The 72,089-nt window shown below is 37.6% G+C and overlaps 1 long non-coding RNA gene and 1 pseudogene across 1 annotated transcript; both read right to left on the minus strand.

Moving 5' to 3' along the window:
• Window positions 1-7,945: 7,945 nt before the first annotated feature.
• LOC134484364 (uncharacterized) lies at window positions 7,946-45,240 on the minus strand. Its single transcript, XR_015647306.1, has 3 exons — window positions 45,046-45,240; window positions 10,478-10,535; window positions 7,946-8,032 (listed from the first exon to the last, which is right to left on the minus strand). It is a non-coding gene; the product is annotated as an uncharacterized LOC134484364 (long non-coding RNA).
• On the minus strand, window positions 58,464-58,586 carry Olr1827-ps (olfactory receptor pseudogene 1827; annotated as a pseudogene).

A 72,089-nucleotide genomic window follows, 5' to 3' on the forward strand; every position in this document is an offset into this window, starting at 1 on the left:
TGAAGTTTGCATTCCCACCAGAAGAATATCAATGTTCCCCTCTCCCCATAACACAGCAAACATAAGTTGACTCATGTGTTATAAAACTAAAATTTCTGAAAGGGAGTAAAAAAATCTCAGAATAATTTTGATTTGCATTTCTGTATTGTATAAGGATGATAAATATTTCACTTTCGATTCTTAGTCACTTGAGTTTCTTCACTTTTGAATATTTTGCTTAGACATGTAGCCAAATTTAATTATGTTTTCTTGATATATAGTGTTTTAGTTTTTTCTATTATTATTATTTATAGAAGCCTGCTTTTGAACATGTACATGGAAATAATGCTTACTATTTTTCAAAATAGCCACTTTAAACTTATTAAGATCAAATTACATAATGCACATATTCAACTCACAGAATTGGCAGATCTGTTTTAACCAAGCGAAATCATAAGGTCGCTTCATGAAGTATCCCTATATAATAAAATATTTTCTATGTACATAACATTGAGGAATAGAGTTCATATATTTTATTCTTTGAGAATTTCCGCCAATGAATTTTGATGATAATCTTTCCATTTATTTTACCCACTCACTCTATTTCTTTGAATCCTAAATTTGTATATCTTCTACATTAAAGTACTGATTAATAACTCTATTATAAACCCTTACAAATAATTTTTCAACCCTCCAACTGAAGATACTTACTGTCCATAGTATGTCAGTTATGTACAGCAGTTTTTAGGCCTTTTCACTGCATTCTTGACTGTTGACTGGCTTGAAGCTTTGCAGGAAACCACAGCTGCTATGTGACATGAGGGCAGCACCTCTTGTATCAAGAAGACGCTTTATGTCTGATCCCATCCACAATTTTGGGGACCTATAGTCTCTTTGCATCTTGTTTCAGGATGGCTTTTTAGCCTTGGGGAAGGGGTATAGCATGTATATCCAACCCATCATGGCTGAAATCAATAAAATGTAGACAAATGTAGACAATATAATGAATGAAAGGAAGGGGTCACTCTTGGAAAGTATTAACAGGATCGTCATAACCTCTGGCCATGTTAGGTAATGAAAGGTTTGAATTAATAAAATGAAAGAGAAAATCGGAAACATGGAGAAAACACAGATTATTTATATTTACAGTCCAAAATCTAGAATTTTTTTAAAGCATTCGGATTTACTGTGGGGAGCGGGTATAGCGGCAATCTCAAAATGGAGCCCGGGACTGCTGCCGCGTCTCATTAATAGAACCTGAAATTAAGCCATTCCCCATCGTGAGAGCTGCGCAGGCACACCATGACGATATATCAGGCCATGTGACGTGGACCTAGGAATGGAGGTCACGCAGACTGGACGGTTGAAGTGGTTGAGGGAGGATATAAGGGAGTGGGCTCGGGGGCTGGATGGAGGCATTGTTCCTGCTTGCAGACAAAAGGGTTCCTGAAAAAACTGCTTTGAGAAGAATGTGTGGTGTCTCTCCTTTCCTGCTGGTCGGGATTGGAAGTGACAGTAAATACTAGATGTATTTATATACCAATATTAAATCAGCTCATTTTGCATAATTTAAAAAGCTCTATACTAAACAATTACAAAGAATCAGGTTTTTAATTTCTCCCACCTGAAATATCATAGGACCACATGTATTCAGTTGAAAAGAAATGAATATACATTTAAATAGCATTTAAAGTGTCTAAGACTATTCAATAAAGTAGACAAAAGGATTGAATACATTAAAATTGTATTTTGAATCTATTATTATCTAACAATGACAGACAAAATAAGGAGAGAGAATGAGACATGGGGACAATGAGGCAAAAGTGAAGGTAATGAGAGAGGGAGAAAGAGTTACAAACGACTGACACAAAGAGAGGAAGAGAGAGAATTACACACTTATTTACACATATACACACATATTCTCAATAAAATACTTGTGAACAGATTCAAGTCAACATTAAAAATAATCTTCTACCAGATAAGCTTTCTTCAAATCCCAACATAAAAGTTTGATTCGTCCTGGGGAAGCTGTAGATATGGAGGATATAGTTCAACATAATAAAGGCAAGGTACAAGAAGCCCAGCACAAGCATCGTGCTAAAGAGAGAAAAATTCAAAGCAGTTCCACTACAAGCAGGAAGAAGACAAGAATATACACTGGTTTCACAACTATGTATTACAGTATGTGTAATTTTAGCTAGAGCAATATGACAACCGAAGAAGATCCAGGGAATACAAATGAAAAATGAAGAAATGAAAATGTTCTCATTTGCAGATGTCATGATACCATTTTAAAAACTCTAAAAATGTGTCAGTCTCTTAAGACTGAAAAATACGGTCATAAAAGCAGAATATCATACGAACACACAACATTCCTTAGCCTCCTTTATGCCAATCCAAACCATACTGTGAGGAAATATGGGTGAAATTCCCCTCACAATACTCTGAAAATATAAAACAAAATATTGTGGATGAAAGTATTTAAAATGCAAAGACCACTATGAATTAGCTAGACGTGATCCTGAATAGAGACAATTTTTCTTTAAAAGATTAAGTTTCTTAAAGCTGAAAATGCATTCATGAAATAGTAGAATTCAAAGTGAACACTCAAAACACGTTATCTTTTTGTTTTCCAATTTCAAACTATGGGCGAGTCATCAGGGAAATATTCCACTTATACACTCTTAAAATATATATCAAATACCATGAATTCGCATTGTTAGAAAGAACACTCTGAGTTAGAAGACATATGAAGTAACCATGATACATCCAGATTATACATAAGAACGTTCTAGCTGATGTTCTGAAGGACCTTAAAGCCTTGAATGAACCAAATCTTTTATAGTTTTAAGGATAACTAGATAGTATAATAATGTCAATTTTTGATTCATTAATAAAGTTAATGCAATAAATATTGATTAGAATATTTTACTACAACAAATCACCCACTTTTATGAAAATCAAAAATTTGACTATACTATTTCTATGGGACATAAGATAACTTAAAATGACAAAGTGCTAACATGTTTAGGGAGATAATTTTAAAGAGAAAAAATGTGGGAGGAAAAATATGAGATTAAAAGTAAGTTACATACACAGTGTGATTTTGTTGGCAGAGTGAATATGTCAAAAGTTTGGAGTGACTTGGATTTATTTATTAATTTAAAAGGGTAGGTTACATGCCAGCAGGAGGATGGACTATCGGATCAGATCTCAAGAAAATGCCAAATGTTCCAGTTAGTACGACTATGTTATAGTAAACATAAAAATGCCAGTGTGGGAAATTGAAGGTTTAATTCACCTCACAAGTTCCAGTTCATAATCAATGGAATCCAAGAAAAGAACACAAGGCAGCAGCATGAAAATAAAGAGGAACTCTGCTTACTAATCTGCTCAGCTACCTTTTCTCTGTAACCTCCTCAGCTTACTAGTGCTGTTACCATCCACAGTGGGCTAAGTCACCTTACATAAACTAACCATCAAGAAAATGCAAAATACTGATGCCCGCAAGCCATTCTTATGGAGTCAGTTGCTCAATAATGCATCATTTAGACAGTCACAATAAGCAATCACAGCAAGCCATAAAAGCAAAATAGAAAACTTAGCCAATGAAAGATAAGAGTACCCCTTCATGAATGGAATTTGAGGTCAAAAGTGAAGTTCTATGTGAGGAAGAACTTAGAAGGAATTATGCCAGAAATCACACTTTATTTAAAATAAAAAGTGAAAAAAAGACAAAGCCACAATTAAAATATTGTTATGTTTGACACTTTGAAACCTCTTCTGGATTGCAGGGTAGAGTCAGGACTTGGTTTTTGGCTGGCAGCACAATTGATAGTCCAGTATTTTGGTGGAGGATTTTCCATCAGAAGCCTTAGCTTTACCACAGAGGCTAGATCCAAGTTAAAAATCATAGTCAGTCAACAGTTTGCCAGATCTTGTGCTCCAAAGAAAGGAGCAGTTCATTTAGTGATGATTTGGTGATGACTCTAATTCATTTCAGAGTCATAGATATTGCCGGCATATAGAAAACCACAAGACCCATTGTCAAACACCAATATTCTCTGCATTGCCCACAGTCACCATAGTAATATCAGTGTTGAGCTCTACAGTATGATTTTTTTTTCTCTTTCCTGTTGTTGCAGCTTATAAACCTTGTTTCTTTGACCCACAGAGAAGTTTCAAATAAAATAATGACAAACTTTTGCATTGAAAGCTATTGGTGACTTGTAGTTGTAGTTAAAAATGAGGACCTCAAGCAATCTTCACTCGGTCCTCTTCTTTTAGGATTGGGTTGATTAGCTATTTCTTTTGCTTTTGGTTTCATTTTGGTGATTTTTTGTTTTATTTTGTTTTCTTTTTCTTTTTGTTCTTTTCTACATGCAGAGATCAAGAGTGGTTAGAAGAATTTCAAGTACAAATTCAGATGGCTGGAAAGAGACCAGTCTTTCTAACAGGTCCACATTGTTTGCTGTACTAGGGATTTTTCTCTTGCCTTTAATGTTGCCCATTTCCACTTTTTGGATCCTTTTATCCTGGCATAATTAATACTACATGTATATTATAATTATTTAAATTTCAACTCTGAATCAAAGTGCTCTATCTCCCTCCCAAAACCAGAGACATGGATTGAGTCTTGTTTGCTATCATTTTGATTCTTAGATCGGGAATCATCCTGCGAACACTGAAGGTCCTGTTCCCAAATTGATTCTGTATAGTTCAATAAAGATGCTCTTGGCCAATCAGTTGTGTGGATTTCTACCAACAGGCTAGTATACACAAGGGTGGAGAAAGGATTTAGGGTGGAGCAAGAGTTACCAGTCATGTGAGATCTAGTATGGAGTGGCCATTGGTGTAGCAGGCAGGATGTTAGAAACACAGTAAGATGAGTGCATATTTGGGGTGCTGAGCTATGACTAATATCAATTGACAAATTGAGTTAGGGCAGATTTAGAGGTGTTGAGAAGGGGGTAAAAAGTACAGCTTGCTATTTGGTAGAGGCTTAAAAATACCTGACAATAGAGCTAAAGCACATCAAAAGTTCCTAAGCATATGTGGCTTTCAAGTGCATTGTAAGGGAACTTGAACAGCTCTGGTAGCTTGGAATTCCTGGAGCTTAAAGTGAGGCAGTAGGAACAACCTTCTGCAGAGTATTATGAGAGCAATCCATGACCATAAGGAGCATGTGCAAAGTCATCTTGACCATGAGAGTTAGACTGTCCCACATGTATCTTTTGATTATAACCATTTCTTCTTTGTGATCTTTTAGTGTTCCATTTGCTTAAAACTATTACTGAAAAGGGTAAAATGATTCTAAAGGCTACTCTTCATTGTCAACTATTCATTGGAGATTAATTAAACCCCAACGATAGAGGGAATATGTGAAGAATTTCTGCATAACATAAGGTCAATGTCAAATGAACTTCTTATATGTATCTTTGTGGTAGGATGTTTCAACTTTAACCTAGATCTTTATCAAGAAATATTCTTTCTATTATTTTTTCAGGCATCTGCAGATACATCCTTTTGAGGAATGAATTCTTCTTACTGGAGACTATAGAGGGGACCTGCATTTCAGTGATAATTAAACGTCACTTCAAGACATCAAAGCAAAATATCAAAGTGAGAATGGAATAAATTTATTAAGACAGTGTTTTGCAAACAACTTCTTTCACAAACATCTTTGGCAGGAGAATTCTGAAATTTTGCATTTCCTATTTGACTTTGCTGGTACTCTGACAGAATCAACTCTCAATTGTTTGGGACTTTACGGGGAATTAAACACTACAAACAGAGATGAATGCATCATATGCTCTGCCGTCTGTGTTAATATGGCTTCAGTGAAGAACAACTATGCTACAGCTATTCTTCTGTTTTTTCAAATATTATCCTCATACAAAGTGTGGAATCTAAGGGTTGCTGGATGGATAGGTCGAGAACACTGGCTGAGAGCTACAAATGCAGAAGTGGGATGGTACATGCTTGGGGCGTAAAAAGCCTGTGTGTAGATCATAAACAACTTCAAAATATTCATTGCTTTAATAATTACTTGGAAGTGGACTTCTGTAAAATGACTTCAGCAGACCAGCATGGTAGAGAAACAGTAACTGATTCCCTGGAGATTTAAATGCACTGGATTGTGAAACATGGACTTAGAGGTAGAGACAAGTCAGTGAATAAGACTGGATTATCAAACCTCTGTTGTCTCTTAAGTTTCCCTGCCCCACGGTTTGAGGCCTACAGCAACAGATTTTTTGGAATGAGGAACAGAATGAAAGCCAATTTGTTGAAAATCCCAGTCATAAGAAAATACTGACATCATCTGTGACAAACATAAAGTCTCAGCATGGCTTCAGCATGTCTGAATGTCTGCTGTCAGCATGGGCTTTTACTGCCATCCCTTTAATAAATGCAGAGCTCCAATCTGCTTCAGCCACATCATCATCTCTTCATTCTGTTGCAGGTAGATTAGATCACTGTGTCTGCCTATGCAGTCTTTCTCTACATATAAGGACCCAAGGAACAATTCTCACTCCAGGGAGCTGTTGAAAGTAATCTTGAATTGCATTGGTGTTGTTAGTAGATGTAATGTCTTCAAATCCCAGAAGACCATGTTTGCAAAGGAGTTGATTGAGGAAGTCTTGGGTATTTCAGTATTAGGGGCAGGTTGGATCGATGAACAGGACCGCCTTCCCAGACTAGATCTTGCAGTTCACATACACGTGAGCCATGCTGACAGGGTGCAGCTTCCAAGAAAAGAATGTTCAGTTGAAGATATTGGTCTGTTTGAGAATGGCAATGTATTTTCCAATGTATTCTAAACCATGCATTCTATTTGAATCCCCGTAGAAAACATGGAAGAAAGAAGCCTTTACTTTTTCATTTTTGCACTCACAGTGATACCAAATCCTCATAGACATTAGAACCTGCATACTGAATATTTATCCATATGTCAATGACCAGATAAGACATCTTGCCTTTTGGACTAATAAACTAATGGATTCTAGGACTTTAAAAATAGTCAGTCATTGTTAAATTATGTGTTCCATAGTCTGTGATCATTGTGACTAGTCCAATTTCTCTGTACAGAGAGATTCATCCTTTACTGTCTGTTGGGGAACACCAACTACTACACCAGATATCTAGAGAAGACCTTTTATGGCATTTTGTCTCTAGTAAGAGTTTCAGGTCAGTTACAAATTTCCAATGGCCACATTACCTTAGTCGGATTTTCATATGATGCTTTGATACAGTCCTTCTTTTTTTCTATAGTTCTTGGCAACATAATTAAAATAGCAATTCTAACCTATTAAAGAAATGCACAGTAATCAATTTGCATGAATGCAGCAGAGAGGATTATAGGATAAACAAGAATTGGAAAGCAAGATATCCTTCCTTCCTAGGACCAAGACCAGGAAATCTTAACTACATAAAAATCTGAGACAAGTTGTCTGAAGTTTGTTCTTTTCTTCAATCATGGGGATCCTAGTGAAGGAGCTCAAGTCTGAAGAGTTGGCAAAAATTACCCTCATTGCTGATCCAGGTCAACTGCTGAATACCTCATTCATGGACCTGAAGAAACTCTGTATCCATCCTTCTATAATGTGTATATATCAATGTATCATTCATAGAATGGACACTTTACTGTTGGTTTGAAAGCAACAATTTGTCCCTGGAGAGACACAGATTTCTTCTTTCGCACATTATTTGACAGGCTGATGGTGGGTCTCATAAGTTCATTCCGGGATTTGCTTTACAATAATCATTCAGTTATCTGGAAGAAACACTTTTTAATGTAGTGAGATCTACTAGAACAATATCAACCATCATCTTCCATTCCCAGTTTAATGCTGAATCATTCTCCACTAATTGTCTGTGGTCTCTGATGACAGCAGCATCTCCACAGACTAGTCTGAATATTGCTCTTAGCACTGCATTTAGGATACATCAATGTGATTTACTTACCACTTTCATTCCCAGGAGAGTTTTTCAATTCATTTCATCTGCTGCGTCTAATCTACATTGTCAGCCAGGATGAGTTTTGAGAGTTTTTCTAAAAAAATAAAGAAAAAATGGAAGAAATGAAAGAAAGGAATCCGGCAAGTATATCTCACCAATTGACTCAGAAATCTAAAGTGTTAGTCAGTGGAAATACTAGTGGAAAGTCTGAGATCATGAAGTCTCAACTAGAAGCACTTCTCTCTCCAAGATATTAGTGTAAGAGAGAAACTGCACTATTGGTATCCAAAGCATGGAGAAGTTTACTCTGAGCAGAGGACACAATACTTGCCTTTTATTTCTTACTTAGGGCCTTTTTATAATTGACAAAAAGAATAAATGCAATGAGCTCTCAGTAAAACATCTGTTACCTTCAAAATTCTTGGCATTTGGAATAAAGAAATGAATGATATAAAAACTCTGACTTCCAGGAGCCATAAGAACTGCGAAGTCCAGATGTTTCTGAGAGGCTCGCAGCTCTAGATTCCCATATGCAGAAGGCTCAGAACAAGTCTATCTCTTCAGTGATCCAACTCAACTCCTACAAGGACTCACTGAGCTTTCCGAAGTACCATGTATTTCATCCTTTTTTTATAACAAGACAGAAGACCACCTTCCTTCTTCCCATCTCTGATCTCATCATCCTCTTCCTTCTCACTCCACAATGACTGTTTACTCTCGATTAGAGTTAAATTAGTAAACACTAGAGATACTGAAGGGATATCTGAAGGGAGTTGCAGTCACGACAACACTTGTGACATCACAGAAGAAGCTAGTCCTCTCCAGGTTTCAATAGATGTTTCAGGGAGGGCCTACTGTTTATGTCATTGTGATGTGCCATGGCTTACCTGTTAAACATCTTTCCTTACATTGACCAGATTCAAGGGTGCCCATTCCACGTATGTCTCATGTGACACAGTAGAAACCTTTATGTACTCCATCTCTCTAAAGCTAGAGACTTCTCCTTGCTTTATTAGCAGTTACAAACTTGGGATGGAGAAAGGTAGTCAGTGGCTTGGCATGGGTAGAAAAGATTTTGGAACATCTAGTGTAGAAGATTCTTCTAGATAATATTATTTTTCTCAGGTTCATTCCTGAGATATAGAGTTCAATTTTCTTGGTTATCTATGTATCACAAAGGCCAGTATTTTCCCTACAGACCTTTAATTAAATGAATATTGTATATCACTTTCTTATTGTACTTTCCTTGACAGGGGACTTCATAAATATTCCTGAATGTGTACTGAAAAATTCTTTTTTCCTATTCCATTATCTGCAACAAAGTGATTTTGGCAACAAAGTGTGCCCAGCTATAGAGTGAGCATAACAGTGTGAGTACTGTGTACTCACTTCAATTAATAAACTCCTAAAAGCTTCTTTTATGTAAAAATTACCAGGCATCAGAAAAGCAAAGGGCAACATGGACTACAGAATTCGGTTCTCTAGTCCCATTTGATATCAAACCTGCACTACCTATCTTCCTGTGTTCCCATGGCCAGAATTAAGGGTTTTGGATGTTTTATCATTATTCGTCCTTAAGTAGCAACCTTAGATACAGGAGGATAGGCAGGGAGAAGAATGACATGTTTATCAGTCAAACCTCAAACTCAATATGTTCATAATACAGGAGGGAGTCTATTTGACATTGTCATTTCTGAATTCTACATTCTTGACCTAGTTTGGCAGATTCTATGTTAATATTCCACTGAACCACCTAGCTGTAGGAGCCACCAAAAGTGTGTATATATATATATACACACAAACACACACATCTGGCACCAAAATGATATAAAATTGATGAACCTAAGAACTGCAATCGGCCAGGAATCATATATAGACATTTCCTGAGAGACACTGCTAGAGTATGTGAAATACAGAGGTAAATGATAGTGGCAAACCCATGAACTGAAAATGGACTTCTTGTTGGTAAATGTTGAGAAAGGATTACAAGATCTGAATGGGGCTTTAATCCCCACAAGGACAATGCCAATACACGAAACCATTCTGGTACTAAATCAATATTCAAAGACTGCTCATGGGCAGACCAATGTCTCCAACTGCAAATGTAGCAGAAGATGGCCTTCGTGACACCAATGAAAAAAGAGGCCCTTGGTCCTCCCTAGATTTGATTCCCAGTTCAATGGACTGTCAAGAGGCAGTAAGGGGGGTTATTGAAAAAGGGGAGGGGGGCAGGTTAGGGCTCTTATGGACAGGAAACTGAGAAAGGAAATTACATTTGAAATGTAAATATAGAAGTATCCAATTAGAAACGCAATAAAAATTCCTAAAGAAATGATAGAGTTAAAAGAAAAGAAAAATGTCAATGAATCACACATATTGACACAGAAATCTAAAGGGTAACTGTCAGGGAATGGTAATCAGAGAAATACTAGTGGAAAGACTGAGATGATGATGTCTGAACTAGATGCACATCTCTGTCCCAGATATCTGTGTCAGAAACAAAGTGCACTATAGGAATCCAAATCAAGGAGGAGTTTACCTTGAGATGACATGACGATACAATACTTGTTGTCCCTCCTTCCTCAGGACTATTTTTCCTGGGGAAAAAGAATGAAAGCCATTAGCTCTCAGAAAAACAACTGTAAACTTCCGAATACCTGACTTTTGGAATAAAGAAATTAATGATAAACAACCTCTGACTTCCAGGAACCATAACAAGCAATGAAATCCAGATGCTACCGAGAGGCTCCCACCTCCTGATTCCCATATGGGGAAGGCTCAGATCAAGGCTATGTGTTCAGTGAACCCTCACAACCCCTACACAGCACTCCTTGTGCTTTCCCATGTACCACATATTTCTTTCTTTTTTAAACTAAAACTTCATAGGCCAACTTCCTTCTCCCCATCTCTGATATCTACATCTTCTTTGATCTTCCTCACAAATAGCTGTTTACACTGAAATAAAGGCCAATTAATAAACCCTAGAGGTACTGAATGAATGTCTGAGAGGCAGTTGCAGTCTGGAAAACACTGTGACATCACAGGAGAAGCTAGGGATCTCCAGTATACAAGAGATTTTTCAGGGCCAGCCTAATGATGATGTCACTGAGAACTGCCATGGCCTACCTGCTAAAGAGCTTTCTTTATATTGACCAGATTCTAAGGTGACCTTTCCAGGTGTGTCTCCTTTGACACAGTGGACACATTTATGTAGAACATCACTCTAAAGCTAGACAGTTCTCTTTGCTTTATTAGTGGTTACATGCTCTAAATGGAGAAAGTTATTACGGGTTTCGCATATGTAGAAAAGATCTAGGAACATGGGATGTAGGACAATCTTCTGGATTATAATTTTATTCCCAGTTCCATTCCTGTGACAAACAGTTCAATTTCCTAAGTTCTATCTGTTTCCCAAAGGCCATTGTTTCCCTACAGATATTTAATTGAGTGGATTTTGTATTTCATTTTCTAATTGTTCATTCCTTGATAGGGCACATTATAGATATTCCTGAATATGTACTCAAAAATTCTGTTTTGCAATTCTAGTTTTTTGCAATGATTTTCGCAACAAAGCTGCTCAAGCTAAAGAGTGAATGTAATAGTGTAAATATTGTGTTCCTACTTCAAGTGATAAACTCCCAAATTTTTATTTTATGCAAAAATTACCTGACATCAGTAAATCAAAGGACAGCATGGACTCTAGCATGCGGTTCTGTAGTCCCATTAGGTATCATTTCTGGAATATCTACCTTCCTGTGTTCCAAGGGTGAGACTTCAGGCTTCTGGATATTTTACCATGATTCTTTATTCAGGCCATACAAAAGATACAGGATGATGGGAAGGGAGAGGAATGCCTTGAGGCCCAGTAAAAGCTCAACTTCGATAGGCGCATAAGAACAGGAGGGAGTATATTTGGTATTGGCATTTGTGGATTCTCCATTCTTGACCTAGGACCTCAGAATCCATGTTAAAATTTCAACTAACTTCATAGATGTATAAGTCATCAAATATATGTACATATATATAAAAATAGATATAGATAAATAGATATAGATATATAGAGATAGAGAAGAGATAGAGCTAGAAACAGAGGCAGAGATAGATAGATAAATATATGCATAGATAGATAGATAGATAGATAGATAGATAGATAGATAGATAGATAGATAGATAGATAGATGGATGGATAGATGGATAGATAGATAAATAGATCAGACACCAAAACTAGATACGATTCAGATTAATAAAGCTAAGAAGTGCATGCTGCCAGTAACAGGTTATAGATCTTCCCTGAGAGACACAATTAGAGCATGTCAGTTACCGAATTGAATGCTAGTGGCAAACCAGAGAATTGTAAAGGGACCTCTTGTTGATAAATTTTCAGAAAAGATTACAAGAGCTGAAGAGGCTATCAACCCCATCAGAACAATGAACAAGAACTTTCTGGTACTATACAGATAATCAAAGACTGTACATGGACAGACCTATTGCTCCAACTGCATATGTAGCAGAGGATGGCATTGGTGGACACCAAAGGAAAGAGAGGACCTTGGTCCTCCCTAGGTTTGACTCCCAGTTCAAGGATATGTCAAGGGAGAGTAAGGGTGGTTTAAATGTCAAGGAATGGAAACATTTAGGTCTCTTATGGAGAGGAAACTGGGAAAGGAAATAACATTTAAATGTAGATATAGAAATATCCAAAAAATATTAAAATTAGCTTAAATTAAAAAAAATTATGAAAGAGATAAAAGTAAATAAAACTGCAAGGTAATCAGACATATTGATTCAGAAATCTAGAGGGACACTCTTAGGGAATGGTAGTCAGCATAACAGTAGTGGAAAGACTGATATGATTAAGTCTGAACTAGAAGCATTTCTCCCTCCCAGATATCAGTGTCAGACACAAACTACAGTGTAGAAATCATGTACACGAAGGAGTTTACTCTGAGCTGAGATACAATACTTGTCTTTCCCTTCCTCCTCAGGACTTTTTCCTTCTGGAAGAAAAAATAGAAGCCATGTGCTCTCAAAAAAAAAAAAAAAAAAAAAAAAAAAAAGCTGTGCCCATCCCAACACCTGACTTTTGGAATAATGAAATTAATGATAAAAAAAAACCTCTGACTTTCAGGAACCATAACAAGCAAGGAAATCCAGTTGCTACTAAGAGGCTCCCACTTCCTGAATCCCATATGTGGAAGGCTCATGTGTTCAGTGAACCCTCAAAAACCCTACACGGCACTCACTGCACTTTCCCATGTACCACATATTTTTTTCATTTTTTTCAAACTAAAACAGAGAGCCAACTTTCTTCTACTCATTTTTGTTATATACATCCTCTTTGTTCTCTTTCCCAAATGGCTGTTTGCACTGAAATAGAGGCCACTTAGTAATCCCTAGAGGTACTGCAGGAATATATGTGATGCAGTTTTTTGTGACAATACAAAATTAGGGCTCTCCAGGGTACAAGAAATTTTTCAGGGAGGGTCAAATGATGATGTCAGTGAGAACTGCCATGGCCTACCTCCTAAATAGCTTTCCTTACATTGACCAGATTCGAGTTTGCCTTTTCCAGGAATGTCTACTGTGACACATTGGTAACATTTATGTACTACATCTCTCTACAGCTGGAAACTTCTCTTTGCTTCATCAATGGTTACAGGCTCTACATGGAGAAACTCAGTTAGGGGCTTGTATTGAGTAGAAAAGATCTAGGAACATGGGATGTAGGAGATTCTTTTGGATAATAATTCTATTCCCAGTTCCATTCCTCTGACAAACAGATCAATTTCCTATTTTTTCCCTGTTTCCCACATGCCATTTTTTCTTTACAGATGTTTAATTAAGTGAATATTGTATTTCATTTTCTAATTGTTCATTCCTTGAAAGGGGTCTTTATAGATATTCCTGAATGTGTACTCAAGTATTCTGTTTTCAAATTCCAGTTTTTTGGCAATGATTTTGTCAACAAACGTGGCTAAGCTATGAAGTGAATTTAACAGTGTAAATATTGTGTACCTACTTAAAATGATAAACTCCCAAATTTTTATTTTATGCAAAGAAATAACTGCCTGAGTAAATCAAAGGACAGCGTGGACTATGTAGTCCCATTAGATATGATCTCTGTAATATCAACCTTGTCGTGTTCCAAGGGTGAGATTTCAGGGTTTTGGATGTTTTAAAATGATTCTTTCTTCACGCCAAAGATAAGATACAGGAGGATTGACAGGGAGGGAAGAACTAGAGGTCCAATGAAACCTCAACTTCATTAGGGTCATAAGAATAGGAGCGAGTCTATTTGGCATTGCCGTTTGTGGATTCTACCTTCTTGACATACCTGCTCAGAATCCATGTTAAAATTGCACGTAATCTCATAGTTGTAGGAACCACCGATATATATATATATATATATATATATATATATATATATATATATATATATATAATCAGCCACCAAAAATAGATAACTAGATAAGATTGATGAACCTAAGAAGCACATTCTGTCAGGAACCAGATATAGATCTTCCCTAAGTGACACAAAAAGAGCATGTCAAATACAGAAGTGAATGTGTTGTTGCAAAAATATAAAAATAAAAAAGTTGTCTTATATCCCGCTATCTCGGGCACTGTAGTTTCCCAAGTCTCTGCTAGATATCTTGGTTGAATACATCACCACTCCTCAGCTGCCCAGTGTCTCTTATTGCCACACATGTTTTTACACTCAAAACCTCACATGAAAGAACACACAACACAATAATCTTTGACCCAATTGATAAGATATAGTAGCCCACATAAGCATACAAAGCCTGGTACGATCCATACCTTAGGGACAATAATAACAACCAGTAAATACACAGAGCAGTATCTTAAATTCACCTGCCATGGCTTCTCACCCTCTCCTCTTCCTGTCTCTCCTTTTTCCTCTAGTCTCTTCTACTTCCTTCAAACTTCATTCCTGCCCATACTTCCTTCTCTTCCAATGATAGGCCTGCTTCTATCCTGTACCTGCCCCTCACCTGTACTTCACAAATTTAATGTGAAAGCTGTTCTGTAGAATTCACCTGAGTTCTGAGTACAGGACAAGGCAGCTGTCCTTGGAGCAGTGGATTAGCATCAAAATACAGATAACTTTAGTGTAAACAACGTTTCCCCCTTTTTGTCCAGTTAAACAGACTTTTCATTTATATATATCAATTGAGTAAGTTTATTACTATTCTACAATTTATAAAGCATTTGATATACTCAAAACCCAGTATGTCACTATATCAGTTAGAAAGAGCATTTAGTTCTTCATTCCAGCTTCAGAAAGGCTTAAAAATCTATATTATGTCTTGGCTAGCTTGTATACTATCTGATAACTATCCAGTAAAATATGTATATTCAGAGTTATACAGCCTGATAAGCAATGAGGCTATAGTCAGTCTCCTACCCCGTCAGAAATCTGAGAGTGACCAAATATCTATACACATAGGATGTCTTAGAGGGCTTCTAGAACTGAGAGGTTGTAGAGACAAATCTCCAATAGCACAATCCCCTGTTAGCAACATGTGAGCTTAAGTCTTCAGCCTTCTGACACAAGATCAACTGACAGCCTATTGAAAGGCAGACTTGGAAGGGCTGATTACCCTGTATTGGCAGGGTTTATCCCTCAAATCCTCTGCATAATTTGTCCTTTTCTGGATAGTATTAATCTGCATATGAAACAGGCATTTTTTTCCAGTGACTGCCTAGCCACAAAGTATTGCCTCATTTGGAGGTAGAGATGTTCAAATTCTTCATTAAATATGCCAAAGAGGAACAGTTAGGAGAAGATAGGACTCAACAAAAGATACATAATAACTTTAAATCTCAAATTTTGTGGATTTCTTACATTTTTGAAAAGCATCTATCTATCTAAGACAATCTGGACTGTTGTCTTTATATCTTAATTTTTTCTTGATAGTACTCTTACAAAGTCAGATGCATGACTTTAATATTTCAATCTTAACTCACAGGTTTAATCAACTCAGAAGTGTGTAATGACAAAAATAATAGAACTGGCTCTTGTAATTTTAATTTTTTTTCCAATTATTTCTATACACAAACAAAGATAAGATTAAGCTTAGTTACCAAACACGATTATGACTGTATAACTAAATCTAGCTTATTCCTCCCTGCTAAATTTCAACCAATTTTCAATTCTTTATAAAAACATCTTTAGAATAACCACTTCCAGCCCCACCCCACAAATTCCAGGTAATTGAGACAACGGATCCACCAGAACTTCTTCAAGTTGTACATGGGCGTTGAGATATCCTTAGGTGTAGGGGGTAGGAAAAATGAAACAAATGCGATAGCCGGTATGTCCTGACTGGACCCAGCTGAAATTCACTGAAACCAGGATTCCAAGTAGGTACACTCTACAAAATACAACTCTCAGGAAAAAGGTTAAGAATCGATATATCTTTTGTTTGATTCTCATGAATATATATTTGATAGCCGTCTACTGATATCAAACCTGATCAGTATGACTCTGTGAGGTTTCCAGAATCCTAATCACAATTTTTAAAAACACAAGGACAAAATCTTTCTTCCAAAATACTCTGTTTCTTAATCTGAAACCAGAGAAGCTTGTATCTTGCACTCTCTCCCAGAGTAATAATATAAGCATAAAACTCAAAGTCGCACCCATCCTGAAGATTAAACAATTTTTAAAAAAGGAATTCAAGTATAAAATGAGCCTGATATAACTCAGTACTTGGTGATATCAGGAAATAAACCCAAAGTTCCCATGGAGCCCATGTTAAGAGAATTTGAACTTGCTATTGTCGTAAATATCAAAAGTAACCACAAATCATCGCTAAGCGTCATCAACGAGCCATATAGTGGGATAATTCATAAAACTAATCGAATACCTTCTATCAATTCTAATATCAATAAGAAAACTTCAAACCAGGACTTTTGCCCAAAATAGCTCAGTCTGTTAAGCTCTCTACCTGAAGCCACAGATTTTTCTTTATCGTTAATAACTTCTACAATATATGTCTGCATTCACTTTCCCTGTTGTTACAGACATTTCATCAAAACTCTCTACTTGGTAGTGCCTAATTTTTCCCTAAGTCTGAGCAGTAGATGAAAATCCCCACCTGATTCAGGTAATCTCTCTACTCTCTTCTTTCTTAAATAAAACTTAATCACTTGTTAATAATACCTTAATAGAAGAAGTATCTTGTGTAACTAGGATTTCCACACAAAATTCCCCTGTGGAGCCTATGTTAAAAAGAAAATGTGTATCCTGAAAGACTTACTAAACAACTCTCATTAAAAAGCAGCTTTAATCTCTTAACTCTCTGAACTGCCATTACTTATCACACAGCAGGGGACCAACAGCCTGTCAGCCCTTGCTGCTTCCCCATTTTTGTTTTATATTCTGCTCTTAAGTTATCAAGAATTAATATGGCACAGGTGTCCTCTTACTTAGAAAATAAAAAGGTTCTCTCAACTTTTTGATGACTAGTGGATTCTTGCCCATCACCTTGTTTTGCCATCTGTTGCTGTAAAAAAAAAAAAGAAAACTTGTCTTTTACCATGCTATCACTAGCACCGTAGTGTCCTAATATAATAGGTAGATATCTTGGTGAAAACACATCCCTACTCCCTGTCAGCCCAGTGTCCCTTGCCGCCACACACTTTCCTATACTCAATCCCTCACATAGAAAACACACATCACAAAAATTTTGACCCAATTGCTAAGATATAATTGCGCACTCAAATATACAAAGCCCTTTACCATCCATCCCTTAGGAACATTAATAATAACCTGTAAATACACAGACCATAATTGTAACCTCACCTGCCATGACTTCTCACCCTCTCCTCTTCCTATCTCCCCTTTTTCCTCCAGTCTCCTCCACTTTCTTCAAACATCTCTCTCACCCATTCTTCCTTCTCCTCCAATGACCTCCTTCTTTACATGGTAAAGAAAAGTTCTTTACATAGTACAAGTAAAGAAAACAAATTACTCCCAAAGCATCCTTCTATCATGTACCTGCCCCACACCTGTACTTTTCAAATTCAATAGGGAGGTGATTTTGGTGAAGTCACCTGAGTTCTGAGTACATGAGTAGGCAGCTGTCCTTGGGGCAGTGGAATTAGCATCAAAATACAGATAACTTCAGGGCAAACCACAGCAAATAGCTTTGATATCCTAGTGAAATCTTTCAAGCCAAGTAAAACTGCAAATGTGATAATGTTCTAGTTTCTTCTCATGCTTGATGCTGAAAAGAGTGATAGTGTATGAGAAGAAATATTACATAGTACACATAAAATAAACAAATTACTCCCAAGGCCAACAAGGCTCATAAGTAAGCAATTTGTTATAGAGTAACAAAGAGTAAGCAAAGTAGTTTTCTCATTCGGTTTCCCTTCACTGTAGGCAGCATTTTGAATTTACAGAGAAATGGTTGATATTGTATCATTTATCTTTAAAAGAACTCTAATAAGAATCTTTTAAAAAGCACAAATCTAAATATGTGTATAAAAATGTCATATCTACTTTAAATGATCAGAATGCACACCTGTGATTGTCAATCCTTATTAAATCCTATCAGGAACTGAGGCTAAACCTGGGACAGAAATCAGTCCTCAACATCCAGCATGTGTGACAGTCACACCATTAGCCTGTGCCACCATTGTTCTTGATCCCTGGCCTTAAAAAGTCCCAGCCTTCCAAACCTCAAATTGTTCCCTAATTTTTTTTTACATCAGAGGCAGTAGTTAAAACATGTTAGCCAGCCTAACAAACAATTTTATTTTTCCAAATGCTTTTTAAGGGTGCTGGTCGTCACTAATTATTCTACATTTCCTTTGGTGATGGTGGAAGCATTGGTCTTCCGCAGAGGAAATTCCTAAAAGACCTCGACCACTATTATTGCAAATGCCAATGATGTTGCTCCCTGAGTGGTGGTAAGCTCCAGGAGGATTTTTTTGTACTTCTTAGAATTAGAGAGATATGAGGGGAACAACCGAGCGAAATGCTGCATGAAGTTCTCAGTACAGTTGGTCCTTGGGGCTATGACTCACCAAAGAGCAATGAGGCTGTTCTAAAGAGTGGGCCATACCCCAGGATTTTTAAAATGTTGTGCCATTCCTCCTTCACAGCACTTGGCAATACTCCATGTCAGAACCAAATTTGAACCATGCTTTTACCCTGGATAGAATTTCAAATACTATACTGAATAGGGAGAGTGGGCAGCCTTACCTTGTCCTTCACTTTAATGAATTGTTTTAAGTTTCTTTATATTTAGCTTGATGGTCATTACAGGTTTCCTCTCCCTTGCTTTTACTATGTTTCTCCATAGGACTTGTATCCCTTATCACTCACACTCTTTTATCATGAAGTGGGGCTGGAATTGCTTTTTCTGCATCTAATGAGATTATCATGTAATTTTTCCTTCAGTTTCACTTATAGTGGATTATACTGATGGATTTTCAGAATTTGAACCATCCCAACCTCCGACTAGAAATTAAAAATTACACAGCATAACCTACGGAAGTACTCGCCTGCATACTCTAACAATCCCCCCACCCCCGAAAAAAACAAAAACAACATGCAAACAAAAAAAAATCATTCACCCTACAGAACAGATTTTATACTAACATACACACTCAAACATCCCACCCAAAAAAAACAAAAAAAAAAAAAAAACAAAAAACCAAAATACATGCAAGCAAGAAAACCCTGCACCCACAACATCAAAATAGCATGAAGTTAATATCACTGGTCATTAATACCGTTAAGCATTAGTGGCCTCTATTCAACAACAAAAGGACAGAGGTTAAAATAGTGGATGTAAAAACAGGATGTGTCATTCTGTTGCATTCAAGAAGCACAATCCAGCAATTGAGATAGACATAACCTTAGACTAAGGTGTTGGAACATGTTTTCCAAGAAATAAAACAAGAAACAAGATGGTGTAGCCATTCTAACATCCAGCAATCAGACTTCCAAACAAAAGTAATCAAAAGAGAAGGGGAAGGACACTTCATATTTATTAGAGGAAAAACCCGCCAAAATGGCATCTCAATTCTGGATGTCTATATCCCAAAGACAAAAGTAGCAACATTGGTGAGAGAAATATTGCTGAAGCTTAAATATCACATCGAACCTCACACATTAATAGTGGGGGATATCAATGTCCCATCTCACCAAGGGCAGGTCATTGAGACAGAAACTAAAAATAAAACAATAAAAATAGAATATATAACTGCCAATGGTTTCAATTAATCTGACCTCATTCATATCTACAGAATATTTCACATGAACACAAAAGTACACACTTTCTTTTCTGTACCTCATGGAACATTATCCTGAACTGATCATGTTCACCCTCAATAAACAAGTCACAACAGACACAGAAAGACTGTGCTAACCATTGGATCTTCTCAGATCACCATGGATTTAAACTGGACTTCAACAATAACAAAAAGTCTATAAACTCATGGATATTCAATAGCTTGCAACTGAAGAACCACAAGTTCAGAGAAGACTTGAAAAAAAAAGTTCCTAGAATTCAATGATAATGATGGCATATCGTCTCCAAACTTAAGGTACATAAGGAAAGCAGTGTAAGAGGAACGTGCACATGCAGCACAGAGCAATTTTATAAAGAAACTGGAGAGACCCCATACTAGCAGTTTCCCAGCACACATGAAATCTCTAGAATAAAAAGAAGCAAACACATATTAAAGGAGGGGACAGAAAGAAATGATCAGACTCAGGGTGAGAGTTATCCACCAGAAACAAAAAGAATACAAATATTAACAAAAACAAGAGCTAGTTCCTTGGGAAAATCAACCAGACAGACAAACCCTTAAATAGATAATGTAATACGAGGTAAGACAGCATCCAAATAACAAAATCAGAAATGAACAGGGAGACACATCGATAGACAAAGATGAAAGTCACAGAATCCTTAGGTCTCACTTCAAAAACCTGCTTTCTACAAAATTAGATTCTCTGAATTAAATGGATGTTTGTGTAGATGGATAACACTGACCACAGGTAAACTAAAGTAAGATAAACTATTTAAATAGCTGTACAACCCCTAAAAAGACACAAACAGTAATTGAAAGTTTAACCACTGAAAAATTCTCAGGGCCAGTTTCATTGAGTGCAGACTTCTACCAGATTTTCAAAGAATTCTCAACCTACTCCAAAACACAGAAACAGAAGGAAAATCACCAAACAGATTCCACGACACCACTGTCGCCCTGACACCGAAATCACAAAAGGACTCAACAAAGAAAGAATTTCAGACGAATTTTCTTTACAGACAATGGTGGAAAAAATACTAGGTAAAATGCTCAAAAACAAAATGAAAAGCATTTCAAACTGCCATTCAGTGCAATCATGTAAGCTTTCTCCTGAGGATGCAGGAGTGGATCAATCTATGAAAACCCATTAAAGTGATCCACCATATTAACAAACTTAATTGAAAAAAAAAATTGTGCCCTCTGCACTTCAAATTTACGTGGGAGCTCCCCTTGGATTTAACTTTTTGGTAGTTGCATATAATAATATATATTTTTTTAATAAAATACATATATATTTTAATAAAGTAACATTAAATTGTTATATCCTAACATCATAATATATAACTAGTATTAATATACTATGTTAATATTAACATGTATTTATACATTAAATTATTATATTAATAAGGTAAATATAATTAATATTAATATATTATGTTACTATATTAAATTAATATATATTGATATAATAATGTAACTGATATATTACATTAATATATCAAAAATAATATATTAATTATTAACATATTTAATATGATTTATTAATATTCACTATTACTCAATGGTGTGAAGGAGCAGAATTAAAGAAAGAAGGAAAAAATGCAAGATTATCTCTTAAATGCTGAAAATGCTTTTGACAAAATCCATCGTCGTTCCATATTTAAGGTCTCAAGGAGACCAGGGATGTCAGGCACATACCTAATGTAATAAAATACTAAAATAAATACAAAAAAATATTACATAAAATGCAATATAGCAAGCCAACAGTTAATATCTAAATAAGGGGTAGGGAAGCAAAAGGCAATTCTACTAAATTGGAGAATGAGAACAGACTGCACACCTCGCAGCATCCTTTCAGTAAAGTCCTTAAATTCCTGCTAGAGCAATAAGACAACCAAAGGAGGTCAAGGGGGTGATATCGCAAAAGGAGAACTCAGTGTATCACCATTCACACATCATATAATAGTGAACATATGTGATGCAAAAGTTTTACCAGAAATGACCTACATATGAAAAACACCTTCAGCCAAGTGGATGGATGAAAAATTAAATGAAAATAATATGCCATGCAAATGACAGAGAGGCTGAGAAGAAATTATGGAAGACATGCCAATCACAATGGATATATATATATATATATATATATATATATATATATTATGAAATATAAATTAACTCTTACCTAGCACATCAGAAGCATATCTGGTGTGAACTCCAAGTCTCTGAAAAGAGACACTGAGGAAGGTAGCAGAAGACAGAAAGACCTCCCATACTCACAGACGGGTAGGATTAAGAGAGTTAAAGAGGCCATCTTAATTTTGGGTGTAGATTCAAAGTTCCTATCTTGCAGTCAGGATGACATGGTTGCCAAGGTGCATGCAGGAGAAGAGGCAATCTTGCAGTCACATGTGGAGTCAAAGATGACATCATCTTGCTGTTTGGGTGTCACATGGTTGCTCATTGTGCACATGTGACATCATTGGCTGTGGAAGCAGGGTCAACCTGAAACATCTCTGGCTTTCTACCATGCAGATGGTGTTACAATTTCTAAATCACATCAATCACCAAAAATAACCAGGGTAAAAACCTGTGACAGAGGGATGGCAGCCATTACTGGGGAAGGAAATGGCTTTGATGTCCCTAAGAAAAAACTGCTCATGCCATGGCCATTCAGGCAAAGCAAGCATAATGGGATGAGGAGATCTAGATTTAGAGACTGAATGTTTAATGTTTTCTTGGGAAATTTTAGCCTACTCACGACGGTTCACTGTTATCAGAAAATTTTTAAAGTGGAATAATATGCAGGTATGAGCAATAAGGACATTGTGAAGCTGCGGTTAACTAAGTGGAACAAGTTGAGAAACCTGAAACTCCTCTGGGTGAGATCATTGAAAACCTTGAGAAAAAGGAACACTGGGCATGGATCACTGAAGAAACAGATATCCACAGAAAATACAAGAGACATGACTGAGGAAGAAACAGCTGTATCTACTGGACTATGGAGCAATGGTTAGAGCCCCTACAAGGGGTGATCTCTATTAACAGAAAATTTGATTCAGAAATACTGATGAGGAAAGCTTGTTGGAATTTCCAAACCCAATGACCCATAAAGAAAACACACAACTTGGTTATTATAATTATAATCTATAAACGTGTATTGGGTAGATCTAACGTTATCATAACTTATACTCCAACCATAAAACCCCTGCTACATGTGCATTCTTCAGGCCACATGGATTGTTTCCATCATTACTTCCTCCTCTTTTTCTTCAGTCCTCTCCCTTCCCCTCTTACCCTCTTCTGCCTCTCTACCTAACCCCACTGTCATACCTCCGGTACCAACTTTCCCCTCCGGCTATCAGTAATAGGCTCTAGCATTTACTGACCGGTTAAAATGGGAAGAAGTTTCATATGTGATCACCAGTGTCCATGATAGAGGGCTAGTTGGTGGGGGGAGACCTCCTTTGAGGAAGCAAATAAATATCAGGATACAAATTGCATTTGCTTGGGAAGAGCAAATCTGTATAATGCTATCAATATCTGTCCAGTGGATTGTGAGAAAATGGGGAATATTCTTCCTAAAGACCCAGCTATACTACACCTGGTCTTATATCTGAAAAGACCTCTGCCATGCAGAGAGTACATGTGCTCCATCATATTCCTAGTGGATCTCTTCATAATGAACAGAAAATAGAAATAAGCCAGATGCCCCTCAACCAAACAGTGGCTACAGATAATTTAGTTCATTTACACTATGAAATACTATACACATATGAAAAATAAGGACCCCAGCTCTGAAAAAAAGAAAAAAAAAGAAAGAAAAATAAGGACATTGAGAAGCTGCGGTCAAGAAGATGGAGTGACAAAGTATTGTCCTGAATGAAGTAATTGAGACCCAAAATAACATGTATATATTCACTTAAAAGAGGGTATTAGCCATTAAGTACAGAATTCACACACTAAGTTCTATGGAACCAAAGAGGATAAACAATAAGAATGGGCCAAGAAAAATGTTTGAATTTCACTCAGAAGGAGGAACAAAGTAATGAGAAGAGGCAGTTGGAAGGAAAGGATTTGGTGACTGAGGGGATGGGAAGGTAAATAGGGTTTGAGAATCATTTCTTGGGAGAGACGAGCAAGAGGGACAGAGCGCCAAGAGAATAAACTGAAATCAGTGACTGTCCAGGGTTGGTACTATCTCTATGATTTGCCAGCAATCTGGGATGGGTGAGGATACCCTGGCGTCCATGAGGGTGACTTTAGCTGAGACTCGTAACAGTGGGGATACGGACACCGAAATGGTCAATTTCTGTAGCCACAGAGGAGCCAAGGTGGAAGGATAAGGAACCAAACACATCCCCAAAATTTTGACCCAGAAATTGCCCCCTCTATAAGAGACACACGGAGAGAGATGGAAGAGGAAATGAGGAAATGGCCAAAGGAAAAGTGGCCGGATGTGAGACTTATCCTATGGGCAGACGGCAAACACTGACATTATTAATGTTCCTTTCTTATGTTTGCAGACGGCAGTGTAGCATTATTGTCCTCTGCAAGGCTCCAACGAGCAGCCGACTGATACAGATGCACAGGCACAGGGCTTGATATCAGACAGTGCTCAGTGAGTCTCTCTAAAGAGCTGAGGGAAGGACTGAGAGAGGTAGAGGAGCACAATGGTTCTCACATGAGTTCAGTAAACCCGTCGCCTGTCTGTGGATCCTGTTCTCCTACCCGGGCTGCGTTTTCAGGACCTAGTGGGAGACGATGAGTCTAGTCCTGCAGAGATTTTATGTGCCAGGAGACGGGGTGTACCCAGAAGGGTCCTCTACTCAATAAGAGTAGAAGGGGAGAGGATAGGAGGAAGAACTGTAAATGGTGGGTGCCTGGAGGAGTCTGGTGACAGGGTAGAATTCAGAATGTTACCTGGTGAATATATACAACCATTCTAACAAGGGGCCAAGGCATGACATCATGGGGGTGGGGCATGACATCATAGGGGTGGGGGAATGACATCATAGTGGTCGAGGCATGATATCCTGAAGCCAAAGAGAAAATAGATGAAACTAGAAAAAAAAAAATCAGCCCAAGAGGGAAATGAGACCTAGAGACAAAAACATGGCAGGCGTTTACCTATGCATGGTATCGGCTGTGAGATAAATCATATTCCATCTACAATCCACAAATGCAGAGAGGACAAAGGGAAGGAGAAGGCACCTTGAGAAGAAAAGCATCGACCTATCTGAAAGGAAAAACTGGAACAGATTCTGTGAGTGAGTGAGTGCGACTGAGGACAGGAGCAGAAGTTCAGAGGGGAAGATGGAGGGATAGCGGGGTGTAGAGAGAACCGGCCAGAAATAGAGGACATACGGGTTAATGCAGAAACTCGATGGAAGCACTGGTTAATTCATGATGTCTAGAGGGCCACGTTCCTGAGGATTTATTCTGACAGAGAATGCATAACATGAACCTGCAATCCTTTGAAATCGAGCAAGTAGGACCTCAGGGTTGGGTATGGGGCACATTCAGTGGAGTCGATTTCTGAGTAGGTAAAATGGAGATCACTGAACAACAGACCGATGCTGGGTCAGAGATTATAAAGATATAGCAATAGAGGACTTCCTGGTACCTTAAGCCTGCAACTGATGTAAGTGCACACAACAACCCCTTCCTGCTCTCCAAGGTTCGTTTAGCCCTTTTGACCCTGAGTAAATTATATGCACACAACCATAGCATGTCCCTGAATACCTTCTAACAGAGCTGTGACACTGAAATCCTTGGAAGACACCAAAATTCACTTGCACGCAGACCAATATTCTGCTGACTAACTGTTTCCTGGGTCCACTTCATCCTTTCACACGTTTTATGCACCTGGACACTCTAGGTAGGAGACAAGAGATGAGTGTGTGTGTGTGTGAGTGTGTGTGTGTGTGTGTGTGTATGTGTGTGTGTGTACATAAGTGTGTTTGTGTGTGTGTGTGTGTGTCTGTCTGTGTCTGTGTGTGTATCTGTATATTGGTTATCATCTCTGTGTCTGTGCTTCTGTATATTTGTGTGTATACGTGTGTGTGTCTGTGTGTTTGTGTCTGTGTATGTGTGTCTGTGTCTGTGTGTTTGTCTGTTACTGTCAGTCTCTCTGTGTGAATGTCTGTTTGTCTAACTGTCTATGTCTCTTTCTGTGTGTCTCTGTGTATCTGTGTGTGTGTACATGCATATGTGTCTGTGTGTGTGTTTGTGTGTTTGTGTATATGTTGTGTGTGTTAGCCATGCATAAGCTAACTATCCTCACACAGAATGTCTGGATTGCTTTTCTTTATAGAATGTTGGCGAATCTTTCTCTTGTCCTAAAAGACCACTCTGGTTCTCAACTCTCTCTGTGAAGCCATGACAGTTTGAGTGATTTTCATGTGAGAGGAGTCTGTCCTATTGAAAATTGCTTTTCTGGATACAATATCACTTAAAAAAAACACATCTCATTATTTATTTTCCTTATAACGTGATCCCTCGAGGGGATTTTTCCATCATCATTATCATCATCATCATCATCATCATCATCCTCATCCTCATCCTCATCATCATCATCACTAATATTATTATTACAGGACTATTCCATTATATTGTTATCTGTGTTGTTACCAGTGTGCTAAAGTTCATTGATGGCAGAAAGAAAGATTTTGTTTCATGTGGGTCATGGACAGCCACGATTTTGTTCTTGGAACTGAAAGATTTATTTGCATGCTCCCATGAGTAAATACATGCAAGTACAGAAAGTTCCTTGGTCTTCTACATGAGAGTGACATCCTCACATAGTCCTCAGATCTACATGAGAAACAGAGAATTTAGATGGGCAATGAAAAGTATGGTGATCAAAAACCAAGTTGGGGAGAAATAAGACAGTTTTCCACAATGTTTCAGGCTTTGGGGATTGGTAGACATTACACAACCATCTTATTATTCATAGCAGAAATAGTCAAAATTAATAAAGGCAGAAATTTTAACAACATATTTATGCTGGCTAATTTAAATTCCCATATTTCATCTGTGGAACATTATATATTCTCTTTCAGGTTCTTCTTGAAATTATTTGAAGAAGTGAAAACTGGTATGTGTTTATCTGTTCACATTCATAAAGCATCACCGTTGCTCTAGTGATGAACAGACTGCACAACTGTCAAGAGACAGACTGACTTTCTTGCCAAAGAAAAAAATCTTCACCTTCATGGAGGCAGTTTCCTTCTTAGGTGCAGAAGTTTAAAATCCCCTGAGAATGCTTCCTACAGGTACCATTTCCTGTATATTGTAATATCCTAGAAAATGGGTTTCTTTTTGCATTTTATTTCAAGTGTTAAGATCTACAAACAAGTTTTGAGTGCATGTACTATTTGTAGATGTTGTCTTTTTTCTTTCCTATAGATGGATTCTGGTTTGTGGACTTTCAGGCATTTTCTGATCCATCTCTCACAGCAGGGGCTGCAAATGAGATGAGTCTTCATCAGGAATAAAGGAAAGAAGAAAGGTAAGGTAATAGATGATGCCCTTATGTATTTAACCCCTCTGTGTCTGAGATGGCTGTTGTCATCAACCTGTATATCTAAACTTTAACTTTGAAACAAAGTACACTCACATGAGTTTAAGCCTTTGTACTTTTCATTGTGTAAATATATGCAATAAAGAGAGCTTTCAAAGTAATAAAGTTGTGTGATGTGTGTTACTCATTTAACAGATGCCCTTGTATAACTTAAAAGAATATATAAATGCTTTTCCTTCATGTTGAAGGTAATGAAGACAGTGTCTCTTCTAAAAGTATATGTAGGAATTTTGACAACTATTAAATTAAATATGTTCATATCTTGACAAAACATCAACCACAATTGCTTATGGGATACTTCCTATACTTTCTCAGTGTTTTTTCCTAAATATTGACTTTAAAATGCAGTTAGCAGAATTGATATTGAGGAAGATGGAGGGAGAGAGGAAACTGAATGAGAGGGGAGGTTGGGAAGGGAGTGGCCTTTGCAGGAATTAGGTATAGGGAAAGCAGGGAAATGAGAATGGAAGATAACCTCATACTAATACTGTCCAAACTCTTCCACAAAATTGAAACAGATGGAGCACAACCACATTCCTTATATGAATCCACAATTACTCTTATACCTAGCCCACACAAAGACTCAGCACAGAAAGAGGACTTCAGACCAATTTCCCTTAGGGAATTTGATGAAAAAATTCTCAATAAAATTCTTGCAATCCGAATATTACAACACATCAAAAAAATCATCCATCATGATCAAGTAGACTTGAACCAAGGGATGGAAGGATGGTTTAATATAGGAAAATTCATAAATGTAATCCATCATGTAAACAAACTCAAAGATAAGGAGCACAAGGTCATTTCATTAGATGGTGAGAAAGCATTTGACAAAATTCAACAACCCATGCGAATAAAAGTCCTGGCAAAATCACGAACTGAAGGCTCATATCAAAATAGAGTGTAAGAAATATACAGGAAACCTGTAGCTAACATCAAACTAAATGGAAAGAAACTTGAAGCAATCCCACTAAAATCAGGGACTAGACAAGGCTGCCCACTCTCTCCCTACTCATTCAAAACAGGACTCCATGTTATAGTCAGAGAAACCAGACCACAAGGGGGTCAAACTGACACAAATTGGAAGGGAAGATATCAAAATATCACCATTTGCAGATGATATGATAGTATATACTTAAGTGACCCAAAAGTACCACCAGAGAACTTCTTAACCTGATAAATAACTTCATCAAAGTGTCAGGGTATAAAATTAACTCAAACTTACCAGTAGCCTTCCTCTCCTCAATGGATAAACAGGCTGAGAAAGAAAATATTGAAATCACACACTTCACAATAGTCCCAAATAATATAAAATATCTTGGTTTAAGTTTATTCAAGCAAGTGAATGATCTGTATGACAAAAGATCAAGCATCTGAAGAAAGAAATTGATTACTATCTCAGAAGATAGAAAGAGCTTACATGCTCATGGATTGACAGGATTAATATAGTAAAGATGACCATTTTGCCATTCAATTTAATTTTACACATTCAATGCAATCTCCATCAAAATTCCTACTCACTTCTTTAATAGAGATAAAAAGAGAAATTTCCAAATTTATTTAGAATAAGAAAAAACTAGAAGAGATTAAACTATCCTCCACAAGAAAAGAACTTCTGGGGGAATCATCACCCCTGAACTCAAGCAGTATTACAGAGCAATAGTGATAAATACTGCATGGTATTGGTAAAGACACAGATGGATAGACCAGTGGAATAGAAGTGAAGACACAGAAATGAACCCACACACCTATCATTTGATATTTGGAAATATTTGATATTTGATATTTGATATTTGATATTTAAAAACCATTCAAAGGCAGAAACATAGCATTTTTCAAAAATAATTCTGGTTCAACTGGAAATCAGCATGAAGAAGAATGCAAATTATCTCATTTTTATAACCATGTACAAAGCCTAAGTCAAAGTGAATCAAGGACCTACACATCAAACCAGAGGGAGAGGAGAAGGAGAAGAAGAAGAAGAAGAAGAAGAAGAAGAAGAAGAAGAAGAAGAAGAAGAAGAAGAAGAAGAAGAAGAAGAAGAAGAAGAAGAAGAAGAAGAAGAAGAAGGAGAAGAAGAAGAAGAAGAAGAAGAAGAAGAAGAAGAAGAAGAAGAAGAAGAAGAAGAAGAAGAAGAAGAAGGAGAAGAAGAAGAAGAAGAAGAGGAGGAGGAGGAGGAGGAGGAAGGAGAACAGGAAGAAGAAGAGATTGAGGAGGAGGAAGAAGAGTAGGAAGAAGCAGAAGAGGAAGAAGAAGGAGGAGGAACAGGAGGAAGACAAGGAGGAGGAGATGGAGGAGGAGGAGACGAAGATGAAGAAGAAGGAGAAGAAGAAGAAGAAGAAGAAGAAGAAGAAGAAGAAGAAGAAGAAGAAGAAGAAGAAGAAGAAGAAGAAGAAGAAGAGAAAGAAGGAATTTAAACAGAAAGAGAACTAAACTTCCATTCTTCCCCATTCCCTCTCTTCCTCAGCTGTTGTTTAGGCAGTTGTGTTAGTGAGACGTTAACAGTGTAATTTCTGGTGTTACTTTGAGACACCAACTCATAGTAAATTTTAGTCTCTTAAAATCTTCTTGCATGAAGTAAGACACCCATGGCTACATCATTCTCTATTCTCCAGCACTTCACTTAGTTCCTTTGAATAGGCAGTGTCAATATTATATAGGGTCTTTTCAGATAGATGTAAGTATTTTGAGTTCTGGAGGGCCACAATTGTATCATGCTCAGTGGACAGTACCTCACAGATCTCCTTACCTATTAATAAGCCCTTGAAAGTACCCAAGGCCTGCATATCACCTTATCTCTAATTTGGAAGTTATCTCCATTGGATAATCATGTGAAAATGAAAACTTAGTTTTCTCCAAGGGAATATCACTGGGTACACAAACTAATTTTAAGGGTAGACTGCGTATAAAGCACTAAGGGAACTGAACATCATCTTTGGAGGATCCTTGTCTCATAATGGGTCAGGACTTTTTCTTCAGAATGTCTTTTTCATTTTGTTTTATGTTTATTTATCTATTAATTTTTGCTCTGTATGTTTTGTGTATATATTTTTCCTGGTTTTATGTTTCCATGGAATTCCAGAGTGTGTGAATGGAAGTCTGGGTCAGCGTGTCTGTATCTGATTCTTGAACCTTGTTTTGGCTCTTTTCTATATGCTTGTTTTGTTCTACTCCTATTCATTAACTTTAATTTTATTTTTATCCCTTAGATGATGGTTTGTTTTGAGAGTCAGAAGGATGTAGATACAGATGACAGGAGAGGAATAGAAGGGGGGAATAGAGGGTAGAGTAATCATAATTCAAATATATTGCATGAAAAAGTCTAATTTTAAGAAAAGAATTTTAAAAACATACTTTCTGGGGCCTGTCTACCCCTTTTCTCAAAATACTTACTAGTTTCATATAAAAAGTTAATGAAAATATTTTAAATCTTTTCCAAGGCAAAGAAAATTGTTTGTTTACATCTGATCTGGAACTGCCACTATGGGAGTGAAGCTTCTGTAGAGTTGCAATAATGCAGTAGGAGAGTCTATAAATGCTTTCAGAGAAATCAATCCACTGAGGTTCAGCGGGAGTTTCACATGATTGATGTTACAAATTTTCAATGGGAAGATATACATTTTCGATACTTCAGTTTTCATGAAATTCTTCAAGATCAAATTACAAGTAGTATGGAATACAATCATAATAGGTTTGTTCCTTTGAAAATTTCAAAATTACCCCAAATAATACTTAAATATCATTAATAAATCAGAACATATTGTATCCTAAACCCATATAAACATGACAATTATGAAATAGAAGTAGATGCGTATTAGTGGATAAAAGCTGTTTCTGGAGAGGCACTATTTTATGTCTGTGATAATTTCACTTCATTGGTAGATGGGTTAAATCAAAGTCTGATAATGAAGACCTTGCTGTAAAAGACCATTCTCTCACTAAGGGACTCTAAAACCCTGTTGTATAGAGTGCTAGCATTTCAATGTATCTCTTAATGACACTCCATTGGTTAGATGTGCCATATTTCCTGTATTCATTCCTCTGTGGAAGATCATCTGGGTTCTTTCAGCTTCTGGCTATTATAAATAAGGCTACTATGAACATAGTGGTGCTCATGTCTTTGTTATATATTGGGGCATCTTTTGGGTATATGCCCAAGATAGGTGTAGCTGTGTCTTCAGATAACTCAATGTCCAATTTTCTGAGGAACCTCTACACTGATTTCCAGAATGGTTATATCAGTCTGCAATCCCACCAACAATGGAGGAGTGTTCCTCTTTCTCCACATCCTCTCCAGCATTTGCTCTCACCTGAGTTTTTGATCTTAGACATTCTCATTGGTGTGAGGTGGAATATCAGGGTTGTTTTGATTTGCATTTCCCTTATGACTATAGTTGTTGAATATTTCTTTAGGTATTTCTCTGCCAATTGATAATCTTCAGCTGTGAATTCTCTGTTTTGCTTTGAACCCCATTTTTCAAATGGTTATTTGTCTCCCTGTAGTCTCACTTCATGTGTTCTTTGTATATTTTGGATATAAGCTGTCTATCAGTTGTAGGATTGGTAAAGATCTTTTTTCCAATCTATTGGTTTCCATTTTGTCCTAACAACAGTGTCCTGTACCTTACAGAATTTTTTCAGTTTTTTTAAGATCACATTTGTTGATTCTTCATCTTAGAACATGAGCCTTTGTTGTTTTGTTCAGAAAATTTTCTCCAGTGCCCATGTGTTTGAGATGTTTCCACACTTTGTCTTCTATTTGTTGGAGAGTATCTGGTTTGAAGTGGAGGTCCTTGATCCAGTTGTACTTATGCTTTCTACAGGGCAGTAAGAATGGATCGATCTGCATTCTTTTACATACTGACCCACAGTTGAACCAGCACCACATGCTGAAAATGCTGTCTTTTTTTCCATTGGATGGTTTTGACTTCTTTCTCAAAAATTAAGTGACCATGGTTGTAGGCGTCCATTTCTGGGTCTTCAATTCTATTCGACTGGTTTATTTGCCTGCCTCTGTCACAACGCCATACAGTTTTTTTTATTTTTATCACTGTTGCCATGTAATACTGCTTGAGTTTAGGGATAGTGATTCCCATGGAAGTCCTTTTATTGTTGAGGACAGTTTTAGTTATTCTGTGTTTTTTTTTTTATTCCAGATGAATTAATGAATGTTCTGTCTAAATCTTTGACGAATTGGATTGGAATTTTGATGGGGATTGGAATGAATATGTAGGTTGCGTTTGATATAATGGCCATTTTTACTGTATTAATCCTGCCAGTCCATGAACATGGGAGATCTTTCCATCTTCTGAAATCTCCTTCACTTTCTTCAGAGACTTGAGGTTCTGCTCATATGCTCATATTTTTTACTTACTTGGATAATGTCACCCCAAGACATTTTATATTATTTGGTGCTATTGTGAAGGGTGTCATATCCCTACTTTCTTTCTCTGCTTGTTTAGCTTTGTGCAGAGTTATTTTTATACTCAGCCACTTTGCTGAAATTGTTCATCAGGCTTAGTAATTCTCTTGTGGAATGTTTGAGGTCACTAAGTATACAATCATATCAACTACAAACAGTACTATTTTAACTTCTTCTTTTCCAATCTATATCCCTTTGACCTCCTTCAGTGTCTGCTTGCTCTGACTAAGATGTCTAGAACTATATTGAATAAGTTGTGAGAGAGTGGGCACCCTTGTTCAGTCCCTGATTTCAGTGTGATTGCTTTAAGTTTCTCTCCACTTAGTTTAATGTTAGTTACGGATTTGCTGTATATGTTTAGGTGTGGGCCTTAAATTCCTGTGCTTTCCAGGACTTTTTTCATGAAGTGATGTTGAATTTTGTCAAAATCTTTCTCAGCATCTAATGAAAGGATCATGTGGTTTTTATCTTGGAGTTTATATAGTGAATTATGTTGTTTGTTTTCTGTATATTAAAGTATCCCTGCAAGCCTGGGATGAATCCTACTTAAACATAGTAGATGATTGTTTAAAGTGTTGTATGAATATGTTTGCAATAATTTCATTGAGTATTTTTGTGTTGATATTGATAAGAGAAATTGGTCTGAGTTATCTTTCTTTGTTGAGTCTTTCTTTGTTTTTGTTATAAGAGTAATTGTGACTTCATGAAAGCAATTTGGTAGTACTCCATCTGTTTTAATTTTATGGAATAGTTTGGACAGTATTGTTATGAATTTTTCAATGAATTTTGGATGGATTTCTGCACTAAACCCATCTGATCCTGGACTCTTTTTGGGTGGGAGAGTTTTGATGATTGCTTGTATTCCTTTGGGAGTTATGGGTTGTTTAAATGGTTTATCTTTTCCTGATTTAGGTTTGGTATCTTGTATTTGTCTGGAAAATTGTCTTTTTTTTCCAGATTTTCAAGTTTTTTGAACCTAGGCTTTTGTAGTACAGTAATTTTTTTTAATTTCCTCTGATTCTGCTGTTCTGTCTCCCTTTTTAATATTTGATTTTGTTAATTTGGACACACTCTCTGTATCCTCTGCTTAGTCTAGCTATGGGTTAATATTTCCTGTTGATTTTTTCAGAGAATCAGGTATTGGTTCTGTTGATTCTTTGTGTGGTCCCTTTTTTTCTACTTGGTTGATTACAGCCCTGAGTTTGATTATTTTCTGCCTTCTACTACTCCTGCATGTATTTGCTTCTTTTTGTTCTAGAGCTTTTAGGTGTGCTGTCAAGCTGCTGATGTATGCTCTCTCCTGTTTCTTTCTGCAGGCACTCAGAGCTATGAGTTTTCCTCTTAGCACAGCTTTCATTGTGTTCCAAGAGTTTGGGTGTGTTGTACCTTCATTTTCATTGAATTCTAAGAAGTCTTTAATTTCTTCCTTTATTTCTTCCTTGACCAAGTTATCATTGAGTAAAAAAAATTGTTCAACTTCCATGTATATGTGGGCGTTCTTTCCTAATTTTTATTGAAGAACAGCCTTAGCCCATGGTGGTCTGATAGGATGCGTTGGATTATTTCTATCTTTCTGTATGCTTTGAGGCCTGCTTTTTGACTGATTATATGATTAATGTTGGAGAAAGTGCCAGGAGGCTGTGAGAAGAAGGTTTATCTTTCTGTTTTAGGATAGAATGTTCTGTAAATATCTGTTAAGTTCATTTGGTTTATACCTTCTGCTAGTCTGTCTATATCTCTGTTTAATTTCTGATTCTGTGATCTGTCCAGTGATGAGAATGGGGTGTTGTAATCTTATACTATTATTTTTTTGCGGTGCAATATGTGCTTTGATCTTTAGTAAGGTTTCTTATGTGTATGTAGGAGCCCTCGTAATTGGAGCATAGACATTTATGATTTTGAGTTAATCTTGGTGGATTTTTCCCTTGACGAATATGAAGTGTCCTTCCTTATGCTTTTTGATGACTTTTGGTTGAAAGTCGATTTTATATATTCTTCAGACCATTTGCTTGGAAAATTGTTTTCCAGCCTTTTACTCTGAGGTAGTGTCTGTCTTTGTCTCTGAAGTGTGTTTCCTGTAGTGCAAAATGCTGGGTCCTCATTACATATTGTGTGTCAATCTGTGTATTTTTAGTGAGGAATGAGTCTATTGATGTTGGAGATATTAAGGAATAGTGATGGTCACATTCTGTTATTTTCATAATTGGAGGTTAGTTTATGTTTGTGTGCTTCTCTTCTCTATGTGTTGTTGTGAAAAGATTAATTTCTTGCTTTATCTATGGTTTTACTTGAATCCTTGAGTTCGGTCTTGCCAGTTAGTGTCCTTTGTAAGACTAGATATGTAGAAAGGTATTGTGTAAATTTCGTTTAGTCATGGGATATCTTGGATTCTCCGTCTTTGTTAATTGAGAGTTTTGATGGATACAGTACCCTGGGATGGTGTTTTTATTCTCTTAGTGTCTGTATGACATCTGTCTATGATCTTCTGACTTTCATAGTATCTGGAAAGAATTCTGATTTAATTATGATAGCTTTGTCTTTATATATTACTTGACCTTTTTCCTTACAGTTTTTAACATTTTTATTTGTTTTGTGCATTTGGTGTTTTGACTATTATGTGATAGGAGGATATCCTTTTCTGGTCCAATCTATTTGGAGTTCTGTAGGCTTTGTGTATGTTTATGGGCATCTCTTTCTTTAGATTAGGGAAGTTTTACTCTATAATTTTGTTGAAGATATTACTGTCCCTTGACGTTGACAGTCTTCACTTTCTTCTATACCTGTTAAGACTAGGTTTGATCTTCTCATTGTGTCCTGGATATCCTTTATGTTTTGAGCTAGGTCTTTTCTGTTTTACATTATGTTTGACAGTTGTGTGATTCTTCTGCTCCTTAGATTATGTCTTCTATGTCTTTTATCCTGTGGGTGATTCTCACTTCTATGACTCCTGGTCTCTGTCCTAGGTTTTCCATTTCCAGGGTTATCTTCCTTGTGCTTACTTTATTGTTTCTATTTCCATTTTTAACTCCTGGGTGGTTTTGTTTATTTCCTTCTCCTGTTATGCTGTTTTTCAAGTAGTTCTTTAAGGTAGTTTTGTGTTCCCTCTTTCTTGCATTATATTTGTTTACTTCAGTTTTTTCTATTGTCCTGCATTTTCTTAAGGGAGTTATTATTCTTAACATCCTCCATCGTCATGATAAATGTGAAATTAAATTTAGATCTTCCTTTTCTGGTGTGTTTAGATATCCAGTGTTTGTTTTGATGGGAGAATTGGGTTCTGTTGAGCCCAAGTAGTCTTGGTTTCTGTTGTTTGTGTTCCTGTGCTTTCTTGTGGCCATCAGGTGGTCTCTGGAATTAGCTTGTCTTGCTCTTTCTGACAGTGGCTTGACCGTCCTGTAGGCTCGTGTGTCAGGGCTGCTGTAGACCTGTTTTCCTGTTTTCTTTTACCCAGTTAAGGGAACAGAGTATTCTGCTCTCAGGCACGTAGTTGCTCCTGTCCACTTACTTTCAGCTGTCCCTGTGGGCGGGAACAAGAAGGAACTTCCCATACTTCTCCTAGGTCCCTCTGTGGGGGGAGGGGGCACAGATGGTACAAGGTGTTTTCCTCTTGAGTCAGGAATCTGGGCAGAGAGTAGTCTCCTCTGATTTCCCAGGAGTGTCTGCTTCTCTGAGGCTCTAGTTACCCCACCATCATGATTTGGGTACAGGGAGCTGTTTGACAAGATCAGTTCCGATCCAGGCACAGTCTGGAACATGGTGCTCCAGTAGATTTACTCCTCCTCTATTCCAGAGTCACTATGCAATTTTGTCTTGGGCCAGAGATGTGGGCAATTGTGGGCAGAAGTGGTAGTCTGTGTGCATTGTATGCTCAGTATTGCCCACAGTCCTGGGTGATCAGCTCTCTCTCCCACAGTTTCTAGGAGAAGGGAGCTTTGTGCTGGAATCAGCAAGGTTCAGGAGCCAGCTAGAAACTGGAAATGCCTGATCCCAGAGGAGTTCTGCCTTTGCATGTCCTGAGTCAACCAGTGAGCTCGCTTCAAGCAGAAAAGTTGGAATCACCTCTTCTCTCAGGCCTGAACTCACTTGTTGGGCTGACTTTCAGCTTTCCATAAGGGCTGCAACCAGAAGTGTCTTGACCCTACTGCTCCTACGTTCCTATGCACAGGAGGCCCAGATGGAGCTGTGTGTTTTTTTCTTGAGTCAGGAATTTGAGCAGAGTTCTCATGGGTTTCTGCCCCTCTGACAGTGTAATACTTCCCCACCCCTCATGACATTTGGGTGTAGAATACTGTTTGGACAAGTTCAGATTCAGCTGCAGTTTGGACTGCAGGGCTCCTGCAGATTGACTGCTCCTATATTCATGTGTCCAGTGGCACTATGCAGTTTCCTCTTGGGCTAGGGATCTGAGCACATGTGGGAAGAAGTAGCAGGGTCTCCTCGCTGAGGTCTCAGTATTGCACACTCTTCTGGGTGTTCAGCTCTTGTCCCACAGACTTTCCAAAGGATTTCAAATGTTCACTCCCTATCTTACAGGTCCTCAGTCTTTCCAGTTCTCCTCCAAATTTTGTTGGAGAAGACGCCTCTGGTTAAGGGGAGGTACAACAGGCCCAATCAGAAAAAAAAAAGGGCTGGAAATCTTCTTCTCTTAAAGGTAATCTCAGTGATTTCTCATATTCCACAAGTGGAATAAGTCCTGCCCCTTCTCCAGAAGAGACTTTAATACCTTTGCCAGCTGCCAAAGCAGGGCAGAGAGCTCTGTCCATTCACAAAGACAGTCAAAGATGTGCCCTATCTCCACCAACGTGCTTATGAAATCTGCTTCGGGTAAAATGAGTTTGAAACCTGATTCTGCTGACAAAGCGGATTGCAGAACTACCCTATTAAGCCAAGAGGACATTCAAAGTCCTCCACTATTAAAAATGCGCTTAAATCATCACTTATGATCCAAGGCGTACAAAATACAGTTACAAATACCCAAGTGAACCTCATAACACACATACCAGCCCAAGAAGAGACAAAATTTTCTGCATGTACACCATTAGATCAAGGACCATTGACAGTTTCAGAAGGGGCTCTTGAGAGTTCCACACCCACGCAAGATGTGGTAGAAATTTCTGAATCCACCGATGGAACTCCTGTGCCTTCTGCACATAAAAAATATGTTCTAGCAGCCTCACCATATCCCCCAGTACTTCAAATGTCCCTATATAATAGAGAATTATTCAAATATCCTCTACCACTGAAGGGACCCTCCTGACATCCCATTAGGCCCAAAAAAGCCAAGTTTATCAAAACACACTGTCAATGAGCTATGCAGACTCCATATTTATACAATGTGCAGAGAAGATAAAATATCCCCTACCTCCTCAGGGGACTCTAAGTCGTTCTGTACTGAAAGCAGAGGCGCCAAAATTTTCCAAATATACATCAGAGATGCTAGAACTTCCCAAAACTGAGCAGTATTCTCTGAGTATTACTCTATCTCAAAAAGAGACTGTGGGACAAGAAACTTCTACAAAAGGAGGTCTACCCATAGCCACATCTTTAGAAATGTCTTGTGGATGTGACACATATACAAAAGATATTCAAGGACAGATTCCATCTGTAGAGAAAGTTATGGACCCAACCATATGTGAACCATGAAATGCGAACACCAGAGTCTGTAGCATCCTCGACAACTGAGGAAAGGGATTCCTTGTATTCCATTAGTGTAAAAGAATGAATACGACCTCCACAAATTCCACAGTAGGCTATAGGAACTTCCTTATCTCCTCAAAATCAGCCATCTTCCCCAACTACAGAAGATGCTACACACTCTTCCAAATATTCAGAAAAGATTGCCATTCCTTCTTTATACCCACAAGCAGACCCAGAACATCTTCCAAATACCTCAAAAGCTCTGGATTTTACCTCATCTTCTGAAGGGGCTTTAGAGCCTGTTTTGCCTCTCAAGCAGGCTAGGGAACCTGACACTTCTATAGGAAAGTCGGTTTCCACTTCTCCAGCAGAAGAAATTTCTCTTGGAACTTCCACAGTTACAAAACAATATCTAGAATATGTCTATGATGCTCAGGGAGAGGTCACATTTTCATAGGTAGCTCTAATACATACCCTCCATTCTGATATCACAGTAAGGATTCTACACGTATACACGGTACATTAAGACCTTCCTCATCTGAGAAGGATGTCTTAGGATCTACTGCATCTGAACAGCATGTTATAGAACTATCCCCATATACCTAAGTAGATTTATTTAACATGTCCACTCTGGGGATAAAGAGGCGACATTCTCCCTCTACCAAAGTGGACCACAGGCATCCAGTTTCTATAAAAAAAAAAGGTTAAGATTTGATCATTCTGATGTAGTCTTGAGAAATTTCCTCTAAAGAAGATAGTTTCAAACATCCCCCTTCTGCCAAAAGGGATCTTGTGCCATCTTCTGCAGCCAAAGAGACAGCAAAAGCTACATCTTCTCCTCAGGTGAGTCCTAACCTTCTCCATCTGTCCAAAGGGCCATGGAATTTCCAAAAAATATGAAGGAAGTTTGCAAAGATGCCATTCCTTGAAAGGTCTTGCTGGACATTCCATATTGTCCCAAGATGCTCAAGTAACTCCTCCTTCTACAAAAAAGGCATGTTCACCGTCTACCCTAGGGTTTAAGAGAATTTCTTCACCCCTCTCTATGGCTCCAGAAAGTGTTCTCCATGCTCAAAGTGGTTTGTCATTGTGCAAATTAGACTTAAAACATATAAAACCTTTTTTTTTATATTACCAAAGGTCTGAGGGAAAGTCCACATCGAAAAAAAAATCATTTAGACCTTGTGCCATTAGTCCAAGTATATCAGAAAAATTCCATGTCTTTTAAAGCACCTAAAAATCTATCTTGCTCTAGCACTCGTCCTAGAAAACAATTACCTTTAGTCATACAATCCCTAGGATCATTGAAATACAAAAAGGGGTGTCTAGAAACTTTACTATCTGCCAAAAGGTCTTTAGGATGTTCACCAACTTCTCCAAGAGCTCGGTTAACCCATAGAAGAACAAAAGAACTAAAGCCATCTGCTCAGGGTGTTTTCCAAAAACCACTTATTTCTTCTTTACTTTTATACCAAGACAAGAGGCCAGCTTCCTCATCCCCATCTCTGATCCCTTCTTCCTATTTGTTCTCTCTCCCAAATCGCTCTTTACTCTGAATTAGATGCCAATTACTAAACCATAGACATATGGAAGGAGGTAGTTGCTGTCAAAACAAAACTTGTGATATCACAGAAGAAGCTACGGCTCTCCAGGACACAATTGAATTTTCAAGGAGGGCCTAATGATGATGGAACTGCCATAGCCTACCTGCTCAAGAGCTTCCTTGCATTGACCAGATTTGGTTGTGCACTTTCCAGTAGTGTCTCCTGTGACACAGTAGAAATATTTACATGCTACATCTCTGTACAGCTAGAGATTTCTCTCTGCTTTATTAGTGATTACATGCTCTGAATGAAGAAAGTTAGTCAGGGGCTTGTCATGGGTAGAAAAGATCTAGGAACACAGAAGGAAAGATATTCTTCTCGAGATTAATTTTATTCTCCGGTCAAATCCTGTGACATAAAGTTCAATCCCCTAGGTTTTCCCTGTTTCGCTGGTGCCAGTATTTTCCCTACAGAACTTTAATTGAGTGAATATTGTTTTATATTTTCTGATTGTAAATTCATTTACAGGGGACATTATATATGTTCCTGCATGTGTACTCAAAATTTCATTTTTCAAATTCCATTTTTTGCAATGAATTTGGTATCAAACTTGGCTCAGCTATAGAGTGAATATAAGAGTGGAAATATTGTGTACCTACTTCTAATGATCAACTCCCAAATCCATATTTTATCCATTAATTACAAGACATCAGTAAAGCAAAGGACAACATGGAGTATAGAATGTGGTTCTGAAGTTCTATTAGATATCAGTCCTCTAATATCTACCTTCTTGTGTTCCCAGGGATAGGCTTGAGGGTTTTGGATGTTTTACCATGATTCTTTCTTCAGGCCACACATCAGTTTCTGAGTGATGGGCAGTGATAGGAATGGCTTGTGGTCCAATGAAACCTCAAATTCAATAGGTTATAAAAAACAGGAGGGAGTCTATTTGCAATTGTCACTTGTGGATCCTATAGTCTTCACCTTGTTATGCAGAATCCATCCAAATATTAAACCAAAATTCCTAGTTGTAGGATCCACCAAAATTGTATATATATATATATATATATATATATATATATATATATATGTGTGTATGTATGTATATAAATGTATATATATGTATATATGTATATATGTATATATATGTATATATGTGTGTATGTATTCACTTATATATATATATGTATGTATGTATTCACTTATATATATATGTATGTATGTATATATATATGTGTATATATATACATATACATACATACATATATATATATATATATATATATATATATATATATATATATATATCAGGCACAAAAACTAGGTAAGATTGATGAAGATAAAATTGCATTCTGCCAATAAATGGTTTTAGATCTTTCATGAGAGACACAGCTAGAGCATGTCAAATACAGAAGTGATTGCTAGTGGCAAACCAGAGAACTGAATACAGACCCCTTGTTTGTAGATGTTGAGAAAGGATTACAAGAGCTGAATGGGCTTTCAACCCCCATAAGAACAACAAGTTCAATTAACCAGGGCTTTCTGGTATTAAACCAATATTCCATGACTGTTTATGTACAGACCTGTGGCTCCAACTGCATATGTGGCATAGTATGGCGATGTTGATCATCAATGGAAGGAGAAGCCCTTGGTTCTCCCTAGTTAAAGGGAATGTCAAAGCACAGTAAAGGTTATAGATAAGGATAAGGGGACCAGCTAGGAATATTAAGGACAGGAAACTGGGAAAGGAAATAACATTTGAAATGTAAATATAGAAATATCCAATTAAAAAAGGTATATACGGGGCTGGGGATTTAGCTCAGTGGTAGAGCGCTTACCTAGGAAGCGCAAGGCCCTGGGTTCGGTCCCCAGCTCCGAAAAAAAGAACCAAAAAAAAAAAGGTATAAAATTTGCTAAAAAAAAAAGGAAAAAAAAAACAAAAGATAATTAGCAGCTAATCAGACCTATTGAGTCAGTAATCCAAAGGGTTCCTGTCAGGGATTTATAGTCAGAATAATACTAGTGGAAAGATTGAGATGATGAAGATTAAATTTGGAGCACTTCTCTCTCCCAAATACCAGTATCAGACACTTACTGCTCTATAAGTATCCAAATAATTGAGGAGTTTACTCTGAGCTGAGGAAAGTATACTTATTTTTCACTTCTTCCTTAGGACCATTTTCTTCTGGGCAATAAGAACAAAAATCCATGAGCTCTAAGGAAAAGAACAGTGTCCTTCCAAACACCTGGCTTTTGGGAGAAAGAAATTAATGATATAAACTCTCTGACTTCCAGGAACCATTAGAAGCAGGGAAGTCCAGATTCTTCTGAGAGGCTCCCAGCTCCTGATCCCATGTGTGGAAGGATCAGATCAATTCTATCTCTTCAACTTACATATTCCACTCCTACCAAGGCTTCAGTGAGATTTCTCAGGGATGATGTATTTCTTCCTTCTTTTATACCAAGACAGAAGACCAGCTTCGTTCTCCCCATCTCTGATTTCTTCATCGTCTTTGTTCTCCCTCCCTAATGACTGTTTCCCCTGAATTTGAGGCCAATTAGTAAAACCTATAGGTACTGAAGTAATATCTGAGAGGCATTTGCAGTCAGGACAACACTTATTACATCACAGAAGAAGCTAGTGCTCTCAAGGATACAAGAGATTTTTCAGGGAGAGCCTAATGATATTGTCACTGAGAACTGCCATGGCCTGACTCTAAACAGCTTTCCTTACATTAACCAGGTTTGAGGGTGCCAATTTAGGTATGTCTCCTGTGACACAGTGGAAACTTTCGTTCTCCATCTCTCTAAAGCTAGTGACTTCTGAATGGAGAAAATGAGTCAGGGGCATGGCATGGATAGAAATTATTTAGGAACTTGGAGTGGAGGAGATTCTTCTGGATAATATTTTTATTCCCAGGTCAATTCCTGTGACATACAGTTCAATTTTCTAGGTTTTCTTAATTTTATAAAGGCCAGTACTTTACCTACACACCTTTCATTGAATGAATATTGTATTTCACTTTCCTATTGTACATTCCTTCATAGGGGACATTATAAATATTCCTGAATATGTACTCAAAAATTCTGTTTTCAAATTCCATTCTCTGCTATGATTTTGGAAACAAAGTGGGCCCATCTATAGACTGAGAATAACAGTGTAAATATGGTGTACCTACTTCAATTATAAATTCCCAAATCCTTATGTTATTCAAAAATTACCAACATCAATAAAGCAAAGGACCACATGGAGTATACAATTCTTTTCTCTATTCACATTTGATATCTGTACTACATTATCTACTTCCTGTGTTCCCATGGCCAGACTTGAAGGTTTTAGATGTGTTGCCATGATTCTTCCTTAATGTCATATATAAGAAACAGGAGCATGGGCAGGGGGAAGAAAGAATTGAGGAACAGTGAAACCTCAACTCAACACCTTCATAAGTACAGGAGGGAGTCTCTTTGATATACTCATTTGCAAACTCTACATTCTTGACCTAGTTGTGCAGAATCCATGTAATCATTCCACCTAACCTAATAGGTGTAGGAAGCACCTAAAGTATATATATATATATATATATATATATATATATATATATATATATATATATTCAACCACCAAAACTGGATAACATTGATGAAGCTAAGAAATGCATTCTGCCAGGAAACAGATATAGATATTTCCTGAGATACAAAGCTAGAGCATGTCAAATACAAATGTGAATGTCAATGGCAAACCAGTAAACTGGAAATGGAGTTCCAGTTGTAGATTCTGAGAAAGGATAATAAGAGCTGAAAAGGCTTTCAACCCTTAAGAACAAAAATGCCAATGAACCAGATCTTTCTGGTACGAGACCAATATTCAAAGGTGGAAAATGGAAAGACCTAAGGCTCCAACTGCATTTGTAGTAGAGGATGGCCTTTTTGGGCACCAAAGGAAGGTTAAGCCCTTGGTCCTCCCTTGGTTTGACTTGCATTTAAAGGGAATGTGAAGGGACAGTAATGGGATGGTTTATAGAAGAAGTGGAGAGGGACCTGTTAGGGATCGTACGGGAGGAAATTCTAAAAGGAAACAGTATTTTAAATATAAATATATAAATATACATTTTAAAAAAAGAAATAAAATTTGTAAAAAATAAAAGATATAAGAAATAAAAGAAAAGAAAACTACCAGCTAGTTACAGCTATTGACTCAGAAATCTAATGCGTCACTATCAGGTAATGACAGTCATAGAAATAATAGTTGAAGGACTGAGATGATGATGTTTAAAATAGAAGCTCTTCTCTATCCCAGATATCAGGGTCAGGCACAAACTGCACTATAGGAATCTAAAGCATGGAGGAGTTTACACAGAGCTAGGGTTATAAAACTTGTCCTTCCCGTGTTCTTTAAGTCCCTTTTCTTCTTGTCAAAAAGAATAAAGGCCATGCACTCTCAGGAAAACAACTGTGCCCTTTCCATCCCTTGGCTTTTGGAATAAAGAAATGAATGATATAAACTCTCTGACTTCCAGGAACCATAAGAACAGGTAAGTCCAGATGATTTTGAGAGGCTCCCATGTCCTCATTCCCATATGTGGAAAGCTGAGATGAAGGCTGTCTCTTCAGGGAACCCACTAAACACCTACCCCGGACTCACTGAGCTCTCAAATGGACCAGGTAATTCTTCCTTTTTGATACCAAAACAGAAGGGAAGCTTTCTTTGAACATCTCTGATTTCTTCATCCTCTTTGTTCTCCCTTCAAAAATGTCTGTTTATTCTGAATTAAAGGCCAATTAGTAAGCTCTAGGGGTACTGAAGAAATATCTGAGAGGCAGATGCTAACAGGACAACACTTGTGACCTCACAAAAGTAGCTAGGGCTCTCTAGGTTACAAGAGACTTTTCAGAGAGGGCCTAATGATAATGTCTCTTAGAACGCCCATGGCCTACATGCTGAACAGCTTTCCTTACATTGACCAGTTTCAAGAGTGCCTTTTCCAGGAGAGTCTCTTGTGTCACAGTGGAAACATTTACGTACTCCATCTCTCTATAAAGTTAGATACTTCTCTTTTCTTCATTAGTGGTTACATGCTCTGAATGGTGAAAGTTAGTCAGGGGCATGTCACGGGTAGAAAAGATTTAGGAAGATGGAGTGGAGATGATTCTTCTAGATAATATTTATACTCCCAGGATTATTCCTGTGACATACAGTACAATTTTCTAGGTTTTCTCTGTTTCGCAACGGGCAGTATTTTCCCTATAGACCTTTAATTTATTGAATATTGTATTACAATTGTGATCATATTCTAGTTTTCTTCTCTTGCTTAGTGATGAAAAAAGTGATACCCAGTACTGTATTAGAACAAACATTATATAGTACACCTAAAGAAAACAAATTGCTCCCAAGGTCAACGTAACTTCATAAGTAAGCAATTTGAATTCACAGAGAAATGGTAAAGTATTGTATTATTTATCCTTAAAAGGATACTTGTAAGAATCTTTTAGAAACAGAAATCTAAACATCTGTATAAAAATGTTATATCTGCTTTAAATGATCAGAATGCACATCTGTGATTGGCAAACCTTATTAAATCCTATCAGGAAGCTGAGGGTAAAACTGGTTCAGAAAGCAGTCATCAACAGTCCAGCATTTGTGACAGTCACACCATTAGCCTGTGCCGCCATAGTTCTTGATCCCTGACCTTAAAAGATCCCAGCCTTTCCGAACTGCAAATTGTTCCATACATTGTTTTTTATATCAGAGTCAGTAGGGAAATGATCTTAGCCAGCTTCACAAACAATTTTATTTTTCCAAAAGCTTTTAATGGGTTGTGGTCCTCGCTAATCATTCTACATTTCCTCGGGCAATGATAGAAGCAATGATCTACCCCAGAGGCAATTGCTAAAAGACCTGTATCACTCTTATTGCAAATGCCAATGGCACTGCCCTCTGAGTGGTAGAAAGCTCCATGAGGATTTTCATGCACTTCTTAGATTAAGAGAGGATGAGTGCAATAACTGAGCACCATTCTGCCTGAAATCCTCGTGGGGTTCATGACTCACCAAGGTCCAACGAGACTGTGCTGAAGAGTGGGCCATACCCCAGGATTTCTACAGCTCTGTGCCATTCCTCCTTCACAGGCCTTGGCAATACTCCATTTCAGAACCAAATTTGAACTATGCTTTTACCCTAGATATAATTTCAAATACTATACTAATTAGGGAGAGTGTGCAGCCTTACATTGTCCTTGACTTTAATGGAATTGCTTTACATTTCTTTCCATTTAGGTTGATGCTGGGTACCGGCCTGCTGTCCATTGCCTCTATTATGTTTCTGCATAGGACTCGTATCCCTGATTGCTCTCACCCTTTTAACATGAAGGTGGGTTGGAATATTTTTGCAAGCTTTTTAAATATCTAATGAGATTATCATGTGATTTTTCTCTTTCAGTTTCATTATATAGTGAATTATATTGATGGATTTTCAGAAATTGAAACATCTCTGCCTCCCCCTAGAAATTAATAATTACACAGCATAACCTACAGAAAGGATCTCACATTCACATGCATACTCCAATAGCTCCCCAAAAACACAAAAAAATACAAACAAAAAAAATCATGCACCCTACTGAACAGATGTAATACTCACATACATACTCAAACATCCTAATCGAAAACACAAAAACCAAAAAAACATGCAAGCAAAAAAAAAAAAAAAAAAAAAAAAAAAACCCCTGCTCCCGCAACATCTCATTAATACCTTTAAGCATTAATGTCCTCTACTCAACAGTAAAAGGACACAGGCTAACACAATGGATTTAAAATCAGGATCTATCCTTCTGTTGCACTCAAGAAACACAATCCAGCAACCAAGATAGACACAACCTCAGACCAAGGGGTTGGAAAAGATTTCCAACCTAATGGACACAAGAAACAAGATGGTGTAGCCATTCTAACATCCAGCAAATCAGACTTTCTACCAAAAGTAATCAAAAGAGACGGGGAATGATACTTCATATGCATCAGAGGAAAAATCCACCAAAATGACATCTCAATTCTGGATGTCTATAGGCCAAAGACAAAAAGCAGAAATATTGGTGAGAGAAATATTGCTAAAGCGTAAATATCACATCGAACCTCACACATTAATAGTGGGTGACATCAATGTCCCATCTCACCAAAGGCAGGCCATTGAGACAGAAATTAAAAAAATAAATAAATAAATGATTTAACAAACACGGGGTTCAATAAAATTGACCTCACTGATATCTACAGAATAGTTCACACAAACACAAAAGTACACACTCTCTTTTCAGTACCTCATGGAACCTTATCCTAAAATGAACATGTTCTCCCACTCTAAAGAAGCCACAAGGATACAGAAATACTGCACTAACCATTGGATCTTCTCAGATCACCATGGATTAAAACTGGACTTCAACAATAAGAAAAAGTGTATAAACTCATTGAAATTCAATAGCTGGCAACTTAAGATCCACCAGTTCACGGAAGAGATGAAAAACAAAAAGTGCTCCTAGAATTTAATGAAAATGAAGGCACAACTTCTCCAAACTTACCTGCATATGCAGCACAGGGTGCTTTTATAAAGAAACCGGAGAGACACCACACTAGCAACTTCCCAGCACACCCTAGATCTCTAAAATAAAAAGAAGCAAATACATATTAAAGGAGGAGACAGCAAGAAATGATCAGACTCAGGGTGAGAGTGATCCATCAGAAACAAAGAGAATACAAAGATCAAAAAAACAAAAAAAAAAAAAAAACAAAAAAAAACAAAAAAACAAGAGCTGGTTCCTTGGGAACATCAATCCGACAGACAAATCCTCAGACAGATAATGTAATAGGAGGAGAGAGCATCCAAATAACAAATTCAGAAATGAACAGGGAGCCGTATCAATGTACAATGATGAAAGTCACATAATCATTAGTTCTCACTTTAAAGTGGATGATTGTGTAGACTGATTGCACTGACCACAGGTAAATTTAGGTAAGATAAACTCTGTAAATAGCTCTACAACACCTAATGAGACACAAACAGTAATTAAGTTTCCCTACTGAAAGAGCCCAAGGGCCAGATTGTTTGAGTGCAGACCCCTACCAGGTTTTCAAAGAATTCTCAACCTACCAAAAAAACAGAAACAGGAGGAAAACGCCAAAATGATTCCATGACACCAGTGTCGCCCTGACACATAAATCACAAACGACACAACAAAGAAAGAATTTCAGAAGAATTTCCCTTACCAACATTGGTGGAAAAAATACTAGGTAAAATGCTCGAAAATAAAATCCAAGGGCATATCAAAACCGCCATTCAGTGCCATTATGTAGGCTACCTCCTGAGGCTGCAGGAGTGGATCAATCTATGAAAACCCATCAAAGTGATCCACTATATAAGCAAACTGAACTGAAAAAAAATATTCTGCCCTCAGCATTTCACATTAACGTGCGAGCTCCACCTGGAGTTAACTTTGTGGATGTTGCATACCATGCAGTATATATATATACACATATATATTTATATTGTATATAAATACATATATATATACACATATGTAAAATATTATTATAATAAATTAATATATTAAAGTGATATGTACAATCATTATAATAATATAATTAATAATATACTATATTAACATATTAAAGAATATTATTAAAATAAATAATATAGTCATATTTTATTAATACATTATATTATTATATATTTATATCATAATAAAATATAATTGATACTAATATATTATGTTAGTATATTAAATTATTATATAGTAATAAACTATACCTCTCTTACCCTCTTCTGACTCTCTACCTAACCACACCCTCAGTACTCCAGTATCAACTTTCCCCTCTGGCTCACTGTCATAGGCTTTAACATTTAAAGAACAGTTAAAAGGGACAGAAGGTTCATATGCGATCTCCTTAATCCATGAAAGAGGACTAGTCAGGGGCAACCTCCTTTGAGGAAGCAGATAAATATCAGGATACAAATAACATTTGCTGGGGGAAGATCAAATTCGAATAATGACTTTGCATATCTATCCAGTGTATTCTGAGAAAATGGGGAATATTCTTCCTAAAGACCCAGCTATACTACTCCTGGCCTTATATCTGAAAAAACCTCTGCCATACCGCAAGGACATGTGCTCCATAACATTCTAACTGCTTTCTTCATAATGAGCAGAAAATAGAAATAACCCAGAAGCCCCTCAACCAAAGAATGGCTACAGAAAATGTGGTTCATTTACACTATGGAATACTACACAGTTATGAAAAATAAGGACATTGTGAAGATGCAGTGGAGTAGATGGAATGAGAAAGTATTGTTCTGAATGAGGTAACTGAGTCCCAAAATAACATGTACATACTCACTTAAAAGAGGGTATTAGCCATAAAGTACAGAATTCAAACACTAAGATCTAAGGAACCAAAGAGGCTAAACAAGAAGAAAGACCCAAAAAAAATTATTGAATTTCACTCAGAAGGAGGAATAAAATAATGAGAGGAGGCAGATGGAAGGAAAGGAATGGGTGGCTGAGGGGATGGGACGGGAAATGGGGTTTGAGAATCATTTCTTGAGAGAGACGAGCAAGAGGGACAGAGGGCCAAGAGAATAAAGAGAAATCAGTGACTGTCCAGGGTGGGTGCTATCTCTAAGATTTGCTTGCAATCTGGGATTGGTGAGGCTACCCTAGCGTGTATGAGGGTGACTTTAGTTGAGACTCGGAGCAGTGGGGATACAAATACTGAAATGGTCACTTTCCATAGCCACAGAGGACCAAAAGTGGAAGGATAAGGACACAAAGCCACCCCGAAAATTTTGACACAGAAATTGCCCTCTCTATAAAAGACACAGGTACAGAGATGGAAGAGAAATGAGGGAATGGACAAAGGATAAGTAGCCGGATGTGAGACTTATCCTACGGGCAAACCTCAAACACTGACATGTTTGCAGACGGGAGGATAGCATTATTGTTCTCTGCAAGGCTCCACCGAGCAGCCGACTGACACAGAAGCAGAGGTGCACGGCCAAAGATCGGATAGAGCTCAAAGAGTCTAACCAAAGAGCTGAGGAAAGGACTGAAAGAGGCAGAGGAGCACAGTGGTCTTCACGAGGGTTCACTAAACCTGTCGCCTGTCTTTGGATCCTGTTCTCCTACTCGAGCTTCGTTTTCAGGACCTGGTGGGAGATGATGAATCTAACCCTGCAAAGACTTGATGTGCCAGGGGAGAGGGTGCACCCATTAGGGCACTCCACTCGCTCAGAGAAGATGGGGAGAGGATAGAAAGAGGGACTGTAAATGGTGGGAGCCTGGAGGAGTGTGGTGACAGTGCAGCATTCAGAATGTTACCTGGTGAATATATACAACCATTCTTGCAAGGGGCACAGGCATGACATCACGGGGATGGTGGCGTGACATCATGGGTGTGGCTCATGACATCGTGTAGGTGGGGCATGACATCATGGGAGTGGGGCATATCCTCATGGGGATGGGGTCATGATATCATGAAGCTTCATGGAAAATAGTTGAAACTAGAAAAAAAAAAACAAAAACAAAAACAAAAACAAAAACAAAAAAAAAAAAAAACAGCCCGAGAGCGAGCTGAGACCTAGAGACACAAACATGGCGCGTGTTTACCTATTGATGGTTTCAGGTGTGAGGCAAATCATATTCTATCTACAATCCACAAATGGAGAGAGGACAAAGGAAAGGAGAAGGCCGGTGAGAGGGAAAGCATCAACCTCTCTGAAAGGAAAACTGTAACAGATTCTGTGATTGAAGTGCGGACGACTGAGACAGGAGCTGAAGGTTGGTGGGGAAGATGGAGGAATAGCGCTGTGCAGAGAGAACCGGCCAGAATTAGGGGACATATGGGTTAATGCAGAAACTCAATGGATGCACTTGTTAGTTCATGGCGTCTAGAGAACAACCTCCCGAGTATTTAATCTGATAGAGAACGCAGAGTCCGAACCTTCAATCTTTTGAAATCAAGCAAGTGGAACCTCAGGTTTTGGGATGGGGCACATTCAGTGGAGTCGGTTTCTGAGGAGGTCAAATGGAGATCCCTGAATAACAGACCGATGCTGGGACAGAGATTATAAAAGCTCAAGCAAATGAGCCCTTCTGGTACCTTAAGCCTCCATCGATGTAAATCCACCCGAAAACCCCTTCCCGCTCTTCAAGGTTTGTGTAGCCCTTGTTCAACCTGAGTAAAATATATGCACACAGCGCGTCCCTGAATACCTTCTAACAGAGTTGTGACACTGAATACCTTGGAGCAACCCCCAACTCACTTGCAGGCAGACCAAGATTCTGTTGACCGACTAGTTCCTGGGGCCACTTCATCCTTTTGCACCTGGACAGTCTAAGAAGCATACATCAGAGATGTCTGTGTGTGTGTGTGTGTGTGTGTGTGTGTCTATTTGTCTGTGTGTGTGTCTGTGTATCTGTGTGTCTGTCTGTGTATCTATGTGTCTGTCTGTGTGTCTGTGTGTGTGTATTTTTATGTGTGTGAGTGTTTGTGTGTGTTTGCATCTGTGTGTGTTTATCTCTGTGTACGTGTGTGTATGTGTGTTTATGTGTGTGTATGTGTGTTCCTGTGTTGTGTCTCTCTGTGTGTATTTTTATGCGTGTGAGTGTTTGTATGTGTGTATGTCCCTGTGTGTGTATGTGTGTGTATGTGTGTTTATGTGTGTGTATGTGTGTGTATCTGTGTGTGTGTATCTGTCTGTTTGTCTGTCTGTGTCTCTCTTGGTGTGTCTGTGTGTATGTGTGTGTGTCTGTGTGTCTGTGTGTGTGTGGATATGTGTGTTTATGTGTGTGTGTGTGTATGTGTGTGTGTGTGTGTGTTAGTCATGCACAAGCTAACCATCCTCACACAGACTGTCTGGTTTGCTTTTCTTTTTGGAAAGTTGGCAAATCTTTCTCCTGTCCTAAGAAAAGTCCACCCTGATTCTCAAATCTCTCTGTGAAGTCATGACAGGTTGAGTGATTTTCAAGTATGAGGAGTCTGTCCTAGTGAAAATAGCTTTCATGGGTAAAATAACCCTTGAAAAACATGTCTCAAAATTTACTTTACTTAGTCTGTGATCCCTTGAGGGGATTATTCTATTATTATTATTATTATTATTATTATTATTATTATTATTATTATTAAAATGATCATATTATTATTATTATTATTATTACTATTCCAGGATTATTACATTATTTTATTGTCTGTGCTGTTACCAGTGTGCTAATGTTCACTGATGGCAGGAAGATTATTTTCCATGTGTGTCCCATTCGACGGCCATGTTTTAGTTCTTGAAACTGAAAGTTTCATTTACATGTTCCCAAGAGCAAATACATGCAAGTACAGAAAGTTCCTTGGTCTTCTACATGAGAGTGACACCCTCACATAGTCTTCTGATCTATTTGAGGAACAGAATTTAGATAGGCAATGAGAAGGTTGGTGACCAAAGACCCAAGTTATGGAGAAATAAGACAGTTTTCACAATATTACAGGTTTTGGGGGTTGGTAGACATTACATAACCATCTTTTCATTCATAGCAGGAAGAGTCAAAATTATTAAAATATTGTAGGCAGAAAATTTTAACAACATATTAATGCTGGCTAATTTAAATTCCTGTATTTTTTTCTCTGGAACATTATATATTCTCTTTCAGGTTCTTCTTGAAATTATTTGAAGATGTGAAAACCGGTATGTGTTTATCTGTACACATTCATAGAGCATGGCCGTCACTCTAGTGAAGGACAGACTGCACGACTGTCAAGAGACAGACTGACTTTCTTGCCAAAGGAATAAATCTTCATGTTCACGGAGGCAGTTTCGATCTTAGGTGCAGATGTTTAAAATCCCCTGAATGCTTCCTACAGCTACCGTTTCCAATATGTGGTTATAACCTCGGATGTGGTTTGTACTTTGAATTTTTTTTTAAAAACTACAAGAAAGTTTCGATTGCATATACTATTTGGAGATGTTGTCTTTTATCTTTTCTATCGATGTACTCTGGGTTGTAGACCGTTAGGCATTTTATGATCTATCTCTCACAGCAGGGGCTGCCGATGAGTTGAGTCTTCATCAGGAATAAAGGAAAGAAGACAGGTAAGGTAATAGAGAACTCCCTGATGTATTTATCCCCTGTGAATCTGAGATGGCTGTTGTCATCAACCCGTATATATAAACTTTAACTTTACAACAAAGTACACTCACATGAGTTTAAACCTTTGTACTTTTCATTGTGTAAATATTTGCAATAAAGAGAGTTTTCAAAGTAATAAAGTTGTGTGATGTGTGTAACACTTTTAATAGATTCTCTTGTATAACTTAAAAGAATATATAAATGGTTTTCCTTCATGTTGAATATAATGTAGACAGTGTCTCTTCTAACAATATATGTTGTAATTTTGGCCTCTATAAAATTAAATATGTTCATGTCTTGCCTAAACTTCCACCACAAGTACTTATGGAATACTTCCTATACTTGCTTAGTGTTTTTTCCTAAATATTGACTTTAAAATGCATTCAGCAGAATAGATATTGAGGCGGATCGAGGGAGGGAGGAAACTGAATAGAAGGGGAGGTAGAGAAGGGAGTATGTTGGAGGAATTAAGTATAGTGAGTTTGGAAGAATTAGGTATAGTGATTGCAGGGAAAAGGGAATGGAAATCACAAGTGTGGGGTGCACATCTCTAGAAATTGCCAGAAAATGGTAAAAGGCGAATCCCCAGGGTGTCTATTGGGGTGACTCTAGCAATAGAGATACAGAACCTTAATTTGCCATTTCTGTAGCCAGGCATGACTCCCAATGATGTGACACGGAAGAAAACACACCCACAAAATGTTCAAACCAAAATGAACACAGCCTACAAGATCTTCTGAGACAAATATAGATACAACAGACAAGGAAGGAACGTCCAACCAATGGTTAGCATAGATTGAGAACTACCTCGTGGTCAAGCACCGATCCCTGACACTATTAAAGATACTCTATCGTGATTGTAGACAGATTCCTAGCATAACTGTCCTCTGAGAGACTCCACCCAACAGCTGAGAGAAACAAGTGTAAAGATTCATGACCAAACACTAGCTGGAGCTTGGGGAATCTTAAAAAAAAAAAACAAAGAAAAACAGGTGAAGAATTGAGGCCCAGATGATATGAGGGACTCCACAGGAAGAACAATAGAGTCAACTCACAGTGATTCTTGTGATCTGCCAAAGACTGAACCACCAATCAGAGAGTGAAAGTGGACAGAACCTGAGCCCCCAGGACATAGGTAGCAAGTGTGTAGCTTTGTCTTTTTACAGGTGCCATCGAAAATGAGTGTTGCCATCCCATGAAGACGGAGCACCGATTTTTGGATGTAAAGTGAGTAAGTAAATAAATGAATTTTAAAAAACAGATATCCCATCAACAGACAATATGTTTTGGGAAATTCCAATTCTAGTTGTTAGGTATCCGCATGAAGACAAAGACTGTGGAGTGCCTATGTCCTTAGAGGCCATAATCCTTTTCATTCTATTCTTCCATCAGAATCCCCAAGCTCCAACTGTGGTTTGACTAATGGGTTTTTGCATCTGTCTGAGTGAGCAGATTTGTGGAGTCTCTGAGACTAGACTCCTGTCTGCAAGCACAGCAGAGTGTCATTAACAGTGTCAGGGATTGGTGCTCATCCATTGGGGACTTCTCAATCTGTACTAACCATTGGATGACCATTCCTCACTCTCTGCTCTATGCACGGACCCTGCATTTCCTGTGGTCAGAATACATTTTGGGTCAAAAGTTAGTGTCTCTATCACTCCATTTTGGTTGCTCTCTGGCTACAGGAGGAGGGCTCTTCAGGTGGATATCACTGAGGCTGTGAGTCTCAAGTAAGGAAAAACCCATTGATTCATGGGCAACATTCTTACCCCAGGTCTAGGCCTCTTTCTGTATATGACCTCAACCTCCCCACCCCTATTCATCTAGACTGATGTGTCTGGACTCAGTGGCAGAGGATGTGACTAGCATCACAGAGACTGGACATGCATCATGAAAGAATAACCCTGTGGGGTCTGAAACTCCTTAGAGGAGAAAGGGCTGGGAGAAAGATTGTGAGAAGTGTGAACTAGAGGGGGGCAGAGTGCAGTATGTAAAGTGCATAAATAAACAAATAACTATATAAATAACTAGGTCTACTTGAAGGAAGGATGCAGTTGTGTGTGTGTGTGTGTGTGTGAATGTGTTGTCTGTGTGAGAATATATATATATATATATATATATATATATATATATGAAGGTAAGAAGCAATTCTGTGAATTTAATATTAAATTATCACATTTGAGACAACAGTGGTCTATGCAGAAGACAGGCAGCTTAGCACTATATTTACAAAAAAAATGGCGTTTGCTGAATATGAAGAAATGATTCGGTGATTAATAGCACTATCTGTACTTGCAGAGGACCCAGGGCCAATCCCCAGCTCCCATGTTACAGCTTACAGGTGGCTGTAATTTCAGCATCACGGAATCTCACATGCTCTTCAACCTCCTGGGCAGAAGGCATGCATGTGTCTCACATGTAGACAAGCAGGTAATACAATTACATAAGTACAACAAAAATACTAAGCTGTTCCTTGTTGAAATCATTTGATTTACGTGAATATTCAAAGTGATAATCACAGTCAAATAAACATTGTATTGATCCATAATAATCAAAGCCAGAAAAAGTTAGCAATCACCTGAGTCACTTTAAATCTATTTTTTTAAAAAATTGTAATAAAAATTTGCAGTAATAAAATTTAAGTTTTATTAATATACATATAATATACCTTAGTATACTCATACATAGCTGAAAAATTATACTTTCCACATATTTGTTTAACTTTTATAAAGTTTACAGTTTGTGGTTAGTTTTTGTTGGATATTGTAGGTGTTTATTTTCAGGTATTAGCTCATAGACTTTCTAAACTCATGCAGAATATATTACAGGAACTGAGGTCCTCTTCTGTTGAATCCAGGAATGCTGCTATCTTTTTTTCTTGTTGTCTGATCATTTTTCTCTATGTATATATGAACAAGGATATTCATGTTCTGGATTTCTTCCAGTTTTGTCAAGCTGATACCTGATAGCTGATAGCTGATAACTGGAGAATATATAATTTTTGAAGATCATTTTAGGAACTATTTCTGATATCTGCACTATCAATGTTGTAGACTTTCTAATACATGTTCAAATGAATGGCTATTCAGGGAGTAAACATGCCTTAGTTACTGTTGTTTTGTCTTTTTAAAAGAAGAAATGTGAAAGGGATGGGGGTTGAGGTAAGGGACTCTGAGGGGGAAAATAGGAAGGAGGGCAGCATTTGAGACATAAAGAAATTAATAAAATGAATAAATACAAAAAATAAGCAGAAGTCAAAATATACAGAAAAATATCAGATTTAATTGATAGGAAACAATACTCTTTTGTATCGTACCCCACTCCTGAATTTTATATTACATAATCCATCTAATAACTAATTCTCAAAAATTAGATAATTGAAAAAAAACATATTACAAGTACCACAGTAGGTTGACCAAATCATAAAAGCAATGTTTGTACTACTGTACACTTTCTATATTCTATGCCCATATCCAATCCAGAAATCCATTGACATTCAATTATTACATACTGTACGTTATTCTATTCTGTGATAATTCATTACTATTTTTATCTTCTATGACCAGACCTTTGAAGAGAAATAATTACTTTGGTAGAATGTCTCTGATTTTGGATTTGCCTAGCGTTTTTTTCTTTTTTAGGTTGAGATTGTATGTACTTGATGCAGATACCAAAAATTGTTTCCTGCTTTTTTTGTCTCAGTTCAGCACTAGGTGGACACCTGGCATCTTAATATCGCCCCATTAGGGAGCAATGAAATTATTTTAAATTATTTTCCTTTGATAGTTAAAAAATGTTTTAATGTATTTTTCTATTGGATTTCCTTTTAAAGTAATAGAAGTTTTAGAAGAATTACTTAAATACTATGAAAAGACTGTGTGTCTCTTCAAAATTTTAGGCTTTGTTTTCAGTTTCTCGGTCATTTTTTTTCCAAAACTTTGGCCTTAATGGTCCTTCCTACCTCTAAGTAGACTCAAAACAAGACTTCTGAGGAAAATATAATCAATGTCTTAATGTTTGGGTGACTCATGACTCAAACAATACTCTAGTTTTAGTATCACTGTAATTTATATTTTAAAATCTTCCATATTGTCTGCACACCAAAATGGAATTCTATTTTTCTTTCATTATACACATAAAGACCCAAGATTCTAATTTTATTTTATTGGGGAATAACAACCAGTATCTAATTTTCTAACACTAGCTGACCTTTTATATTAGTCTTCTGTCACTTGTAAACTCACTTATTTTCCTTTATAATGTGTGCATGCATGCAGATGTGTTTGTGTGTGTGTGTGTGTGTGTGTGTGTGTGTGTGTGTGTTTGTGTTTATCTGAAACTATGATGTTGATTTTGAGAATCACCTGGCTGAAATTCTTTTCCAACACCCTGTTAGAAATCATAAAAGGGAAGAATGATTACTCCTGTTCCAAAATCATAGGCGCTGGGTGCCCAAATCTGACATGTGGACTGACCAAATGGTACACAAAGCAGAGTCTAACAATTCACTCCCCTGAGAACTACTTAGGAGTTCCAGTCCAGTGAAATGAATTTACATGTACTGAGGAATATGGAATTGTAGCAAAATGAGCTGAGATCACTTGGAAGTATTTCTTGGAAGATCTCCAAATAGCTAAGAAAGGATACAGAGAACTTTCAAGGACCCTGAGACATTAGCATGTGGTTTAAACTCTGGACTAATCTACTAAACTTATTTAATAGTAATCGTACTTTACCACTGTTTGCAATTAAGAATGGTGGTGAATGTAGAGAACACTCTAAAACAAAGTTATGTTTCTAAAAGTTTGTTTCAAGACAGCCAGAAAGAGCACAGTGGTTTTGTTTTCTTTCTTTCACAGACTATGCACTTTTTTGAAAAAGCACTTTGTGATCCTCAATTACCTATTTGTTATCACAACTTTCTTCAGACCCAGAGTTTTTCTCAATGCAGCCTTGACTTCTTGTTTATTTAGGCTTTAGATGATGGTGTTCAGCATGAATGTCACTGCTGTATAGACCAAGAGATTATCAACTCCTGATGGGTGATTAGATTTGGGCCTCAAGTAGTTTTGTCCCAAACCTACAGGGCATCCCATTCTCCATGAAATAATTGCCAAATGGACACACAGACCACGACTCTATGGGTTGCATAGTGAAGCTGGGCCATACGCTGGGCAAAGGCATGGGTGCCAATATGCATCACTCAGTTATACCAAAAAGTGTGAAGAAAAACATCTGTGTGTTACATCCCTCCTGAGAGAGTCGTAAGTACAAGGCTCTCCACACCTTAGGTGTGACAAAGCCCATGTAACCAATTTCCAGGATACATAAGTTCACCAGAAAGAAGTACATGGGGGTGTGTAGAGATGGACTGGTGAAGATAGCTAAGGCAATGAGAGAAGAATGTGGGTGAACAGAAGGAAGCATTCTCCAGGGACCTCAGAGAACTTGGCATTTGCAAAGCATTTGACCATCAAGCCCTTCTCCTGCCACAAAGAGCAATTGACATAATTGACACTCATCTCCAGAAACACAGAACAGTAAGCAATTTTTAGGATTATTGTAGATGAGAGATATTAATTTTTTAGTATTTTAAAGCCTCAGTTACTTCAGAGTCAAAGTCAGTCTGCAGTTACAAAAATCAAAGCTTAGAAAAGATTTTTTTCTCACATAATTTCATATCTTATACTTTCTCTCTTAACACCAGGGAATTTTTCAAAGTGTGCTAAGCATTGAGCCAAGTGTCCAAATATTTACAAAAGAATTTGGAAACATGTAGTCCTGGACTAATGATGCACAGGAGGAAGATTTACCTTCAGTTTAAGTTCAGTTTCACAGGCTGTATAAGCTATCATTCAAACGAAGGAAAAGAAAACCTTGAGTGTATCTCGATTTTTACACATTCTTATCATTAACTAGTTATCAATGTTATACAGAAAAACTGATCCACCCACTCATCTCTATGCTTTCCTGATGCCACAGGTATAGTCTCTCCAACCACCCTGTGTGTGTGTGTGTGTGTGTGTGTGTGTGTGTGTGTGTTTGTGTGTGTGTGTGTGTGTGTGTTGGGCCCAGATTTTTCTCTGTTTGCCATTATGAATATTCAAACCCACACAATAAAGTTATCATTTCCTCAAGACTCATCATTTTTGAAGATGAATTAAAATCAAATAATCATTGGATAAATAAATAATTACTGGTTTACATACATAAATTTAAAGGCAGTGAACATCTAGATGTCTGCACAATAATGATGTGGACAGAAACAAATCTTAAGAAGTGTAAAATGAGCCATGAAAGAGAAGAAGGATCAACCAAACAACACCATAATTCTTCATGATGCATCGTTCAATATGGCAGCTGTTATCTGTAACTTAATAGTTCCAGTCTCTTTTTTTTTTTTGGTTCTTTTTTTTCGGAGCTGGGGACCGAACCCAGGGCCTTGTGCTTCCTAGGCAAGCGCTCTACCACTGAGCTAAATCCCCAACCCCTCCAGTCTCTTTATAGAACATGTTTTCTTAGAGAGAGTATGATTGCGTAGGCTTTAAATTACTGTTTTCTTAATATTGTTCATGATATTCTATCAATCAGACTATTGATTTAAATTTAAAAAAAGAGAAAAAAGAGGTGGTGTCTTGATATGTATTCCAGGCTAACCTGAAATTCCTAGTTCCTCTCCCTCGGTCTCTTAAATGTGGGTATTGTAAGAGCAAGACATGGTGCCTTGCTTGATAGAAATTTCTTCCTATTCTTTCATCTCAACATCTTAAAATTCTACCAAATTGCCTGTATTTCTGTACACATAGTATCTATGCAGTTCATTCCTCTTTGCTCACTTTTGCATCAGGCAGCTGCTGTATTCTTGCTTGGTTACTTACATGGAAAACTGTTCAGTTCCAGCACAGCCTTGTCTGTTTTCAGATAACATCCTTCTCTTCTGTCTACAGTTAAACTCTGTATTTCACACTGTAACTGATAAAGTAGTTGTTAGCACTGTGGTGGTGACTACATTTCACCTTGTTCAAATTGTAGCCTTATATGGATATTGAATATGGTCTGCAAAGTTCTTATCATTATTTTTACCATACTTACCAATCCGTGAGCTCTCATGTAATGAGAATTTCCAGTGTTTAGCTTATTTTGGCTCCTTAGAGATTCTGTCGGTCCCATCCCATTATATCTTCTGAAGTTCAATCTCATGTCTCTCAAGCATTGAAGATGTGTCAAACTCATTTTTCTCCCAGTTGATATCTTTTCTCTTCAAATGACATAACCTTACCTGTTTTTTGGGGGTGTGTATGTCTTTGCTGAAGTTTGGCTTTTCTTGCCAAAAAATACTTTCTCCTTACAAGGGTAGAATAGGAGATACCACCTGCCTATTAGCTTCTCTCTCTATTCACTTGATATAATGGGATTTCAGAGATTTGTGAGTAGATCAGTCACATGGTTGATCCACAAATCAAACGTGAGTTTCAGTATATCCAAATTATATATACACATGTTACCTATGTTTACAAATACCATATAAGACACACACACACACACACACACACACATGCACATGCACTCACATGTATGCCACATACACATGTGTGCCTATATATTCATGCAAAACACAGACACAGAGAAACAAAATAGAGAAAGAGCACATGGAGATTTTACATGAATTAAAATGTTAGTATAAACAACAATGCAGGGTAACAGTATTTGTTTACATCCCATTTCACCATTAGATCACTTAAAGAAGCGACTGAGAAAAAATATATTCCCCATTGGATTGTTTCTATGTGATATAAGTTAATTTCCCAAATCACTTAAGTTGATCTGGAGTTGAATGCTTGTCAGCTACATGAGTCAAGAGCATGTGTGCATGTCTACCAACACACATTTCAGATTTAACTTTGTGTACACTCTGTTTTGGGGAACTTCTCATCATCATACATAATTTTCGTTTCTATTCAATAATTCATCACTAGATTAATTTTCTATTGGGGATAATGAAAAAGATAGCTCCCCAAACATCAACAACAAAAGAGCAAAACAATACGTACTTTCTCATGGGGGCAGGAGACATAATCACGTATACTAGCTTATTAGATCTATTACATTAGATCTGCACCCATTCATGCAAAAGTTATAAAAATCTAAGTGTAGAGAACATGAGACAGACTTAAAGCTCTGACAATTATTAAGCAGTAGGTTTGTTGTACATAGTTGACCTCTCAGTGGACTTTGCTCTTGTAGAAAAATTACTGGAATGCAGAGGATTCTATTGTGATGGATTTCACACTTATTTTGATGTATTGTAAATATGTCTCAATTTTCAATTAAAACAAACAAATGTACAAAAACAAATAAACAACCTTCCCACAGCTAACACAGAAAATGAATACTTTTATAATTTGAAATATTTTTAAAGAAACTTCCTTTTCTTATTTTCTGTGTGTATAATAGGGCAACATATTTATTGTTCAGAGGCATAAAGTACAGACTACTGAGAAGCTAAGATGAAATAGTTATAAACCTGTCACATTATCAAAATATTCCATTTGCATAGCAGCATGGAAAGGTCGGTATACATTGTGACCCATTTTTTTCAATTTTTTTATTTATTTAATACTTAATAATAATTCTTTGGTTTCCGGGCAAACATACCCCTCCCCCCGCCACTTCCTTATGGGTGTTCCCCTCCCAAACCTCCCCCTATTGCCGCCCTCCCCCCATAGACTAGTTCACTGGGGGTTCAGTCTTAGCAGGACCCAGGGCTTCCCCTTCCACTGGTGCTCTTACTAGGATATTCATTGCTACCTATGGGGTCAGAGTCTAGGGTCAGTCCATGTATAGTCTTTAGGTAGTGGCTTAGTCCCTGGAAGCTCTCGTTGCTTGACATTGTTGTACATATGGGGTCTCGAGCCCCTTCAAGCTCTTCCAGTTCTTTCTCTGATTCCTTCAACGGGGGTCCTATTCTCAGTTCAGTGGTTTGCTGCTGGCATTCGCCTCTGTATTTGCTGTATTCTGGCTGTGTCTCTCAGGAGCGATGTACATCAGGCTCCTGTCAGTCTGCACTTCTTTGCTTCATCCATCTTGTCTAATTGGGTGTCTGTATATGTATGGGACACATGTGGGGCAGGCTCTGAATGGGAGTTCCTTCAGTCTCTGTTTTAATCTTTGCCTCTCTGTTCCCTGCCAAGGGTATTCTTGTTACCCTTTTAGAGAAGGAGTGAAGCATTCACATTTTGATCATCTGTCTTGAGTTTCATTTGTTCTAGGCATCTAGGGTAATTCAAGCATTTGGGCTAATAGCCACTTATCAATGAGTGCATACCATGTATGTCTTTCTGTGATTGGGTTAGCTCACTCAGGATGATATTTTCCAGTTCCAACCATTTGCCTACGAATTTCATAAAGCCATTGTTTTTGATAGCTGAGTAATATTGCATTGTGTAGATGTACCACATTTTCTGTATCCATTCCTCTGTTGAAGGGCATCTGGGTTCTTTCCAGCTTCTGGCTATTATAAATAAGGCTGCAATGAACATAGTAGAGCACGTGTCTTTTTTATATGTTGGGGCATCTTTTGGGTATATGCCCAAGAGAGGTATAGCTGGATCCTCAGGCAGTTCAATGTCCAATTTTTTGAGGAACCTCCAGACTGATTTCCAGAATGGTTGTAACAGTCTGCAATCCCACCAACAATGGAGGAGTGTTCCTCTTTCTCCACATCCTCGCCAGCATCTGCTGTCACCTGAGTTTTTGATCTTAGCTATTCTCACTGGTGTGAAGTGAAATCTCAGGGTTGTTTTGATTTGCATTTCCCTTATGACTAAAGATGTTGAACATTTCTTTAGGTGTTTCTCAGCCATTCGGCATTCCTCAGCTGTGAATTCTTTGTTTAGCTCTGACCCCATTTTTTAATAGGGTTATTTGTCTCCCTGTGGTCTAACTTCTTGAGTTCTTTGTATATTTTGGATATAAGGCCTCTATCTGTTGTAGGATTGGTAAAGATCTTTTCCCAATCTGTTGGTTGCCGATTTGTCCTAACCACAGTGTCCTTTGCCTTACAGAAGCTTTGCCGTTTTATGAGATCCCATTTGTCCATTCTTGATCTTATAGCATAAGCCATTGGTGTTTTGTTCAGGAAATTTTTTCCAATGCTCATGTGTTCCAGATGGTTCCCTAGTTTTTCTTTTATTAGTTTGAGCGTATCAGGTTTGATGTGGAGGTCGTTGATCCACTTGGACTTAAGCTTTATACAGGGTGATAAACATGGATCAACCTGCATTCTTCTACATGTTGACCTCCAGTTGAACCAGCATCATTTGCTGAAAATGCGATCTTTTTTCCATTGGATGGTTTTGGCTCCTTTGTAAGAAATCAAGTGACCATAGGTGTGTGGGTTCATTTCTGGGTCTTCAATTCTATCCCATTGGTCTATCTTTCTGTCTCTGTACCAATACCATGCAGTTTTTAATCACTATTGCTCTGTAATACTGCTTGATTTCAGGGATAGTGATTCCCCCTGAACTTCTTTTATTGTTGAGGATAGTTTTAGCTATGCTGTGTTTTTTGTTATTCCAGATGAATTTGCAAATTGTTCTGTCTAACTCTTTGAAGAATTGGATTGGTATTTTGATCGGGATTGCATTGAATCTGTAGATCGCTTTTGGCAAAATGGCCATTTTTACTATATTAATCCTGCCAATCCATGAGCATTGGAGATCTTTCCATCTTCTGAGGTTTTCTTCAATTTCTTTCTTCAGTGTCTTGAAGTTCTTATTGTACAGATCTTTTACTTGCTTGGTTAAAGTCACACCGAGGTACTTTATATTATTTGGGTCTATTATGAAGGGTGTCGTTTCCCTAATTTCTTTCTCGGCTTGTTTCTCTTTTGTATAGAGGAAGGCTACTGATTTATTTGAGTTAATTTTATACCCAGCCACTTTGCTGAAGTTGTTTATCTGCTTTAGTAGTTCTCTGGTGGAACTATTGGGATCACTTAAATAAACTATCATATCATCTGCAAATAGTGATATTTTGACTTCTTCTTTTCTGATCTGTATCCCGTTGACCTCCTTTTGTTGTCTGATTGCTCTGGCTAGAACTTCAAGAACTATATTGAATAAGTAGGGAGAGAGGGGGCAGCCTTGTCTAGTCCCTGATTTTAGTGGGATTGCTTCAATTTTCTCTCCATTTAATTTAATATTAGCAACTGGTTGGCTTTTTATGGCTTTTACTATGTTTAGGTATGGGCCTTGAATTCCTATTCTTTCCAGTACTTTTATCATGAAGTGGTGTTGAATTTTGTCAAATGTTTTCTCAGCATCTAATGAAATGATCATGTGGTTTTGTTCTTTCAATTTGTTTATATAATGGATCACGTTGGTGGTTATCTGTATATTAAACCATCCCTGCATGCCTGGGATGAAGCCTACTTGATCATGGTGGATGATTGTTTTGATGTGCTCTTGGATTCGGTTTGCCAGAATTTTATTGAGTATTTTAGCACTGATATTCATAAGGGAAATTGGTCTGAAGTTCTCTTTCTTTGTTGGGTCTTTGTGTGGCTTCGGTATAAGAGTAATTGTGGCTTCATAGAAGGAATTCGGGAGTGCTCCATCTGTTTCAATTTTGTGGATTAGTTTGGATAATATTGGTATGAGGTCCTCTATGAAGGTTTGATAGAATTCTGCACTAAAATCGTCTGGACCTGGACTCTTTTTGGTTGGGAGACCTTTAATGACTGCTTCTATTTCCTTAGGAGTTATGGGGTTGTTTAACTGGTTTATCTGTTCCTGATTTAACTTTGGTACCTGGTATTTGTCTAGGAAATTGTCCATTTCCTGTCGATTTCCTAGTTTTGTTGAATATAGGCTTTTATAGTAAGATATGATGATATTTTTTAATTTTTCTCTGAATCTGTAGGTATGTCTCCCTTTTTATTTCTAATTGTGTTAATTTGGACACACTCTATGGGTCCTCTCGTTAGTCTGGCTAAGGGTTTATCTAACTTGTTGATTTTCTCAAAGAACCATTTTGGTTCTGTTGATTCTTTCTATGGTCTTTTTTGTTTCCACTTGGTTGATTTCAGCTGTGAGTTTGATTATTTCCTGCCTTCTACTCCTCCTGGGTGTATTTGCTTCTTTTTGCTATAGAGCTTTTAGGTGTGCTGTCAAGCTACTGACATATGCTCTTTCCTGTTTCTTTCTGCAGGCTCACAGCGCTATGTGTTTTCCTCTTAGCATAGCTTTCATTGTGTCCCAAAAGTTTGGGTATGTTGTACCTTCATTTTCATTAAATTCCAAAAAGTTTTTAATTTCTTTCTATATTTCTTCCTTGGCTACGTTATCATTGAGTAGAGCATTGTTCAATTTCCACGTATATGTGGGCATTATTCCCTTATTGTTATTGAAGACCAGTTTTAGGCTGTGGTGGTCTGATAGCACGCATGGGATTATTTCTATCTTTCTGTACCAGTTGAGGCCCGTTTTTTGACCAACTATATGGTCAATTTTGGAGAAAGTACAATGAGGAGCTGAGAAGAAGGTATATCCTTTTGCTTTAGAATAAAATGTTCTATAAATATCCGTTAAGTCCATTAGGCTCATGACTTCTCTTAGTCTGTCTGCATCTCTGTTTAATTTCTGTTTCCATGATCTGTCCATTGATGAGAGTGGGGTGTTGAAATCTCCCACTATTATTGTGTGAGGTGCAATGTGTGTTTTGAGCTTTAGTAAGGTTTCTTTTATGTATGTAGGTGTCCTTGTATTTGGGGCATAGATATTTAGGATTGAGAGTTCATCTGTTGGATTTTTCCTTTGATGAATATGAAGTGTCCTTCCTTATCTTTTTTGATGACTTTTTATTGAAAATTGATTTTATTTGATATTAGAATGGCTACTCCAGCTTGCTTCTTCTGACCATTTGCTTGGAAAGTTGTTTTCCAGCCTTTCACTCTGAGGTAGTGTCTGTCTTTGTCTCTGAGGTGTGTTTCCTGTAGGCAGCAGAATGCAGGGTCCTAGTTGCATATCCAGTTTGTTAATCAATGTCTTTTTATTGGGGAGTTGAGGCCATTGATGTTGGGAGATATTAAGGAATAGTGATTATTGCTTCCTCTTATATTCATATTTGGATGTGAGGTTATGTTTTTGTGCTTTTCTTCTCTTTGTTTTGTTGCCAAGACGATTAGTTTCTTGCTTCTTCTAGTGTACAGCTTGCCTCCGTATGTTGGGCTTTTCCCTTTTATCCTTTGTAGTGCTGGATATGTAGAAAGATATTGTGTAAATTTGGTTTTGTCATGGAATATCTTGGTTTCTCCATCTATGTTAATTGAGAGTTTTGCAGGATACAGTAACGTGGGCTGGCACTTGTGTTCTCTTAGGGTCTGTATGACATCAGTCCAGGATCTTCTGGCCTTCATAGTTTCTGGTGAGAAGTCTGGTGTGATTCGGATAGGTCTGCCTTTATATGTTACTTGACCTTTTTCCCTTACTGCTTTTAATATTCTTTCTTTATTTTGTGTTTGGTGTTTTGACTATTATGTGACGGGAGGTGTTTCTTTTCTGGTCCAATCTATTTGGTGTCCTTAGGCTTCTTGTATGCCTATGGGTATATCTTTTTTAAGTTAGGGAAGTTTTCTTCTATGATTTTGTTAAAGATATTAACTTGTCCTTTGAGCTGTGAGTCTTCACTCTCTTCTATACCTATTATCCTTAGGTTTGATCTTCTCATTGAGTCCTGGATTTCCTGTATGTTTTGGACCAGTAGCTTTTTCTGCTTTACATTAACTTTGACAGTTGAGTCAATGATTTCTAGGGAATCTTCTGCTCCTGAGATTCTCTCTTCCATCTCTTGTATTCTGTTGGTGAAGCTTGTATCTACAGCTGCTTGTCTCCTCTTTTGTTTTTCTATATCCAGGGTTGTTTCTATGTGTTCTTTCTTGATTTCTTCTATTTCCTTTTGTAATTCCTTCAACTGTTTGACTGTGTTTTCCTGGAATTCTTTCAGGGATTTTTGTGTCTCCTCTCTAAGGGTTTCTACTTGTTTATTTATGTTTTCCTGGAATTCTTTCAGACATTTTTGTGATTCCTCTCTGTAGGCTTCTACTTGCTCTCTAAGGGAGTTCTTCACGTCTTTCTTGAAGTCCTCCAGCATCATTATCAAATATGATTTTGAAACTAGTTCTTGCTTTTCTGGTGTGTTTGGATATTCCATTTTTAGTTTGGTGGGAGAATTGGGCTCCGGTGATGCCATGTAGTCTTGGTTTCTGTTGCTTGGGTTCCTGCGCTTGCCTCTCGCCATCAGATTATCTCTAGTGTTACTTTGTTCTGCTATTTCTGACAGTGGCTAGACTGTCCTATAAGCCTGTGCATCAGGAGTGCTGTAGACCTGTTTTCCTGTTTCCTTTCAGCCAGTTATGGGGACAGAGTGTTCTGCTTTCGGGCGTGTAGTTTTTCCTCTCTACACGACTTCAGCTGTTCCTGTGGGCCTGTGTCTTGAGTTCACCAGCAGGTGACTTGCAGGGGAAAAGTTGGTCCTACATGAGGTTCCGAGGCTCAAGTGTGCTCGTGGGGTACTGCCTAAGTCCTCTCTGCGGCGTCAGCAACCGAGAAGATCTGTGCCGCTCTTTCTCGGAGCCTCCGTGCACCAGGGTTACAGATGGTGTTTGGTGTTTTCCTCTGGCATCTGGATGTGCGCAGAGTGCAGTCTCTTCAGGTTTCCCAGGCGTGTCTGCCACTCTGTAGGTTTAGCTCTCCCTCCCACAGGATTTGGGTGCAGAGAACTGAAACTTCCTTTTCATAAGTAGTTTCTGTATTTGTATAGGTAGCTCTCTAGCTAGAGAGTAAGGCCTTTTCTCTGCCAGTTAAATATCCAGAAAATCACCTCAAGAACCAGAATGTTATATTTACATTTAAATTTGTGCAATAAAAATTATTCGCAGGAAATCTTGAGGCTGCAGGACAGGTTCACACATCGGCCCACCCCAGCCCACATCCCTGATGCAAGGAGAAATTGAACAGTGCTTCTGGACACTGGGATATAGGAACAGTCAGCTACCTGTACCCACGGTTCTGGTCTGTACCGAGGACTGCACTGAATGGCAAAACAGTTCCCTGTATCCAAATCCCATAGGGGTGAGAGTTGGACCCTCAAGAGTGTGGATTTCCTGAAAAGTCAGAGGAGAATACCCACCTTCCCACCGTACAGTCCCAAGAGTGTTTCCCACAGTCCAACTTTGGCCATGGAGGGCAAGGTCATACAGAAACAACCAGGGTCATGATCATTTGATTCCTGCCTGCAGCTAGAGCTGGACGAATGTCTCCAGGAGTGCCTACACCCATGAGAACAGAACACCGGTTCACAGGAAAGTCTAAAAGAAAACAGGAAAAAAGTTCTACAACAGTGCTGACACAGAGGACTACAGCAGGGTCAAGTCACTCTCAGAAGCAGCATGACAAGCAAATACCAGAGACAACCCAATGAAGAGGGTCAAGCATAGAAACCTAAGAAACAAAAACCAATACTACGTGGCATCAGCAGAGCCCAGTTTTCCCACCAAAGAAAATACTGGATATTTAAACACAGCAGAAAAGCAAGATTTAGATTTAAAATCACAGTCATTGATAATGATGGAGGACTTTGAGAGAAACCTAAAGAATTCCCTTAGAAAAATGCAGGAAAACACAAGTGAACAAGTAGAAGCCCTTCGAGAGGAAACACAAACATCCATGAAAGAATTACAGGAAACATGACCAAACAAGTAGACGACTTGAAAATAGAAATAGAAATAATAAAGAAAGCAAAAAGTTGACAAAGAAGGAGAGAGAAAAACCAAGGAAGAGACAAGGAGCTGTAGATACAAGAATCACCAACAGAAGGCAAGAGATAGAAGAGAAAATCTCAGGGACAGGAGTATCCATAGAAATCATCGACACAACTGATGAATATAATGGAAAACAAAAAGTTCCTGGCCCAAAACATACAGGAAATCCAGGACAAAATGAAAAGTTCAAACCTGAGGCTAATAGGTATAGAAGAAAAGATGACTCCCAACTTAAAGGGCCAGTAAATATCTTCAACAACATTAAAAAAGAAAACTTCCCTATCCTAAAAAATTGATGCCCATGAACAAACAAGAAGCCCACAGAACTCCAAATAGATTGGAGTAGAAGAGATATTCCTCCCATCACATAATAGTCAAAACACCAAATGTGCAAGACAAAGAAAGAATATAAAAAGCAGTAAGGGAAAAAGTCCAAGTGATATATATATATATATATATATATATATATATATATATATATATATATATATATATATATATATATGTATATGTATGTTTTCAGATCTATAAGAATTACACCAGACTTCTCACCAGAGACTATGAAACTGAGAATACCCTGGACAGATGTCAAATAGACCCTAAGAGAGCACAATTCCCAGACCTGGTTACTGTATCCAAGAAAACTTTCAAGTAATAGAGACAAAGAAACCAAGATATTCCATGAAAAAACCAAATTTATGAAATAACGTTCAGCAAATCCAGGCCTACAAAAGATAATAAATGGAAAACACCAAAACAAGGAGAGAAAATACATCATACCGAAAACAAGAATATAATTTCCTTGCAATGAAATGAAAAGAGGTAATCAAACATAATTCTACCTCTAACTAGAAAAATAAATAACTCTCAACATCAATGAACTGAATTCCCCAATGAAAAGTCACCGACTCACAGAAGGGATACATAAAGAGTATCGAGCATTTTGCTGTAGGCAGTAAACACACCTCAGAGACAAAGACGAATACTACCTAAGAGTACATGGCTGGAAAACAAATTTCCAAGAAAATTGCCTGAAGAAGCAAGCTGAAGTTGGATTATAATGTCAAATAAAATTGAACTTCAAACAAAAGTCTTTAAAAAGGTAAGGATGGACATGGCTTTCTAAGGAGGATAAGAAGGATGATGACTTCATAGTCATCAAAGGAAAAATCCACCAAGATGAACTCTCAATCATATATATCTATACTCCAAATGAAAGGGCACCTGCATTCATAAAAGAAACCTTACTAAATTACAAAGCATACATTGCACTTCACATGATAGATAATAGTAGGAGATTTCAACACCCCACCCTCATCACTGGAGAGATCATGGAAATAGGAATTTGAAAGAGATGTAGAGAAACTAAATGAATTTATGAACCAGATTTATTTAACAGATATTTATAGAACATTCCATCCTAAAAATAATATGATATACATTATTTTCAGAACCTCCTGGAACCTTCTCCAAAATTAACCATACAATCAGTCACTAAACAGGCCTCAACATATGCAGGAAGATAGAAATAATCCCATGCATTATATCAGACCACCACACACAAAGACTGGTCTTCAATACTAATAATAATGACAGAAAGCTCACGTATACATGGAAGTTGAACAATGCTCTACTTTATGACAACTTGGTCAAGGAAGAAATAAAGAAAGAAATTAAAGACACCTTAGAACTTAATGAAAATGAAGGTACAACATTCCCAAACATATGTGACACAATGAAAGCAGTACTAAGAGAATAACTTATAGGTCTGAATGCTTGGGAGAAGAAACAGGAGAGAGCATATATCAGCAGCGTGACAGCACATGTAAAATCTCTAGAAGAAAAAGAAATAAGTGAACCCAAGAGGTGTAGAAGGTAGGAAATAATCAAACTCAGAGCTGAAATGAACCAAGTAGAAACAAAAAGGAGTTTACAAAGAATCAACAACAACAGAAGCTGTTTCTTTGAGAAAAACAACAAGATATATAAACCCTTAGCAGACTAACCAGAGCTCACAGAGACAGTATCCAAATTAAGAAAATCAGGAATGAAAAGGGATACATAACAACAGAATCTGAAGAAATTCCAAAAATCAGGAGATTCCAATATAAAAGTCTATATACAAGAAAACTGGAAAATATGGAGGAAATGGACAATTTTCTAGACAGATACCAGGTAGCCACGTTAAATCGGGGTCAAATAAACTATCTCAACACTCCATAAATCCTAAAGAAATAGAAGCAGTTATTAAAGGTCTCCCAAACAAAACCCTGTTCCGCATGTGTTCAGGGCAGAATTTTATTAAACCTTCATAGAAGACTTCATGCAAGTACTGTGCAAACTAGTACACAAAACTAGCTGAAACGGAGTACTACCAAATTGCTTCTATGAAGCCAAATTACTCTTTTATCTACACTTCAGAAAGACCCAACAAAGAAAGAGAACTTCAGACCAATTTCCTTTATGAATATTGACTCAAAAGTACTCAATAAAATTCTTGCAAACCGAATCTAATAAACAATCATCCATCATGATCAGGGATGCAGGGATGTTTTAATATACAAAAAACCATCAATGTTATCCAACGTGTAAACAAACTCAAAGATAAGGACACATGGTCTTTTCATTAGATGCTGAGAAAGCATTTGACAAAATTCAACAGAGAAGGGAGCAGCGCGAAAAACAAAGATGGCAATGACATCCA

Source organism: Rattus norvegicus, chromosome Y (genome assembly GCF_021556685.1).
Source record: "Rattus norvegicus strain SHRSP/BbbUtx chromosome Y, alternate assembly SHRSP_T2T, whole genome shotgun sequence".
Lineage (NCBI taxonomy): Eukaryota > Metazoa > Chordata > Mammalia > Rodentia > Muridae > Rattus > Rattus norvegicus.